The sequence below is a fragment of the Centroberyx affinis genome, unplaced genomic scaffold (genome assembly GCF_046629955.1).
Source record: "Centroberyx affinis isolate AG114_WGS23_722 - 3 ecotype Tasmania unplaced genomic scaffold, CSIRO-AGI_Caff_v1 ptg001088l_1, whole genome shotgun sequence".
NCBI lineage: Eukaryota > Metazoa > Chordata > Actinopteri > Beryciformes > Berycidae > Centroberyx > Centroberyx affinis.
The window spans coordinates 510,833-582,332 of record NW_027279633.1 but is presented as its reverse complement, the minus strand read 5'-3'; the positions used below and the strand labels follow the sequence as shown (position 1 = coordinate 582,332).

General features: G+C 41.8%; 4 protein-coding genes across 6 annotated transcripts in view; 2 read left to right on the top strand and 2 right to left on the bottom strand.

Annotated features, from left to right (window-relative positions):
* pald1a (phosphatase domain containing paladin 1a) overlaps window positions 1-12,759 on the top strand; it is a 42,045-nt gene extending 29,286 nt beyond the window's left edge. The window contains exons 19-20 of the mRNA XM_071523422.1: window positions 3,011-3,166; window positions 10,530-12,759. Of these exons, the coding sequence (XP_071379523.1) occupies window positions 3,011-3,166; window positions 10,530-10,679 (306 nt within the window). The 3' untranslated portion in view covers window positions 10,680-12,759. The remainder of the gene's footprint in view (window positions 1-3,010; window positions 3,167-10,529) is intronic.
* Window positions 12,760-17,428: 4,669 nt separating this feature from the next.
* On the top strand, window positions 17,429-53,304 carry LOC139647497 (A disintegrin and metalloproteinase with thrombospondin motifs 3). 3 transcript variants are annotated; one of them, XM_071523400.1, is made up of 22 exons: window positions 17,429-17,565; window positions 18,077-18,522; window positions 26,792-26,948; window positions 31,294-31,490; window positions 36,060-36,143; window positions 39,210-39,366; window positions 42,142-42,247; window positions 42,838-42,981; window positions 43,159-43,291; window positions 43,686-43,799; window positions 44,092-44,240; window positions 44,917-45,089; window positions 45,328-45,461; window positions 46,469-46,592; window positions 46,886-46,966; window positions 48,431-48,594; window positions 48,731-48,896; window positions 48,999-49,131; window positions 49,361-49,568; window positions 49,996-50,125; window positions 51,208-51,282; window positions 51,754-53,304. In XM_071523400.1, exons 1-22 carry the CDS (start codon window positions 17,481-17,483, stop codon window positions 52,341-52,343), a joined length of 3,750 nt encoding a protein of 1,249 aa, XP_071379501.1. In that variant the 5' UTR covers window positions 17,429-17,480; the 3' UTR covers window positions 52,344-53,304. The 3 variants fall into 3 exon arrangements, with proteins under 3 accessions (XP_071379501.1, XP_071379500.1, XP_071379502.1); XM_071523399.1 differs by having other exon boundaries at window positions 51,172-51,282; XM_071523401.1 differs by lacking the exons at window positions 17,429-17,565; window positions 18,077-18,522; window positions 26,792-26,948 and adding an exon at window positions 30,075-30,124 and having other exon boundaries at window positions 51,172-51,282.
* A 943-nt stretch (window positions 53,305-54,247) lies between these two features.
* On the bottom strand, window positions 54,248-56,935 carry star2 (steroidogenic acute regulatory protein 2). The gene is made up of 7 exons (XM_071523438.1): window positions 56,872-56,935; window positions 56,631-56,717; window positions 56,369-56,505; window positions 56,085-56,243; window positions 55,574-55,758; window positions 54,944-55,037; window positions 54,248-54,346 (listed from the first exon to the last, which is right to left on the bottom strand). The coding sequence occupies exons 1-7, from the start codon at window positions 56,933-56,935 to the stop codon at window positions 54,248-54,250; spliced, it is 825 nt and encodes a 274-aa protein (XP_071379539.1).
* Window positions 56,936-62,366: 5,431 nt separating this feature from the next.
* tbata (thymus, brain and testes associated) lies at window positions 62,367-68,224 on the bottom strand. The gene is made up of 8 exons (XM_071523393.1): window positions 68,032-68,224; window positions 66,479-66,649; window positions 66,263-66,351; window positions 65,367-65,516; window positions 64,794-64,875; window positions 63,335-63,515; window positions 63,208-63,248; window positions 62,367-62,455 (listed from the first exon to the last, which is right to left on the bottom strand). The coding sequence occupies exons 1-8, from the start codon at window positions 68,222-68,224 to the stop codon at window positions 62,367-62,369; spliced, it is 996 nt and encodes a 331-aa protein (XP_071379494.1).
* Between the last annotated feature and the right edge of the window lie 3,276 nt (window positions 68,225-71,500).

Here is a 71,500-nt window from a genome sequence, read left to right as displayed (position 1 = left end):
GAGATTTCCTGGTTAACCATGCTCAAGAGGACTATATTCTCCTCACTCTGCGTAAGTGTTCCAAGGCAAAGTCTACCGTACCTTCGTTGTGTTCATCTGATATTGGCGCTTACAGCAAATAGGACTGGATTTTGGGCAGATACTGTCCAAAACCTCTTATTACAGCCTAGGAAAATGTTGAGCATGTTTGTGGGTGATATAATACAAGGCTCATCTGGATGTAAAAGTTCAGGCAAGTATTATACTGTATGTATCTACAAAAAAGGCTATATTAACAGAGTCTCCGCTCTCTCTTTCTTTTCAGTCCTTTCGACAGAATTGTTCATGTTCATGAATACAATCTGTATATGTGTGTGTGTGTGATTTGCAGGGAAAAAATGGTCTAGATGTGAAGATTTGTATAAAATATCCAATACCTTAAATCTTGTTAGATCACTATGCAACTGCAACTAGATAGGCCAGGAAGCTAGACAGTATCATAACATGTGGTTCAGTTTAGTATTTGTTCAGAAATTCTGTTCATAACAAGAGGTTTTGACATGCAAGTGTATATTCCCGCCTGCATGGCTGTTGGTGGATGCAGCAATTTTTCCAGTGTGCATCAGAATATGAAATTAAAGTTCACCTCGATGCAGGCTGTTACTTAGTATAAACATGCAGTGGCTCAAATGACAAGTCAGCTTCATCGCTGACTCACAGAGAATCAAGCACTGATCTAATTTAGCCGACGCACCCACACTTTTTCCTCTTAACATTTCTTCTGAGAACAGTTTGAATGTACAGTATGTAGTGTTAAAGTGCTGTTAAAAGAACATGAACTGTTATTCCATAATCGATTAAAGATTGTATTACATTATCAGCTTTTTGTCACATTATCGGCTTTATTACATTTAGTTTTTATTTCATTATCATAAATTATTATGTGATCGGTAGTTATTACATTATTGGCCTCCAAATACCTCATTGCTGTCAGCCTGTTTTTGTAGAGCAGCCACTTTAACAAGGTCACCCTGTGATAAGTGGCATTTAATAATGATGTCAGTAGATGCCTCTGATGCTTTTGTGCTGCTTGATTGCTAATTTACAGTTGGCTGGTTACTTTGATGCTAATCTTTTGTTTTTTAGTTGAATTGCATTTTCATAAGAGATGTCTGCTTTTTGCAAAAGTGCCTCGTAAAAGCAATTTGTCCTCTTCCATCGTTAGACACTGAATTAGCTGCTTCTAAGCAATCTGTTTCTGCAGACTGTCTGACTAATTATCTCATCTCTTCAGTACCGGCTAAGGCAATTATAGTCATATTCTCATATATACTTTTAATAATTGCAATATGCTTGTGATACTGACCATAGGTTTTTGTAATGGAAATACTAATTAGTAAGTTATTATTATATGAATGACCTCCTAACCATAGTGTTAAATGATAAGACGGGGAGTTTAAGTCAGCAGCTGTTGTGAATACCAGGGTGTACGGCTGACTCACTGACCCCTTTTTGCCAAAGGTTGTGTGTTCTTCACACAACCAAAAGAGGAAATGAGAGGAGATGATATGATGGGAGAGGACACTCTTCCTTTGGATTAAATGATTTGTATCAGCAGTATCCCACAAAGTTGCTTTTTAGACACGAAGTTTAAACTGCCTTCACACTACTTTGCTTTCATGTTACTCATGACAGGGTGTTGCAGTATAGGCATGAAGGAGCATGATAGTTGTGTCTCATGGTAACACTGTTTTTATTTGATCTCAACATGTAACACTCTAGAAGTTGACAGCTATTATTTTCCTGTGCTTCTGTTCATATATATACGTCACCACATAGTCATTTTCCAGTGCTTTGTTTTGATTGTGTGCTTCAGAGTTAAATCCATTGTACACATCCATATGCACCCATTCAGCTCCGTTATATTTCTTGTTTTATAGAAACTTGGTCCTGTTTTTGAGATTTCACTGCATATGAAAACTGTGTCAATCCTTTCGTTTTACAAGGAATCCCTACCAAGCTTTGTTCTGCTAAATTTCTAAACATCTGCCTGATGTTAGTTCCTGATGGTTAATATTAGGCAACAAAGTATGTAGTTTGAGGAGAGAACGAGAGCGAGAATGTGAACTGTTGGTGGCTAAGAGCCGTTTTCGATTCTGTCTTGGTGATTTGTGTGTGTTGTAATAGCCCGAGCAGTGATAGTCATTGATGCATGGCTCTCAGTATGCATTTGCTAGTGTGTATGCGCTGTGGAGTAGATAGACCCTCTATTGGTGGAGCTGATGGCCTGAGGGAGAGAAAGACAAACAATATTATGCCAGTGCTAAGCGGAAATAATGTCCATGCAGGCGGGGGGGATATAAGAGAAGCACAGCGCAGGAATGAGGATGTTATATAAGCTGAAATCAACTTTGATCTCATTGGTAGACTAGTTAACCGCACATGTCCCGGAACGCTGACTGTGCCCGCCGTAAAAAACGTAAGAAGAAGTGATTCATTGTGTTAAAGCAAATGATGAGGACAAAGGTTAAATGTTGTTTATGTATTTCAGCCGTTTTTTACCCCGTTTGCTCAGTGATACTTGTGCATGTTAAGTGTCATGAATTCTAATGAACGAGTGGCACATTACTGTCATGTACATTGTAATAGCAGTTTTGACGGTGCCTTCATCACGGCAGGTTATAAGTCAAGCAAGACCAGCATTATGCAAACACAGTCCACATGCAGCAAATGATTAGAGAGATTGGACTGGCACATAACAATCAAGCCACTCGCCCTTTTATAGCGAGTTCAGCCATATGCCTGCCTAGCCTTTGACATATTGTAATGCAATGCAAATGATGCTTTATTTAGGAACACAAAGAACACTTTCTATACTGTTAAACCACAATCATCCCAAATGTCACTGACCTGTCTGCTTGGCGGGCGTGGCTGACAGCAGTTGTTGCCATATGGATATAAATTGTATTTGTTGTGCCCAATTGTTGTAAAAATAGACCTTTGCATTCTTTGTGTACATTTTCCTTCTCAGATCAAAAGTGCGAAGACGGAGAAGGAGTCTCAGCAGCTGCTGCTGAAGAGCCTGCAGTACCTGGAGCGCTACATTTACCTCATCCTCTTCAACACCTACCTGCATCTAGAGAAGAAAGACTCCTGGCAGCGCTCCTTCACTCTCTGGATGGAACAGGTATTTTTGGCCATCTCCTATTCACACAGCTTTGTTTATGTATCATCTACTATCGTGGATAATAACATGCACAAAGCTTTAGAATAATCTATGATTCAAAATTCTGATTGTCTCTAAATCCATTTTACACATTTGTGACACTGATGGAAATAAAATATGGACATACCCATATTTTGTTTGGAGAATTATATGACATATGTCATATAATTCACCAATGATGGAGTGGAAGTGAAGATTCAACCAAGCGAACAATGATATTACTCCTAATGATACTCCACTTGATAAATCGGTTTGTTTTACAGTTGACATTCCAGTCGGTGGAAATGTGAGGGTAATGCTGCTAATAAAACCCTGCTGAAGAAATGTGTGTCATGTTTCTAGGACACTCCATCTGATACAGCGCACACTATCCCCTGTGCACCCCAAGCAACCCTCCTCACATAATGACTCACTGAATCTTTCCTTGAATTGCCCATGGAAATTCCAGACAGGCGATGCCAGCTTAGTCGTCTCCATGCTGGATGTGTACTCTGTTGAACATTCATTGAAAAGTGAAGTCAGATCTTGCTTGCCGGCAGTAGAGGACAAAATAAACTAGAGGCTTTAGAGACTCATCTGCACTTTTCTAGTCGTCGGTTGCCCCGGCTTCATTAAAACCAAGGGAGGAGAACAAATCTTTGATTACCCACAATGCAACACGTGTCAGTAGCATTATTCTCCCAGCTGTCAAAATTGTGTGGGGTGAAAAATGGACTGAAAAATGGAGGAGGCACAGCTTTTTTCCCACTTGTGCTCTGCAGTTTGTGTGCTGTGAACCGTTACCAGAGTTTCATTTGGATTTTCCCCCTGGAATTTACAAGCTTATTCTAGTTCTATTGTGGCCTGGTTCTTCACACATTGAACTTCATAATGTCTAGGCCCTGTGTTTTTGTTGGTGCATTAATCGTTTGGCCAGCTGTGCCCCTACAGTAAAGCAGGGAATTTATGTGCATTCCAAACAAATGAGTAGCCTGTAAGTGGTACCCCCCCCACTCCCCCCACCCCCGCACCAAAGGAGGAACTCATTGTCATGGTTCTTATTAACACCAAGATCAAGCATCTTGGTATTCAGACTGTTTGCTCAAGTAAGTTGAGTTTTGCCCACAGTGTTTCTGCTAAAACTAAGCAAGAACTCACTCAAAGTGCTAATTTGGCAGTTTGACACAGTGCATTTCAGTGAAATCGGTTACAGCAAAAGGAAGGCAAAGTGAATCAAGTCAAAATCTAGTCAGGACAAAATGCACCATCTGACTTCAGTACCACACCCGTCAGAGAAATACTGTGTGCTTGCATTACGTGGTTTCATTTAAATTCCTATGTGTTCTGTGTTAAAAGATGTAACTGTAAGCAGTCATGCTGTGATATCCGAAGCTCAGCGAAAGCCCATAAATTCTTATTGTTATTATCTTATTGTCACCTCAGAACAAGCATTTTATCTTCAACGCTAAAATAATGTATTTTTCCTTGCAGACTGAGATGATTACACTTTTATGTTTGCAATTTGAAAACATCAGAAATGTCTAAAGAAAATGATGATGAAAGTAAACAAACATGTCTGGGTCATGATATGGATTTCAGACTGTGGCATCCCAGCCGTTTTCTATTCTTATCTGCGAGCCGACTGCCTGGAGATACACAACCAAGGGCCTGGAATGTTTGGAAATCACTGAATGAAAATCTCCTCCTTCTTTGTCCTTATTGAGGTGGAATAAACTGAAAGAAAAAACATGGAATTCCAAAATAGACTGGAACAATCGCTGTGAAAACAATTGTCGCAGAAATATGCACGGTCAATCGGGGCATATTCTTCCTGTTATGAATAGGGAATATATGTGGTGCATCAGAGTGACTCTAATGGCCCAGTTATGCCATGAGAAAATGCAGGCATACACCCAGGGGACAAGACATCACGTTGTTTCAGCTCTGCTGTACAGTATGTGCTGAAAATCCCTTCTCATTATAACAATTATATCATCAACATATTGTCCCGATGATGTTTAAACCCTGCGTTTCTATTAGATCATGGGCGGAATATATTTGCTGTTATTGTCCTCTGTGCATCTACGCTTTCTGTCAGACTTTCCATCTACACTGACAAGTATCATTCCACCCATTGCCTCAGCAGAAACTTTTAAAAGACTGTGTTGGTGCCTTAAATTCTCTTCTGTTGCCAAATCACCACAAAAATTCACCAAAACATCTTTGCCTTCACTGTCACAAAAAAATACAGATTTCATGCACCCACAGTTTTGCTACTCGTCTTGAGAACTGTGGGTGTATAATTTCTGTTCGCAGCAGAGCTTTGATCGATACGTCTGACAGCCAGTCATACACTGCAGGTGACCAAGCATGTGAATGGTAAATAGTGTTGACACTAGACAGAGAGAGACGCTAGCACATGAGAGGGGACACAGCCATGTCAGTGTGAAAGCTGCCATTGTAACTTAAAAGTGGTGGTTTCTAACAGATTGTTGCGCATTTGAGTTGACTGAAGGAGTGGCAGCAGGTGTCCGGTACTCGCCAATTAACTAATCAAGCTCCCCGTAAATTTTGTGCAGGTTGACACCCTGGTATTATACAACAATGACTATCTGCCATGTTTGATGAAAACATGGTAGTACGCAATCCAGTACGTGGATTTTGGCAGTACACAAAATCAGTAGCTTGAAAAGTAATTATCTAGCTTGCAATCACAACAGACCTGTTACACTCACACAGTGAGAAGGAGGGTGGTGCCTTTGCAGGAACTAGGAAAGGTCGGATAAAAAATGCAGCCAAAGATATTTACTGAAATTCTTGATGTAAAACATAAAAAGAAAATAACTGTAAAACTCTTTTAGAAATACTGACTTATGATATAGCTCCCATGCCTCCAAAGTACATATTGAACACATTTGGAAATTGCTTGAGAAAAAGAGTTTTGTCATTGGCAAAAATGACTGTCAATCCTGACCCATCACCTTGTGAACCACGCCCTGTGTAAACACAATATCTGGCCATAATGTTCAGAAGACAGAAGTTTTGAAATGAAATAAAATGAAATATCATTGTACCCAAACTGAAACCTTCTCAGGGCAGTTTTGCACCATATTGCGCTCAGTGGAAGCCATGAGATAAGCAACCGGATACGAAAATACTGAAAAATATATTGACCAAAATCATAAAAAGCATGGTTTCACGCAAGGACTGACCAACATAATTAAGGATTAACCTTTATAACCCTTGTATCCTTTAAAGTCATAATCTGTAAGTCATAATCTTTGACATTTTCATAGAAATAAATGTCCATTTTGCTACTCTCCATCAGCGATCAATAGTCAACTCAATAGTGATTCAATAGCCAGCTGATGAAAGCTTTTAAATTTGCTGTTATAAAACACCCGGTGTCTGGTAGGTCTTTCCTGGGAAAAATCCTCTGACACACACATTAAGTGATGTGTTTTATGTTTCCAGCAGCAGCAACAGCAGTTTGTTTGGAATCAATAGAAAAATAACTGGGTAGTTAGCATGAGCAGTGATAGCCACCATGGCTGAACAGACAAAGAAAAGACTCAGAACTCAAACTGCATCAACAGACAATCCAGAGAAAAAGACGTCACAGTGCTGGAGATACTCTTTGATTGACAAGTGATCTCTAGGAAGTGCCGTGCAGAAACACCACAGCAATGAGTGCTGAGCACCAGCAATGCCAAAATAAAAAAAATACAAACATGGATTACCACTTAAAAGCAAAATGTCAATCAGTTACACCTACTACAGACTTTTTCCCATTTCATCCCAAATAAAACTCTTGTGCAGGAAAGTATCGTGACATTATAGTGTATGCATCTTTCCCCCCCCACCAATCATGCGATGTGTGTACTGGGCCAGTTGCAGTAGATCGCTGGCACCGGCCCAACCAACCCCCAGGCACAATCATTAGCCTATCGCCAGTGACCGTGGCAGGATCATTAGTGACAAACCTGCGACGCCAGAGGCAGGGGTCAAAGGTCATCGCCACCGTCGGTCATGCTTCTAAAGCCATGGTCACTGGGAGCATTATACAACCTGCCAGCGCTGAGGGGTACAGTCTGTCCTGCATCCTGTGTTGTCTGTACGTGTGTGTGTGTGTGTGTGTGTGTGTGTGTGTGCGTGTGCATGGACTAGTTTGATCTCTGCATCCTCTAATAGCGGGAGCACAGTGATCCCAGTCATGCTGAGCAGCGATCTGTGCCAAGCTGATAGGGCGCCTCTGATCTGTTCGGTTCTGCCGCTCCTGCTCGGTTAGATTGTATATGCCCCAACACAGACACATGTGTTTTATGTACCGTTTTTGCTCGCGGCATCCAAGGTGTACAGCTAATTGCCATATAATGATGCAGTCTTGTTTGTGCAGCCGAAGCAAAACAAAAAAGCAGCGAGCGTTTAATGTCAACAGCGCGTGCATTGTGTGTACGCCGGACAAATATTGTCCTTTGCGTCATTAAGCCCCAGTTGCCTCGCGGGCACGCAGCGAGATCAGAGCAGAAAACATCAGAGGAAATATTGGAATCGAAATCCACGTTTTGCGAAAGCCACGATGCGGTCCATTATACAATGGCGGGACTTGTGTACAGTGCATACCACGGATGCCTTCGGGAGAGGTACCCTATCAGTCACTCCAGCTGTTTTGATGTGTGGCACAGAGGCCTCCCTGTCCCCCCCCACCCCCAACCCCCCTGCACCGGGCCTGGTATGTGAGGCCTTTGAGATAGCCGACTGTGGGAAAGACCAGCCCCTCACCGCTCCGCCCCTCCCGGGCTGCCACCGTCGCAGCTAACCTAATGAGTATTGGCATGTGTGATCTCCTCAATACAGGATGAAAGGCACGTCTGCCAGCTCTGCTTACTGTCACCCGGTAGCTTGTCACCGGACGCCGACAACCTCAATTGCAGCGTTGTTCAGCACACAACCAAGGTGCTACTCAGACATCAAAGTCTAACTCCTGTGATCCCCCCCCCCCCCCCCCCCCAAAAAAAAAAAAAATCCAATCAGTTCTGATTTGTTTTTAACTTTCCATGCTACTGTACTGTAGTTTGCACAGAGAGTTCTAGAGAGCCCATGTGCTGCTTTTTCACACCAAAAAGTGTGTTTGTGCAGTTGACCCCATGCAATGGCGTGTTTATTTCCTGGATTTGATGCATTTCCTCTTGAAACAGGATGTTGGGGCGGGACATAATGCAGTGAGGGATCATTCAAAAGCGGAGGGGCGGGATTGTTCAAAAATCTGATGGGTTTTATTGGTTAAAAATGTATATTTACGCCTACTAGTGCAGCATGAGGTCACCATTAAAGATACTGGGTTTTTCAGAAAGTGAAAGTAATAGGAGTTAATTTCATGGGGACTTTAACAGTAGAATAGAGAGTGAGATCACTTACTGTCACAGTCTTGACCTTTGACCCGCAGACAGCCTTGCTCCTGAGCTCTCCATCTCCGTCCTCCAGCATCCTCTGTAGGGAACTCATATAACCCCTGCATTCGCCACAAAAAGATGTGCCTCTCTAACAACACTTATCGGCGCATAGCATTTTTCGCACATTTCCTATTTAGACAGCTGGGCGGTGGAAGAGATGACTCAGGTTAAGTACTTCGGTTAACAGCACAAATCCAGAGTTTCCCCAGGGAGTCCAGACTACTGACTAATGGTTCCGCTGCACCCACTCATTTGTTCCTAGCAAATAACTCCCACAGCAGTTAGGTTGGCTGTAAGGAACAAATTGGCCAGTAAACACAAATATGGATATACTGACGGGTTGTTTTAGTATTTCCGTTTGCAAGAAAGTACAGTAGAAGCTCTTGATTTGATCACCAATGCATTTGTTCTGACTAAGACAGCTAATAGGGCTGAGGCAAAGGTTTTGCAGAGTTTTCACAGTGTCGGCTCTACACAATGCAAGTTTTCAGCGACACATGATATCTATTGTAACATTCAATTTTGCATGGTCAGGGAGTAGGTAATTGGATTGACCACACTCTGCGGCGTCTTCGGCTTATTCCTGCACAATGCTGGCCAAAGAAGCTATAATCAGTGTTAGGGTAAGGGATATCTTGATACTATTATTTCTGCCATTGTTCCATTAAGTCTTCCTCAGCATGTTTCGCATAGCAAAACCTGATAGCGCATTCTCAAAATATCCTGAGCAGCACTTTATACAGGATTACCACAAGCCCTCACGAACACAGCCGCACTTGAATTCCTCCTTGAGGGTTGCACTCCATTGCTGGAGTGAGATATCTGTACATGCTTAGTATGTAAAATATGCGTTCACACATAATGTCCTGATTTACCCCAGCGTTCCCAATGTGTCCTCTTGCACATTCCGCTCCTTGTCCAAAGTTGCAGTCTGGCCTACTTCTCGACTACCTAAGGAGATGAAGGTAAATCCAGAGGTTGAATTGGCAAGGCATTTTAGGCCAAGTTAACTACTTAGTCATTCAGTAGAGCAACTTCAAGGATCCAGCAAACTAGCACACAGCTGGCGGTTCAGTCATATCCTGAATAGCTCTTTGATTCCAAGCTAGGCGTCTAGGCTACTGAGATAACTTCCCAGTATGCTTGTGTGACCAAAATTGAGAATTATTCCTCTGCATAGACCTGCAGGGTGTGGAAATCAAAATGCAGATCAGTATAAATAAATAAATTTGTCAGGTTCTGTTGGCAGGGTTTGATTTCCTCAGGTTCTGATATGGCCTTACTTCAAATGTAGAGGCTGGACATCACATTCCAGCACAGTTCCTCAAAGATTCAGGTAGGAACATTTTGTTCCGACCTGTAATTGCGGGCCGAGGAGAGAGAATGGACGCCCCTGGTGACATGTAAATATCCCGCAGAGCAAATGGGACAAGCTGTGGCCATTTTAATGGCGTATTTAATCTCATGTTTTTGCGAGGCAGCCGGCGTCTGCCGGGTTTGTCCAGCGTATTGTTCGGCTCTCCAGCCAGATGTCTTTGGTCGTCCGTGGCATTTCCCATCAGTCCTATGGCGCTCGACAGCCACAGCGGGCCGTGAGTCAGCTTGACCCGGTCAGCTTATCGCTCACACCGCTCTCTCCAGGGAAATCCTCCATGTTTACATCCGCACGCATACAGTAATGACTCAGACCCAGGAGAGCTGAGTAAAATATACCAATGGCTTCATTCAGAATGTTCCCAGTTGCTGCCAAACCTACAGCAGACATCTATTGTTCCCATGTAACGGCTTTCAGCGTACACACGCAGAGAAGCTTTAGATTCCGCAAAGCTAGGAGCGCCCGGCCCGTGCAGGCCCGTTCATTAACGTTTCCTGTCTCTCCCGCTCCGTGTCAGGTGGCTGCCAGAGCCGGGGTTTATGACATCCTCAACCAGCTGGGTTTCTCGGAGTTCGAAAACCCCAGGGACACGCCACTGGCCCGGCTGCGCTGCCGCTGGCAACAGCAGAACGTCCAATCGCTCCCCATCCGAGGGGAGTTCATCTGAGGAAGCATCACTGTGAACTCTGCCAAGACAATACTGTGCTTTTCTAGAAAAAAAAAAACAAGTTTAATAATGTTCTGCCTTCTATATTTACCCCTGTATTATGCATATCATTACATCCTGTACTATTTGCGATACTGCTTTTCTTTTTTTTTCTTTTTTCAAACTCACTGGCAGTGTTAACTTTTATTTTTAGATGTGCTAATATTGTCATTGTCATCTTATGAGTCTCAGCAGAATGTTGTCGCTATATTAGGAGTTATTTGTGCCTTTTCTTATTTTTTCATTTTTGATAGAACGTAGAATTTCAGTGTACTAATATTTATGTTACGTTTCCATAAAGTGTCAAAAAAATATGAAGTCATAATGCAGTTGTCTTGTCCAGCAACTGTCTTTAAGTTCCTACTGGTGAAGGTGAAGCAGCATCTTCAAGCTTCTGTTGGAACCAGATGGAGTCAAATGTTGTTATGAAAGAGCTAAATAAATACCACTCTGTCTGTCGTGTATGTCAGCCAGCAATTTTCAGTATTTCAGAATTATGTGCTGTTATGGACCCAATATTTTTCTAGAGCCCTGTCCTTTAGAGTGGCTGTCATCAGTGCTGGTGTTATTGTTTGATGGAGATGCTGTTTTTCAGTCTGTGAAAGTCCCTCCGCATATAAATGCTTTCAACCTTTTTTTAAAGTTGTCCTTGAGTTTTCAAAAATTGATCAGAGTGGATGTTTGAAAAGAGAGTGTTTTGATGGAATGATTTCTGAAGATGTTTGTTTACTATTATTTCACTGGGTTGGAGACATTCTTTTTCTCTTTTAAATTGCCAGGCCTCTAGATACAGGTACTAACAGTACAGCATGTCTGTAAAACATGATTTTTAAAGTTTAGAGTTAAATTCATTTCATTTTGAAGATGTAAATGCGTTTCTATGTATTTGTATTTGTAAACTTTGGAGCAAAGTTCTTGCTTTTTCATCAGATTCCTACCATTCAAGAAACTGTATGTACACCCATAATTTTTATATTAACAATCCAGGATTGGGGGCTTTAAGCAATTAAGTCAGACTCTATGGGCTCAGCCTCAGATGGTTAAAGCTGCATTGAGGAGTCGTGAGAATCTGGTCGGGCTTTAATCAGCACGGCTTAGAAACTTCATGACTCCTGCCAGTAAATGGTTACAATTTCTGTGACATCATCAGGCCTTCAGCAGGAATCGAATTATATGTCTGACTGTAAAAATTTACGGTTGGAAACAGCCAAGCCTGCAAATACTTAGTGTAACTCGGGATAAAGTATACTTGGTATCAATTGATGAAGGATAATTATACCCTTAAACAACCGCAGTTCGTATTGGTGGCATTTATGGAATGGGACAAAACTGTATGATTCACTGTTCAGGACAATAAGTTATGAATGCCTTAGATTAGAAGGCTGTTATTTTCAGTTATGAATGCCTTGCAAGCCTACAGTGTAAAGATTAGATGGCTTTTATTTTCATTCAACGCTTAACGAATTGTTGTTTAACGTGCCTACATATCTGGTGTAAGTTTTAATGTACAGTATCGCTTGAAAATTCCTAACACTTTTTTTACTACAGTATGTTCTTAATCTATTCTTTTAGTTTGCTAATACTTGTAAAGTAATGTGTGGCTGTATTTTAGAAACCATAAATCCTGCCTTAAAATCCTGCTTCTCATTCCTTTGATTGTTCCTTTCTGTTAGCGTCTCATAGCATTTGCACTGTACATTAGAATAATTCAGCAAACAGATTGTGATGATTGTGAGTGAACTCACAAAGTCATTTATTAATAAATAATATGATGGAAATGAAGTAGCATTTTGGCTGCCTAAGAGAATCTATGACTTAATCTATGACCATCCTCAATATGACTTAAGGCAACACATTCTGAAGCGCAAGACCACACAGCTGCAGGTAGTAATAACACCCTGATATGTTAATATTGTAATGCTCTTAATTTTATTTTGTCTTTTTTTAAACAGGCTTTGTTCATAGATGCAAGGTATTATGCTTTTTTTATTCAGTTATATGTTGTGTCTTTTATTTTCTGTTTTCAGGCTAAATAAATCATGCAAATAGATTCAGCTGCTCATGTCTTTGTCTTGGGTATCATTTCAAACTTGTATGAAAAAGATTTCTTGTCATTTTTCCATCATAGAGGTGTGGGAGGAAGTTCCACATTCAGAGACAGGGAGCCAAATAATTGCCTCTTCCCTCTTCTGCTCCCTTTCTTTCCCTCCTTATCCCGCCATCGTCTTTGCTCTAGATCCGCATCGCCAAACAGCCACTCGCACATCCGGGAGGCCTCTTTATCTTGTGCCAATGCCAGCCTCCGAGTGCAGGCCGGGTTATGAGCGTGGAGCGGCGTGCGTTTGCGCAACACAGATGATCCATTGTTTGACTGAAATCTTAACATTTTCCATATACAGTAATAAAGAGCTTACACAGATCAAACGACAAATCTGCATTGCCTTTTGATGTGGAGAGGTAAGGTCTTAATTAAAAAGAGAAGGGGAAAAAAAACCTGATGGTCACTCTTTCAAGAACGGAGGGCTGTGGAGGGATTACGGCCCCCTAAAAGGCACTGGCCGGCACATCAGTGAAGCTCCCTTGGCTTCGCTGGCCTGCTTTGAAAGGCTGATATCCCAGATCACTTCCCGTCTTGTAAGTGCATAGCAGGCTTATCTCGGGAGTACGGAAGTTGTAAGGATTTTATCACACCGCAGCCTATCCTGGATTATTGTAAATGGAAACCAAGCGGTCCAGATTTAAATTACCTTTTATAGTTTGTTAGTCTTGTCTAAATTCCCTTTATACATCATACTGGGTTTAAAAGCTAATTCATCCCTCTTTTGATAGGTGGTTCAATGTAAAGAGGGGGTTGGCAGGGTCTGAAAGATACAAACTCACAATAACATAAACACGCACAGGCAGTCATTCATACAGGATGACTTCTGTTTCCGAATCTCTCTCACTTTGACCAGCAGAGACAAATCTTTAAAAACAACATAACGGATATGGAGAGAGGCTATTCAGTTGCAATATGCGGCCAACTTGACTCCGGGTCAAGATAAGCCCAGGACATGAAGACCATGGTTGGATGATATGGCGGCCCCCTCGCCTTTGAAATGCTTTCCAGACTCATTGAGATACTCTCCAATGTGTAACTCAAGCTAGCAGTTCTGAAGGATCCCCAGATTACGATAGACAAAGAGCCGCATTGAGAGGTAAGCAGCTAGAGGGGATGTAATGAACTTCATGTGAAAAGCTTCCCTCTGGAGATGAGAGAGTGCTCAGGAGAGAAGGCATGGTGCCTGGGCAGGGGCGCACCCTGCTCCCTTTTCACAGCCCGCGCTCCTCTTTGATTTTCCTTGTGTGGATAAAGGCCGCATTACCAAGCCCCTCGGAGACCGGAGCTCGCTTCCAGCCCCGCTCGGGGATTTGATCAATAATAACATGAGGGCGAAAATCTTTGAAGGGATGTTCTCAAATCTGCTTTGGCAAATACACATCTAGCCTTCATCTAGCCTGGGCTACCTGGGTTTGATGTTGGCAATACACACCCCACTGAGCAAGGTAATGAAAAGTCCCTGCTGGAGGGATTAAAAGTAATGATTGAACTGATGAAGAGCTATTAAATGCTCCTTTATTAGACTTGATATTGACTCTAGAGGAGCCTGTGGTATATACCCATAGACGGATGATGGTGGGTTTATGCTGAATTATTTCAGCACAACAGCAGGCACTGGTTCCATTCATTTAGTGGTTTATTTTTGCTGAGATTGAGCTCTTAAGCTCACAAGACAGCAAAGTCCCAAAGAGGAGCCTCCGATAATAGTGTCATAAAACAGTGATAGCAAAAGGTTTGAGCGTGATACGCAGATTGTAGGACTGCAGGAACAGTTGCAGTTGCACTTATGCAACACAAAAAAACTCCTAGTGTCTGACCAGGGTCATAACTCATAGCTCTTTTTGAACTCTTTCAGTCCCAAATCCTTCCATCCACATGGTGCAGAGGGCCATAATAACAACTTCTTAAAATCACTGGGTTGTAACTTGGCAGGGACGGTCTCTCTCTTCCCTCAAGCGGCTGGGCAGTCTAGCAGCTGCTTTGCATCTCAGTGCATCTCGGAGATGAAAAGTCACATATTTTCTCAGCATGCTGGCATGGCTAGACCACATTACAGCACACACACAGGCATCCACAGCTCAGCACGCTGCTCCCAGCGCACACTCTGCTTTGTTGGAAATGCGACGGAAGTGTGCAGTCCCACCCTCGCACACCGGCCTAACTACTGTTCAGCGGATTACAACGTGTCTGACTGACAGGCTCGGATCTTCAATTAGAATCTTAATGCCTCTAAGCAGATGTGTTACATTCAACTGTTGAATGGGATACATCTTTCAGTGCTAACCTGAATAAATGGGTGTATACTAAAAGAGCAGCAGAAAATTGCCTTCACTGAAATGTGACAATTTCTTTGCATTCATGTATCAACAACAGGGATACTGTATGTGAAATGTATTAAATGTAATGTATCTACCCATCAAATCATAAACACACATGAAGATTCGGGATTGTTTTTGTCCCATTTCCATATTTTCATGCGTGTTTATGATTTGGTAACTCTTCCAATGGCAATGGCTTTTTCATTAACATCAGTGACTGTTGTTAAAATGGTCAGGGGTTGGAGTAGAGTTGATTATGGCACACAGTGCATTAAAGCATTGCTCTTAGAGTCCTGCGTCGGACAGAGAGTTCTCACTAATGCATGCAGCGTAGTAGAAAATTGTTCTGGTGTGTGGACTCGACCGCAGACTGTGACTGGAGCTATTCATTTCAGAGGGAAAAAACAAGGCTTCTAATTGAATACTATGCTATATTGTGGAATGCCATCCTGGCTTTTGGACACTCTCAAAAAAAAAACAACTCTCCAAACACTATGGATGGAAAAAAGAGCATAAAACTTCTTACAAGGCAGTTAATGGTTTCCATCTCTTAATGCTGCGGTTAGTTTCCATTGCTTATTAATGCAGAACTCTGGATGGCGATCAACTCCTCCCCTCGCTGCCCTTGGGGGATAAATGCATAAAACCCACACCTGCTCTACATTGACCATCCTAGGAGCATGGAGGTAATTACCCACAGACAGAGAGAGCAGGCACTGGGGGAGGTCCTCCAGCAGAACCCAGACACACTGTTTGGAGAAATGTGGAGAGAAAAGAATGTCCAGTCTAGACACCTTTTCTCCTCAAGTATCTGAAGTCAAAACCCCTTTTAACACCCCCCACCCAGCCCAATCCCCTCCTTTTTAAAGAAAGATTCCTGACTTGTAGGTTCAGTCTCTGCGTGGTCATGTCTGACTCCCTGTGGTCTGAACTTCAGCGTGGACTCCAGCATGGGCGAGCGTGGAGCCAAAACTCCTGGTTGCTTGAGCAGTCATCCAGAAGTTTTAACAGGCTGTCATTCCACCGGTGAAATCTACTGTACAGTTTTCACACCTTCTAAGCCTTTAATGGCCGTTTGGTGTTGGATTTGTGCCCCTTTTTTCTACAAACGCAGCATATGCACACACTGACATCTGCAGGATTCCTTCATTCCTGTCATTATCCTCTTATCATGAAAGCTTTTGACACTTTAAAAAACTGCATGAAGTCATTTAATCAAGCCATGTGCCTTGTTAGTGCAGATATTACATTCCAAAAGTTTAATATAGTATCATATTACATAAGTATAGCCTATAAACCAACTCCAGTAATGACTTAATCTACTGTGTGACTGTTCAAATATTATTTTTCTTAAACAAGTGAAAACAATCTGCCAGTGGGGTGAGATAATTTCACTTGTTTCCAATGCAAATCAACTTGTTTCAATAAAGTGTCATTTTCATAATACTACAGGAGTGATTTCCCTTATTCTGCCTTGTATCAAGACATTGACAGTTATTTCTAGAATAAGTGAAACTGCACTGGAAACAAATGGAGATTGGCTTTCCCATTTTTTCCACTTATTTTAAGAAAAATAAGTTTTTAAGGCTGAATATGAGACCAGCTGACTTTTTGAGGTGGACATTTTTTTTTTTTTTTTTTTTTTTTTTACAGTGTATGATAATATGACTTCAGCGCCTCCAAGTTCTCATAGGAGTTGCAAAAAAAGAAAAAGAAAAAAAAACCCTTGGCTAAATATGTGTGTGTGTCTAGCGGAGAGAAGGCGCTCCCACTGCAGGCTGGTGGCTTCAAGTTGTGGAGTTGTGAGTCCTGCAGCCTAGCCATCGGTGCGTAATGGTGCGCGACTGCACGGCAGATGTTTCACCACGGGGACAGTCTGTCTCCGTAGACTTCAGCTGAACTCTTCCGACTTCTGCCGCTTTTTCAACACCGGCTTGCACGCTGCTGACTCGCTTGCTTGCTTTTTTTTTTTTTTTTTTTTTTTTTAAGTTATCTGCAAAAAAAAAAAAGTTGGACTACCTCTTCTAACTGTCCCGATTTACCGGGGGAGTTGTCGTCATCAGCACCCCAGATTTTCCCCCCAGTTCCCTAAATGGATGGGGCTGTCTTGGTCTCTGCAGTGCAGCGCAGGCCAAAAGATTGGAAACAACTTGTGAATATCCGTCAGTTTGGCGTCTAGGGGGAAACGCTCAGAATGCTTGACTGCTTCGCTGAAGTTCAAGACTGAGGACTTTTTTCTCATACATCGCGCTTTTCAGGAGGAGGGAATCTGCTCCAAGTTTACAATAGAAAGGAAACTTCAACTGACGCTGAAGTGGCAGCTCTCACACTATAGCTCTCGCTATGGATTGTAGGCCTATGTATTTATTGATGTGCTTTTCACTCAGTCTATTATTTTTGGATCATAAACACGCTGCAGAATCACATGGTAAGTTATTCACTTTTTTATTTTCATTTGCATTCTTCTGGCTGGGCTAGGCATCTGTACTCTGGAGAAGACCCAATAGCACACATAACATACTGTAGTCTAACACTGGGTGAATACTTTAATGAATTATGGCTCTTTTTATTGATAAATCACCAGAATGAGTCCCATAATATAGCCTACTGTTTAGGATGGACACAATCAATACATTATGTTAGAACTGCTGCTTATGGCTGTTCCTTTATGTCTACCCTACACAGTTTTTACACATCACCAATATATATGATAATATTCATGTTGAACTAGCTTTATATAATCTCCTCAATCATCTGTCTGCGTTAAAAGTTCTGTTTTATAGCTGTTCTTACTCATAGTTTCTGTTTTGTAGAGTTCTCAATCATATGAACTGTCTGAACTATTCTGCTTTGTAGTTATTCTGTCTTATTAGTTTTCCATAGGAACTTGCCATAGGTCTGTGAATGTGATTCTCACTTGACACTATCTGTCCCATCAGAAAAACTCTCTGGAAAGTTAAGTGAATATGGTCTTATCGTGCCATTCAGCACAGACTCCCGTGGCCGCTACATTTCTCACGTGGTCTCAGCTGGAAGTGGAAGCAAAGGTGCTGCTGATGCTGCCTCACCCGCCGGCGGCAGCAGCAGCAGCAGCAGGAGGAGGGTGGCCCGCAGCGCCCCCGGGACGCCCTCCGTCACCTCCACCCCTGCCTCCTCTGCCTCGGCCTCGGCCCAGCACTTGTTTTTCAATGTCACCGTGTTCGGGAAAGAACTGCACCTCCGCCTGAGGGCCAACAGGCGGCTGGTGGCTCCGGGGGCTTTTGTGGAATGGCAGGAGGACTTCGAGGAAAAGGCCAAGGAACGCATTCACGGGGACTGTGTTTTCACCGGAGACGTGACGGACATGCCGCAGGCCTCGGTGGCCATCAGCAACTGTGATGGACTGGTAAGTCACTGACCCGAGCTTGACACACTGGTCCGCTGGAGAAAGGTTCAGCGGGGAAGAAAGGAGTATTATGGACTAGCCTACATGCATGCATATTCAGTAAGTCCCACACAATAGCCACTTAAAATAGTTCCTGTTCTAAGCTGCCACATGCATTTCTTGCCCTCTTACCAACACTTATGTAAGACACATGTTGAACAGCTGTAGCCTGGCTCCTTCCATCAGGCCCTACATGTTAGCATCTGTAACGATGGCTTGGTATCATGTTGTTATGACAGTGTGGGGTCTATCAAGGTAAAATCAATTTGGGACTGAAAGGTTACCATGGCCATGCTCTCGCCACAAACGCATTAGACCTGTTCCCCAGTACAGAGTCGGCCCTCCATTATACCCAATCTAGGCAACATTCTGCCCCGACACACTTATCTGTCATTACAGCGTTAAAAGCCGCAGCAGCTGTGCTTAGAGTGGAGTGATGGGAGGTGAGCTGCTAATGGATGCATTGCGTTGAAGCAAATGAGATCGAATTGAAAAAAAATTGTCCCACATGATGTTTCTATTGGCAGCTTGGTCAAGGCTGCTCCTTTCTGCAGCCTGGGTCAGCTGACCAGTTCTGACACAAAGAACATGTATGGAATGGGAATGGAGATAGCCTTTTGACCCGTGACCTTTTAAACCCCACCACAACAAGAGAGAGAACACACTTCTAATGATGAGTCCATTTCTAAATCACATAACTCTTCAGGTGTGACAACTTCAGTGAATGTCGCAGTGAGATTAGAGTTCAGTCTCATACTTGTCACGCTGCAGCACTGAGGAAACACTTAATTTTGTCATAGTTTTTCATAAGCCCATTCATCTCCGCTCTCCGCTTCTTTGTGCCTGTCTCTCAGTGTGTGTTTAAGAGGACAGTTGAGGTCTTTGTGTCACATTCAGCACAACAGAAAGCAACAATGGAGGGCTCTCAACATTGTTTGATATGCTGTCTGCCACACTCTGGACTTGTATTTGAACCCATTTAACTTCAGTTTTCCGATATTACTTCAACAATCCACGCTGACAGAGAAAACTCAAGTCTTCTTCAACTAAGATCACAAGGAGTCATACTTTGTGTCTAAGGTAATAATAGTGAAGGGTGTGAGCACAATGCCATGCTGTGTTCAGTAATCACCAAGTCATTTCCTGAGGGGCCAGAGTGTATTCCCTTCAATGATTCAAGACCAAAATTGATACAGTGGCCCTATGCAGCACAATTCTGTATTCACCTATGAACACAATATTAAAAATTTCTCTAAACCCTTTGTCACAAACCTAAAGGCACAAAAGAACCATTGCTTTTTGTGATTGTCTAATAATGCAGCGAAAGCCATAGGTTTAGAAGTTAAAGCTCGCTCCTGTTTATGTGAACTCTGAACCTCTGGCATGGAGGAAAGCCACTAATCTACTGCCATCTTTCCCTCTGCACATTGCGATATTGACTGTAACCAATCATGACTCGCTTGTTCCATGCCCTCATTTGCAGTCAGAGAAAGGAAACAAAGAGAATATTGATGGGACGGGACATTAGATCGATGGCCACTCGCAAAACCTCAGCACCAGTAATGAATTCATTTGCTGCGACAACCTATTTTAGTATGTCAAAGCCGAGCGAAAGCGCCGCCTTTGACTGATCAGTTTGGCACCCTGGAGGTCTGGATCCAATATGGCTAGAGACAAGGATGGCTTCACGTTTGTAGATAAGACTTGGGTAGGTTCCCCCACGCAGAAGACATGCCAGGTCCTCCGGCGCTCAGTGTGCTGTGCCTTTTATGACCATACAACTTCGGGGTTTGACAGGACGGTAGGACATGTGAAAGAGGGGCGGGGGGGTGGGGGGCTATTTCTTTCAAGAACACAGCCAGCCTCTGAGGAATATAGCCCATATGTTTCCTTGAGCCAAAGCCAACGTAAACACAGACACGTCGGTGCTTGCAGGGGTTTTTCTGAGAGCATTTGAAGGTGCGCAGACAGCTCGCAGGCACACTATTTAGTCTGAGGTGTCTGCTTGATGTCTAAGGCCGTGGAGGAGATCACGTCTGATGAAAGGACTTCAGATTGAAAGGCAGCGAGCACATGAATCGTGCGCCGAGGACATCAGATGCGGGCGAGCTCTCTGAGATGCGCAAGAAATGTGGCGGTGCATCTACAGTACCACCCACACTGCATCTTCAGAATTGTGTTTGATGTGTTCCCCTACATAAGAAATGACAACAGCTGTCTGATATAGTAATTATTGCTCAACTGGAGCACTCGGATTTATATTACAGTTGCGTATACCTTTTTCTTTTTCCATACAGTACGCGCCTTTATGGAAACGTAGCATTGCTCAGACTTGGAGAACACACCGGGTAGAAATCCATAACATCCCTAAAGTTCACAATTTTCACAACTTTTTAATACAACCAGGCTTCCATAAGACGCTTTGCTAGCAGTGTGGGCTCTGCTGAGCGCTGGCAGTGGGACCATTCCCACAGAGATGACACTCATAGAGCGAGGCATGACATCACCCGCAGTAACAGATTACGTTGACTTGGTCCCCTGCCATGCGCCCAGAGGGGCAAGATCGCTCATCCCAGGCATCTAGCACATGACGGATAGGACACACCGCGTGCAAAATACAGTATCTCCAGTAAATAGCTGCATTTTAAACTGATATCCTTTGGATATATTTGGCCTCTCGCAGCACAGCTAGATTATCAGCTGAGGTTGCACAGACAGGGAATGCAAAATGACCCTGGATATTCTAGAGAGAAACTGCAATTTCAATGTCATTTCTTTCACTTTTGATTGAGCAACCTGTCAGCGTCATGGACTGTGACATCTTGCACTGTGAATGGAAGGATTTGTAACTTCTGCTAGACGGCAACAGCTGTGCGCTATAGACGTACATGGACTATTGTTGCGGGGTGATGAGTGATGGCTATGATTATACCGGGGCTGCTCATGTGTTGGGAATTAGCACAGATGACGGCCGATTGAATTTCATGTGTGATGGAAACACGAGTGCACTCGGAAGAGCGCTATTTCTGTGTCCATCAGTTAAATAGAGAGAGAGCCACCTAGCAACAGCGGCAGAGTGGGATCAAACTGGCTTGGCTGTGCTCACTTTTTGGAGACCAGTTTTCCATCCATTGGAGATGGAAAATGCTTGCATAAATTGTTCTATTCATAAATGTTTGCAGAAATACTGTACAGGGCTGGTCCCGGGCCAGTATTCCAGTGTCCAAGTACTCTTGTGTGTGGAGGTTGGTTAATGAGGCATGGCACTGAGGTCTAGTCACTAAATTAAGTGCTCCATCAGAGGAAGCCCAAGATCTCAGCCAATCATTTGATTTATTCCTCTCAACCCCCCTGCTCCTTATTTACAGTGCCTGTCTGCACACACATCTGCTTATGCAACCGCATACACTGTAATACACACACACCTAAATTCGTACGTGCACATTCATGCACACACACGCTTGCAAACACACACACACACACACACACACACACACACATCACAATAATAATGATAATCATGCCTATGCATGCCAAATGCAATTACCCAAGCTCTGAAACTGACAGCACAATTATATTAATCTATTATATTTTGCATAATAACGTGATCCATAGACTTCACTGCTCAAAGCATGTACCCTATTAGTCAGGAAAACCATCCAGCGCTTTGTAAATGTAATTGATGACTTCAATCAAGTAATGTAGTTAATGGCAAAATAGGTTTTCTTTCTCTCTCTTCTTTGATATGTGTTCCATGGAGCTGAGTGCCAGTGACTATATGCCCAATTTTCTCTGTATAATCCTCATGCTGATCCCCAGCTATGCATGCCCTTTCTGGCACACCACAGTGAGAGGTGAAAGCTGATAAAAAGGAATCAACTAGTAATCCCCTGCTCCCACGACCTGTCTCACACTATTATTTCAACCTTTCAACTCTGCTGAGTCAGCAGCACTCGCAGCCATGATTTGCTCCCCGGCTTATTGATCTTGCTGGTCTTATCGCACGAGCCTATATCCAATATGTATCTCCAATATAACGTGCGCTTTTCCAGCGGACGCCGTGTTTTGTTATTGAGAGAACTAGTCTATGTCTGGTTGAGTAAAAAAATAAAAAAAGGCAGATGAGGTTATGGCTCTGTGTGTGAAATCTAAAATGTTGACTTGAATTTATGTTATTGAAGCTCATAAACCGAGTGACCTCCCGAAAAACCCGAGTGGACGCCTTGATCTCGGGGGTTGAGAAAAAGGGATTAACTTCGCTCTCGTTTATGGATCAACAAAGAGCATGCCTGGGACCGAAATTATACGTTTCCAAACAATCTGCCACAAATTGCAGGTTAAGCTCCTGGAATGACAGTTAAGACATTGATTTCCCTGCACATTGTAGTTCAGGCATCCGTAGCCTGTGGGACTGCTTCCATTTTTAGACGTTGTTTTGTTCATCCTGCATCTTCAAACGGCCTTAAGGGATGACTCCATCAGATTACACCAGTAGATGATGTAAAAGACCACCGCCGCTGACTGAACCACAACAATTCACTGCCAGCAGTACACCGTGATGCTGTCTGCCTCGTCTCTTTGCAGATGTCTCCATTGATGTTAAGTGCAGTAAAAAGAAAACAAACAATTTTGATCAGGGTGTCTTAAACCGAGGCACACGCGACGACATTTTTTCCCTCGCACCTTGACAAAGTTCCAATGGAAAAGTGATTTAGTTGGCCCTCGGTTCATGCGGCGGCTTGTGGTGCGCTGACCAGGTGACAGGCTCCAACTGCAAGTTTGCACAGCAGCGAGAGGTCCCACTAAAAATTACATAAATATCCGCCTTCAAAGACGGTCTTACTGCTGTGTGGAATTTAGTGTATCGGTGAGCTTAAGGGTTAGATATATTTGCCTTTTTGTACGGGGTCAGCGGCACTGCTGGAAGCCTCATAGTGTTCTTCAGAGAGCCTTCAATCCAGAGGCAGGAGATATTTTAAGACAGCCAACCGCATGCTGACATAAATTGTATTCTCCACTGCGCACTGTGCTTCTCATAATGATCCCTGGTCTGCACACTCTCACATCACATGCAGCAAACTGATGATCTGTGGAGTATTTGCTTCCAGCACATTACTTAACCTCTCCTGACCTTAAATGTGAATGTCACTGAATTCTAACAAGAGTTTTGATTATAAATGAGCTCATTTGAAGATATTGCCATGAAATAGTTATTGAAAATTAACCTTAACTGCAACCTTAACCCCCTCTAAAAGCCATTATGGCATGTTATTCAAGTTAATAGCTATCTTAAGATTTCTGCTTAGGAAATAGTGACTTGAAGTGAGACATGAGCTACTGTCATTATTCTAAAGTCATACATAGTGTTTGGTATGAAATATTCCCAACTGTGTAGCATGACCAGAAATGAGACACCCTGTGTGACACCATCTCAGTGTATAGCTCCATAGAGAATGGACTAGTTGGTCCATGGTGTAAAAGGTGAGCAAATATGGTTACAGTTTTTTGTTTGAGAAGAAATGGCAACACATTTCAGACTTGTCTTGTCTTGTCTCCATCACCACTGTTTTCTGGAGCTTTAGCTTATTCATATTCAAATACTGATTTGACTGTTGTAACACAGTAATAACATACTGTATGTGAATTCTTAAGATCATTGGCATTCCCCTTTTAACGTCCAAACTGTAATTGCAGTATGTTGTTCCCTGGTGAAACACTGCCATCCCAGTACTTACTTTGTTTACACTGTGATTTATTGGGTTGAAGAGAACTTTTGCTGTCTAAAATGTATTGTTTGAGCTTTTGATACAAGGGCTGACAGTAAGTGATAGATAAGATCATGTCATGTTTTTTGCCGCTGCAAAAGGTTTGCATTTTTATTGTCCCTAAACATTGGAGTAAATCTGTCCTACAGTCTCCTTACAATAGGCTACGGAAGCTTGAAATCTTATTTTCTATGTTCATTTCAAAAACATAGTTTCCTGACTCTTTTCTTCAATATGATAGGATAGGTAGTTTATTGTCCTTGAGAGGAAATTCTTTTCACAGTCTTGCCACAGTGCAGTGAATACAGTGAATGAGAAACGCTGAGTTGGACTGTAATCACATTCTTGTATCACAATCACATTTGTTACGCTCATATTTGAGAGAGAGTGCTGATGATGTATTTAGAAAGAAGACGGTGCCTTGCTGCTGTAATGATTGTAATGGAGATAGATTTTCATGGTGAATCTGTCAACATATTGTGACGATTTCCCTTTTACCTCCTCATACTGAATTGCTATAATCAAATTTTCACCAAATATGATGCAAAGAATGCAAAGAATAGAGGAAGAAGAGTGCAAAGAATGCAATAATGTTACTGATCTCAAATCCCACAGTCAAAAGAGATTGCTGCTCTTGTATCACATCTCAGCGAGGGGAGTTTAGAGCCACAGGTGAGGCCCAGACTATCCCCTATGTTTACATTGGGTTCCTCTGCAGGCCGTCCCAGATGTTCGCCTCTTGCCGCGGTGAACCATAGGCGCTCTCCCCAGACAGACCTGGGTTCACTTTCCACCCGCTGCTGAAAGAAGAGACCACAGAGGAAGTATTCGAGCATGTCTTACTTGGCATTTCCTGGTCGGGGCTGGACGGATTCCTCTGCCGCTCCTTCACCTCTCCTCCCCACCCCGACTGTCAGATGTCCGTCCTGGAGTTCATGGTTTTTGGTGTTGTTGGTCCAGAGCGAAGAGAGCATGCGTAGCGTTTTGAGACGAGTTAAATTTAGACGGCAAATGTTGTTCTCTCCGCTTACACCGTATTTAGGTTTCTTTTTGCAGCTGGAAATACACAGATTCCTGCCAGATTCTTGTTGGTATGCTTTTTTTTCATGAGTATAATGATGGGCTGAGTAGATTTTTTCTCTTAGGAATATGAAATGTATCATTCTTACTGTACCTACCATCTGAATACATGACATCTACTAGACGATCGATCACTGAACTCTTGTGTACAACCACATTCTCAACAAAATAGGCCAAATAGTATATATCTATAGTATCGAAGCTTTGAGCAAAAGCTGGTCTGGAATACACCAGACTCCAATACAATCCATTCAAATATTTACCTTCAGTCACATATACAGCAAAGAGGCCTAAAACAGAGGATGTTTACTTGATGGAAATCTGTGTGTGTAAATGTTTGCTCTCTCTCTTGTGCGCTATGCCATTGCCAATCAAGACGTTGCATTATCAAACCACTCCACAGCTGAAGAGCGACAAAGAAAAACAAACCCAAGGCCCTCTCTTACCAAAAAAGAAAGAAAAAGCCTTTGTTTGAGCGGCTAATGCACAGCGTTACAGATGAAAGATGAGACACTGCTGCACATACTGACCTTCCTCTTGTTAGCAGGAGAAACTACAAAAGATTGGTCCACTTAACAACACAGATATAAAATCTATTATATAATGTATGGCCATGAGGTCGTTCTCATTCATGGTTCTTGTGGGGTTTTTTTTATATTCGGCTGACATCAAAACACCCACAAGGACATTCCAGCATGGATGTGATGTACGTCATGTGCTGTTGCAGTTGGCAAAGGAAAACATTCTGTAAGGTTTCCAATGTGGATCAGCTGGGTTGCACTTCTATATGTTTGGGCAGCGGTTACAGAGACCACAAGGGAAGGTTCCAGTGGGTTTAGAAGCTCCTTTAGAAGTGGGGGGCCAGGTCGCTGTGTACCGACTTATCTGAGGTGGGTCTGTAAGAGAATGACTTGACTCCTCCTTCACTGATGAGAAGCCTTTGTATTGAAGGCATCCTCCAGCATGACCTCTAATGCTTTCATTGATGCCCCTCAAGGCACTGAAAAAAAAAAGAACACTTCTGACATCTAACACACTGAACATCACAGATTGATATCTAACAGTGTAAGAGTGTCTGAGGGTGGATTTTGCCTTTAATGGATTAAAAACTTAAAACAGATGGAGATGTATGGCCGAATGCAGACACTGATACTCATCATCTTGTTCGGGGTGAAAACACAGCCACACTCCATAAATCTTGGTGAAGGACTCGGAAACTCGCGAAAGCCGAATCCCCCAAATTTGGGTCTACCTGCGTCATTCCCCACATCCAGCCCTGCGCTAAATCTTCCGATTGATCAGGCACACTGTAATTACCGGCTCCAGCACAATTACTGCCCTTTGAAGGAGGAGGGGCGCACTAATTCGGAGCCCTCTTTTTCCAGGCAGGTCTAATCCGGACTGATAATGGGGAGTTTTTCATCGAGCCCCTCGAGAAGGGCCAGCAGGATGTGGAAGTGAAGGGGCGTGTCCACGTGGTCTACCGCAGGTCCGCCATCAAGCGGGAAACGGGCCAAAGAAGGGAGGACCTCCACAATGAAGGTAGGCAAGGCGAGGGAGCATGACGTCAGTGGAAACAGCGAGTCCTGTGTGTGTGTGTGTGGGTGTGCACGTGTGTGTGTGTGTGTGTGTGTGCGTAATGTAGGTCCATAATAGCAGGGATTGTATAATACTATATCCTATAATACTGCCATTGATTGCTCCAGTCCATCCAATTCAACTCTGCAGGTTTTAAACTATTATCACTCCTAGATAGACACAGCAGAAGCAGTGTTCACTAAACCAGCTGGGGAAGTGAGGAATGCTGGGCTCCTGTGGTAGTACTGGTGTGTGTGTGTGTGTGTGTGTGTGTGTGTGTGTTTGACCTTTCCCTCTCAGTCCAGTGACCCAACTTCAGCATGAATTCCTTTTATATTCCTTCCTTCTCGCTGTAACAATAGCCCGAGCATCTGGCGGTTGACTCTCGCCGCAGTTGTCAGTAACTCACTCCCCTCCCCGGTGTCTGTGACTGTAAAACTGATGTATGGCCCTTTTCATTTCGCTTTACAGTCCCTCTCTCTCGCATGTCCTGAGTGCAGCACCTGAAAACCAATTTTAATTGTTTTTCCAACTTTCTTCTTTCTACCACCCTCGTGAAATGGATTGCGTTCATTTTCATCATTATTACTTATTCATACCTCTATAAAGTGACGTCGGATTTATACCCAGCCTGTGAAATTGTCACATTTAGATAATTAAATTTTTGTACCTTTTCCATTACAGTTTCCGTACCTACGCAAAATGTAATTCAGACAGCAGAGCATCGCTGCAGTGTATTTGTGGATTATTTCAGACCAATCCTGCGCTTGTTTGTCTTTAAAGCTTTGCATGGTGTTGCTCCCGGGTGTTTTTCTCATTTTTGTTCCCGCACGGTACTGCCAGGTCCCTCAGGTCCTCTAATCAGGGGCCTCCGGCGGTCCCGAGGTCCCGGTTAAGACTCGCGGGTGATAGGGCTTTTTCTGTATAACCTTCCACAAAGCATCAGATCAGCCAAATCGGTCCACATTTATAAAGCGTATCTTCAAAATGATTTTTATTCATTAGGCTTTCAGTGTGTCTGACATACCAGTCAGACACACTCCCTGTTGTGTTACGCAAGTGTTGCAACTATGGCAGCTGAGAAGGCCATTCTTTGCGTTCTTTTGGAAGAATATTCGGAGCCTGATGAAATCGGTTTAAATACGTGTTTAATACTACAAAATACGCTCGATGTTACAGTCACTGCCCTTGCCGTCCAGAATAGCAGAGAACATCCCAATGAATGGGTTTGTGGAAACTTGCCTCGCATTTCAGGATGACAAGGCAAACATTTCAGGTGAAGGATAATCCACTTCTTACCTTCGAGACTCTGTTACGATCTATATGAGGTAATTATTTTATTATGAATATTAGGCCTATCATTATTGCTCACTGTTGTTGTGATATGATATTGTAATATTTACCATTATATATTTAGAGAGTAGAGTGAAGTAGAAAAGTTTATGAAAGTGTCACTCCACAATGGTACATACAATAGCAAAAGATACAAATATGTCTTATATGTGAAATATGTCTGTGCGCACTGCCTTTTTAATACGGCGGGGTTTATATACACGTGGCTGCTGATTGGGTAACACCTCTGACACACCCACCAAACGAAGGCCAACGTACCTCAAGCCGTGCCCCAGGGCTAAAGACCTCCCGACAGGTGCCGGATTTCCGGCATATGGACGGCATATGGACGTAGATTCACAAACTATTTTCGACAAAAAAAAAAAAACTAAGTGAGCAACTTTCATTGGAATGAATGGGCTGCCATCTTTGAATGCCTCATCCAGTTTAATACATCCATGGCTGGTACCTATGTACGGTATTCGTCTAGATATCTAGTTTCCGCTAATACCGGAAGCTCCGCTCTAGCTTAAAAACCGAGCTCGCGAGAGCTCGTCAAACACGGACGGTAAAGCCGGTAAATCCGGTAAATCCCAGACACAACGCCGCTATCGATAACGTCAAACAGGGACACCACAGCGGCCCACATGCTTTTTCTACAAGCATGATTTATAGGGAGTAAATAGGTTTCATATTGTCTCCAAAACACACATCGGATCATAAATTAGACCTACTGATGTGATTAATCAATGGTTATGGTTCACATATGGTCTAGGTGCCTAATGGCTATTACAGCTCACTACATGTATGCCAAGCTGTGTGTAATGGCTCTGGCTCACTGTATATAGGCCTAAAAGTCCCTCTTTGATGTTATCAACGTAGATATTACAAATCTGTGCACATGGTTTACTAATCCGTGGGCATGGTTTAGGAGTAAATTGTAAGAAAACCGTGCCCACTGATTTCCGCATAATTTTTTTTGCACCAGGTGACCCCTGGGGGGCTCCACAGTTATCCTTATTGCACTACGTTTATAGATTAATTATGCTGTGTATTGAATATTCATTCATTCAGTCTTTCAGCACAGAAATGTGTCAATTTCGTTATGTTATGTTATGTTATTGGACTAGTTTTATAGAGAAATAAATGCTGCGATGGTGCAGTGTGCTGCCCCCCCCCCCCCCCAAAAAAAAAAAAAAAAATCAGTCAGGAACATTTCAGGCTCAGAATCAGAATGTTTTATGGTTTTTTGCTTTAAGCCCTGCATAGTCTTTTATGCTCTGTTGCTCTTATTCTGTTATTCTGTGCTTTTCGCTCTGCTCTTATTTCCCTCGAGTCTTCATTTTGCTGTTAGTTTCACGCTCTGCCTCCTTTTTTGCCTGTTTTCTAACCCTAACCCTAACCCACTACACTATTTTGTAAAGCACTTTGGTACACACTGGTTTTGTGTTTGAAAGTGCGCACTTTAAAACTGAAAGTCAGAAAGTCAAGGCCGTCTATATAACAAAATGTTCTTTCTGTCCATTCAGCGGTCCTGCAGTGAAAATGAAAGTCAAGTCAGCTTTCAGTTTCACTTGGCTATATATCATATGAATGAAGTTGACTTGAGTTTTCACTGCCTATTGATGTGTGTCTTTACCGTAAATGAACAGAAAGGACATTCTGTTATATACACGGCCTTGATGTTCCAGGCCCTCTCTCAAAGGAATACCTTCATGTTTATTATTTTACAGACCATAGGCTACAATAGGACTGTGCTCAGAGGAACTGTCTATGGATTAGATTCCATTTCATGATGACATTGCCATGTATGTATTTGCATGTGTAGTATTTACTGTAATTACAGCTTGCAAACAATTATCATCTTGTTTAACAGTCCAGTTTTTGCAATGCATTTTCTCTCAAATTACATTATTCACAGACCCATTTGCAACTGATGCAAATAGGTTATTTGTTATGCATGATGCGTTCCATTTTAACATTTCCAGTATGTTGCTCCCCTGAGAGCTCCTCTTGAAGGCGAAGTTATAATGAGTTTTCTTCAGTGCTACTTTTCACTTATTGTCCACTATCTTTATTCTGCATTTTGCTTCTGAATAATACTTGCCTGTTAAATGTTATAGTTTTGCATGAGGTGATTATCTGCATCATTTCTCCATCTCTGTCTGGCAGGCTTGGCTCAATGCCATCCTATATGTGAATTTCTGTGGAATCTTCTGCAATCATAATGGAATGTGATAATTCATAGCCCAGAGCGACATGCCAGGCTCATATTTGAACAAGGCAATTTCAGCCTTTCAGATGCGTTCTTTTTGTCAACAACTGCTACGATGACATTTAAGATGTGATATGATTGCTATTGCAGTGTGAGTCACAGGTGGCAGCAATGCTGTTTCCAGTTCACTGAGTCTATCTTCTGAACCTGTGGAACATAACGCCTCGCTGTTTCATCTCACAAAGTCCCCTTCATCTCACACTTTCTGGCATAGACAGGATGAATTTGTACAATCTATGCATTTCCATGAGTTCAAGTGTGACAAACTTTTGATATTCACAACACATACAGCACATGAACATAATACATGAAGAAAACGCCTTGTGATACGGATGAATGCTCTTTGGAATGGGTGTGAGTCAGCTTGGGTTCGTGCTCTGAATGCACATATTATAGTTAGGCTGAAGTGGGGCAGAGGAAATAAGACTTCTGACTCTTAACTCTGTAGGCTGCAAAGGATTTATGAGTCTGGAGAGAGTGTTTTGATGGTAAAGATCTAGTGGCTTGGAAACACACACGGCCCCATCGATACTCCCAAGGCATTTCTCCTGTCTATCTACAGGCAAACACAGGACTTTATGTTAGGCTGGGTTTGACACAAACATATATCACTTCACAGTAACTTAAACGTGCACAGATTATTCATGCATTTCATTCGCACACTAAATTTACTTGTGCATGTGCTGGTTCTCTGTTTTGCAGTGGCGGACTTTGGAATCGCAGATCTGCCCGCGGCTCTGGATCTCGTTGAGCATAAACTGTCGGAGTCGGAGCGCAAACGGAGACACGCCAAGAAAGACGACTACAACATTGAGGTGCTGCTGGCCGTGGACGACTCCGTGGTGCGCTTCCATGGCAAGGAGCATGTGCAGAACTATGTGCTCACGCTCATGAACATAGTAAGTCTGTTTCTCTGCAGCTCCTTGAATAAAACGATCACTAAATTGTCACCGAAAGGTAAAACAACCTGGGTTTTTGACATCTTTGTTTGTGTCAAATCCCAATATACGATATACTCTCATGTCATCTCATGTGACATGATATTGCTGCTGGGTTGTGAGGTCACTCAGATGTATTTTGGGTGCTGTCTGTCTAGGTTTGGACCTCCCAGCTCTCTCTACTTGTTCTCTCTGACATCGGATGTTGCCACATTTGTCCCCAGACCCTCAGTTTCTCTAGTTGTTTATGGATTATCGATGAGAAAAAAAAGAAACCCTCAGCTCATTCATTACGGGTTCCACCAGCTCCTACCACCATAATCTTCTTACTGGGTCCAAATCCCCCAAGTCAGATTTTCACAGGGTGCTGGTTTCACTCTGTAACAGTTACCATTTGGGCCCAGCATGGTGGTCTGATTAGCTGCAATAGGCCAATTATGAAGTTGACTGGGAGCTGCGCATGGCAGCCATGGAGACCGATGCCAGAAGTCCGCTCACACTACGGAGCCCTGCCGACACGGAATGATGTGTTTATATAAACAGGATATTATATTTATATTCCCACCGCGAATGGCTGTAGCAGAGAGCAGTCCATGATTAGCTGGTTAAGTGGCTGTCGGAGTGAGTTGTCAGTACTTGGCATGTAGTGCCTGCTCTCTGATAAGCAATTACTACGACTTCACTCTTCACCCACAGAGAGGGAGATTTGAGAAAATCCTTACAGATATTATATCCCAACACAGAAAGTGAAGTCAAGTGAAGACGCACTCCTATAAAAGCTTTATGCGCTGTAGATATGAAAAAGAGCAAGTCTCAAAATGTATATCCATATGCATTATTCCCCCTGTGTGCCAATTAGCATTCAACAAGAGAGACATTTGCGAACCTCCGAAAGTTGCAGTTTATACAAATGAGGGTGAAAACCCTTTAGCTCCACTTGTAAGCCACAGGCTTGCTGTGTCTGAAAGAGCTCTGCCCACTCAAATCCCTCCGAATCCCTTCTCCATGGCTGGAGAATGTGTAGTACCACCTGGAGAAACTCTCCCTGAGGGATTGATTACTGAACATCCTGTCTGCACAAAGCCAAGGAGACTGCCGAGGTGCCTGCCGCACAATAGCCGTGTTGTTTGAGCGCGGACCAGGTTTTGTCCACGTCGATGTGATGCTGTACACAAGCCAGGGATACCTAACGCCTGTAGGCCACAGCTGCTACTCTCATTTTCAGTCATAACAGTCCAATTCCAACCCTCCGTGTGCTTCCCCTGGCTTTGTAATTATCCCAATATATGCTCGGTCCGTCCCTCGGTAGGACCTGTTACTTGCTAAATCACCAAAGAGTTAAATCTGGTAAACACTGAATCCGTATAGAACGATTCCAAACCTAAATAGCTGATTGCGACGAGTGTCATGAAAAGTATTTAACTAAATTTGTTAAAAAATCAGGTCGACGTGAAACAGTTATGAGGCTATTTTGATGCTGTCCTCATTTTTCAACAGCTTCTCTGTTTAGGATCCAACATAAACCCAAGTATATAGGTCAGTATAAAACAGTCTGGGAATTTGAGCTCATAACACAAATCTGGGAGAAGCTTGGGGTCATTTGAGTATTCTTTACACTATTAATTGAGCTGAATAGGCTTCTGTGAATGGAATATTTGCTTAAATGCCTTGGGTGTAGCCCTACATCCCAGAGCATATTTGGACTTTGGCCAAGAAAGAGTCCTTCATCAGTGACACAGCTTTTGTCCCAACTTATCAGAAGTTTTACACAGAGAAAGTTGCCTAGGTTACTGGCTGACTAAATAGTAATATTTAAGTAAATGAGAGGCATTTTGTTATTCTGCATTTATAGGTATGAATCAGAAAATGTGATCTGGTTTCTTGTTGGTGGTTTCTGGTTTCTTGTTGTTGCTCTCTAAAATTCAGTTTTAGGGTGGATTTCCCCTCTAATGGCATCGTTAGGCACATAAATGCTGTTTGTTGTTTCAGGACTGTAATTTCTATGGAGCAGCACAATACTTAGGAGAAGCAAGAGTCATCAGCACATGCTTTTATCATTAGCAGCTGGAGAGTTTAGCTTATGGACAGGGATGACATCACAGCTATCTGGGGCCTCTGCTTTAGCATCAATGAAAACAAAGGACATTCCCTCAGGGCTCTTGTATATTTCAGAGAATACCACTGATGCCAATTAATCAAAGACCTTTTTTTTTTTAGATCAGGGTTGCATATTATTGACAGACAGGTTTTCTGAGAGGTGAGCAACTGATAAGTGATACCCACATAAGAGATTTTTTTGTCAAACTTTCATTTTACACCAACATTCAAATTTCTGCTTGTAAAACATCCCAAATTAGTTTTCCATCATTCACTGCACTGTAACTGTCTTGCAGCTTGTGCATATCATTCAAAAAACTCAATAGATGGAGCAAATAAAATAATGTACTAAAATGTCCAGATGTTTCATAAATTATTTTCTAAGGTTACAACATACCAACATGTCAAGTTAATGTGTGGCTCTGTCACACAGAGTGTAAACCCACTTGCCTTAAAAGGCCACTTGTAAAACATATGTTTTCTCTCAGTGACAGGTTTAGAAGTCACGTGGAGCAATGTGAGGCCGCTTTGTGAAGCTAAATGACTCCGTGTTTACCAGCCGAGAGTCAGCCAGTTTGGCATGTCGATAATCACAATCCATAACCGGCATGTATGGCCCGAGTAAATGACTTCTTGATTTATGGAAAAAGAAACAGTCTATCCACCGCTTATTTTCCCTGAACTTTATCAACCACAAATTGAAGCTGTTGATTGACTTTATAGGGCCCCAGAGGAGTGTTGACATGTAGTGATCATTTGATGAGAATAAAACATGCTCAAATGGAAATTGGACTTGGGATTTGATTGGGATTCCAGCTTGGCCCTCCATTAAGCATCCACATTCCAGAGCATCGTTATAAAGCCAAATGGCAGTCATCACATTTCTAGGTCAGGCTTCTTGCCCATTGCATAATAACACTCGTTTCACTGGATGGTTGCCAATGTCTTAACAAGATATTGCACATTTCATCACGATTCCTAGCGTGTTGGAAGGGATGAAAAAAAAAAAAAACACTCCCCCATGGCCAAACAGGCCTGGTGCAGCTTTGCACCTCAGAACTAATGTCTGGAAATAGGGGTTCCTGTCGAAGCAGCAACATGCTGACGGGATCTAATCAGAGGAGATGAACGCTTGTCTTATCAGGTTGTATTTTAATGTTTTTAACAGCTCATAAAATAAATGTTGGCTATTTGTATCTATCAATTTTAGGTAGAGAAACTAGATTTCAGGAGTTAGGTGAATTAATTGGTGATTTGATACTGAGTTACATTTATCCCCCCTAGCAACACAAAATGAATACAACCAACAAGAGTCACCAGTTCACTACATCCATCTTCTGTTAAAGCTGCACTAGGCATGATTTTTAAGAAAAAATAAACCCATTTTATGAATCTAAATCACAAAGTGGGGCTGCAGCAGAAAAGAGAGCCCCATCCTCCCTCCTCCCTGAGATGCTGTAGATTCGCCCTATTTGCCCAAATGAAATTCTGGTGTGTGGTTTGGACTCTTCTTCACCCACCGGATGTGATGAATCCAAACTTAAGTGTGAAAAACTGTCCATCCAGAGAAAGCTTGACTCACTAATGTGAAATCTCCAGCCTCTCTCGTCTCTTTGGTATAAAGCATCACAGAGTGGCCGGGTTGGTAAACATGAGTGTGCTGAGTGCAGCTTGCTGATATCATGTTACGTGATTTCTGGGTATTGAAGTTTTCAAACTTTTCTTTCACTGCCATTTGGAGCCGTAGCGCAGCTTCACTTGGTGTCTTTCAATTCTTTTCAATAACTGCTTACAGAAAAAATCATACTTTGAAAAGGCCATCCATTCTTTTCCCTTTTCCATGTCTACATTGAAAATGACCTCCTGTCAAACTGCTGGTTTCACTTTAATTAGCCAGTCAATTATCTAGTCTCAGAGACTGATGAATACATCAATCCTGTCTGTATTATGCTGTGTTGTTTCATTGTCGTAGCCTCTCAAGGCTGTTCATCTTGCTAATGCCCCTATGAACAACTCCAAAGACTTTTCAACATAGTTCGTTTTCAATCAATAATACATCATCTTTCCCACAGTGGCGTTAGGTGTTTAACGTGAACTGAAGTGCTTTATTTTCCTTTTTCAAACACGACAATGAATACCCCATCAGTAGGTCTCCATTAATACTCTGCATGAAGGACATGCTTTGTGTTATGGGTTGTGATGTAAAATGTAACAGACTACATAAACACAATTGTCCATAGAATACATACTGTACTAAAATTGTCAACATCAACAAAAGCCAACAAAACCTGTTTGTTGGCCATTGTTCACATATACAGTAGCAGCATATCTGTGTTTCGAGCCATTCATGCTGCCCTTCACAAAGTGTGTCATTGTGTTCTTTTCATGCGTCATATCAGTGATGAATGCTGTTTGTTTCCTTGCTCCTCTCAGGTTGATGAAATCTACCATGATGAATCTTTGGGAACCAACATCAACATTGTCCTTGTCCGCATGATAATGGTCGGGTACCGACAGGTAAGAATTCACACTCGACATGTGCTTGCTATGAATTATATGTTATACGTTATTTGTATTTCATATAAGCACATATAAATACATACTGTGTATCATACAATTGGTAAATTGAAACATCTATCCTTGTAAAGATTAGTTGTAGGACTAGGCTTCAAATAATAATCTGCAACATTTTCATATAAATAAATGTCTTGAAATGTTTTGATACTCTCTATCACCGATTGATATAATACTATAATGATTCAACCTATATCCAGTTCATGAAAGCGTTTTACATTTGCTGTTCTTAACTAGGGGTGGCTTCAGAAAAGCACTGTGACGCTTTTGTGTCTGTTAAAGAGTCAGACAAACAGAGAAAAGTGCAACATGTGATTCACAAGCCACCCGCAGTGAGTGGAAGTGCACATAACTGCGCTGCTAAGGAAATAGCGACAGTGCACCGCAGTTCATGCATATTTAAATTTGGTTATCCATATGCAGCACGAAAACAACTCCTTTCTATGCAAGAGGCCTATTACAGGGTGCACAAATTCACAAAGATCATCGCTACTTGCCTGGTGAAATTGTCCAGATCTTCTGAAAGCTGGCGGTAGTGGAAGTTTAAAGGGATGTGATGTGATGTGAACACTTTCCCATCACTATGGCAGCCAGACCAAGGCCTTGCCAACGTCCCAGTCCTGCTAGAGAGAGGATATTTTGGGGGAGAATATTCTTGTTCCAGTTAACCGAGATCAATATTTTCGCTGTTATAGGTTGCAAAGTCATACCATTATTGACTTTATTGATGAGATCGAGAACGATATTAAGATTGCCACTCAAAGATCCCATGCAGTACCTGCTATTGTTAAACTGTTGTTAACACTTCAGGTTCCATGGCTTAGTCCAAAGGCGTTATTTATACGTTTGTCTTGTTGCTAATTGTGTGGTGTGTCTGTGCGATTACTTACTTTAGTGAATTGGACATTAAGACAGGATTGCAATAGGAGCGCAAATAATTACACTGTCAACAGTCGCTAGTCATTCTTTGATGCGTCAACATTACTGCTGATGGAAACTGTTTGGAATAAACAGAAGAAGAACTGGGTAGTTAGCATGAGCAGTGATAGCCATCATGGCTGAACAGACAAAGAAAAGAGCGCCACCTACAGAAACTCAAACTGCATCAACAGAAAATCAAAGCAAAAAAGACGTCAGAGTACTGATCTGTGAAGTGCAGTACAAAAACACCATAGCAATGCTTAGCACAAAATAATCCCACGGATTTGTGCTTTTTAGTCTTTGAAATCAGTCCCCTCTAGTTCTTTTTAGAGTTGTTATGAACTTGGAGTTCTGTTTCTTTCTAATGGGGCTATTCATACAGCGCAGCATTCACCAGTTCAGTCAATAGTGACTGAGTTAGCAGACAAAGAGGAAAAACAATGATCACATCAGCCTTTTATTACTCTTATGAAATGTTATGAACCAGACGCTGCCCACCCATTATTACATCAGAACTAAACACATTCATTTGCTATTATAGATGCATGCAGAGAGACAGGGCTGAGCAGAAAAATCAGGAGAAGAACACACTAGTGAGCTACACATGTTCCCCATTTGTAGATTCTCATATTTTTATATTGCCGGTGAACCAGATGAATTATTTTATATTTCTGTTAGTCTCTCTAGTCTCCTAGTCTAATTTCTAGATTAGGAATGTCACCTTTTTCTTCAACCGACTGTAAAATAGTCAGAATTAATACGTTTGTAATGCTAAGGTATAGATATATACAGTATATATAGAGAGAGTGGTAGCATCACTAGTGAGTTGGCTGTGCTGCGTGTATCTACAGCCAAGCACGCAGTGTTAGGGCACCAAGCAGTCCCATCCACACTGACGTGCCGTTTAATCTACAGAACTGGCTGCTGCTTATTCCTGACCAAGCACATTGCATCTGGTTTCTGCTGTCTGGTTGCCAAAGCAGAGAGAGGCTGTTTACACAGCTCCAATTAGATGAGCTCAAACATGTTGAACGTGTCTCCACTCCCGGCCGACTCAGCTTGCAGCTCACACAGAGAAAAGACTAAAGGCAGCACAAACATTCGCAGAGTTTGCCAGTACCTCTGGACACTTTCATTTTCTTGGTCCCACACAGTCTGAATGGGCACTGTAGTTGTCAAGTAAAATATAGGACACTGTACTATGAACAGAAGCATAAGCCATGTCATGCTGTGGGACATACTGGGTACTTTTTATGGAAATCTCCAGCAGTGCTGGAAGACATGATAGGGGACAATTGACTTTTTCCCGCTTCACTGAGTTTTTATGTTTCTAGCATAACTATTTCCACTTGGAAATCATCTCTCTGCGCTCGTATATTAATTGTGACACCCCATGCCAATTTGAATAGAAACACACATGGCCGGGTTTATGTTTGCAGTGCAAGTCTGGCTTTGTTGCAGACAAGGTGAGCAGAGGGAAACCTAGATCTGGGTCTTTTAGAAACTTACTTCATAGTCTGCCTTCTCACAGACGCATATACATACAGCCATTCAAACTAAAATGTTGTGGTGCTGTGTATTGAGCAGTATTACACAATCTGAAATCATGACATCCTCTGGGCACCTGAGTCATCAAAGAAGTCAGGTTTCCTAACACTTAAATACTCCTGTTTCCCCGGCTTACACTGCATTCTTTGACCAATCTCTTTTTTTTTTGTCGTGAGTATTAGAAGAGGAAGAGAGGCACAATTGAACTTGATAAATGAAGACTCACATATGGACTACAGCGTTAGCACTCCCACGTGTCAGACAGTTGGCATATAGCACATGTAACCTCTATTTTCGGCAACATGTGCACTCCCTCTTTGTGCCTATCCCAAGGAAATGAATCTTAAAGTACTATCCTTTCACAGCTTTCAAAGTGGTAGATTATATGCACACCTGGGCCTGAAGTGAGGGTGTCTGTTTTTTTTCTTAAGAATCGATGCCCTTGAAGAAATAGAGCGATAAGAGGGAATAGTAACTGATGTGAGCAAATCTGTTTTTATAGAGTGTTAAAACGCTCCTCTGGCCCTTGTGTTTCCGTAGTCTATAAGCCTGATCGAGCGTGGCAACCCATCCCGCAGCCTGGAGCAGGTGTGCCGATGGGCCAACACGCAGCAGCGCCGCGACCCCGACCACGACGAGTACCACGACCACGCCATCTTCCTCACAAGGCAAGATTTTGGTCCCGCAGGTATGCAAGGTACTGTATTTTTCTCGATCGAGGCCTGTGCAGACTGAGTGCTGATATCTGCTTCCGTTCACAAGGGGTTGGCTTCAAGTCTTGCCCAGGTAAGGTCAGTGGAAACTTAAAAAAAAAAAAAGGGGGGGGGGATGCCGCAGCCGAGGTCGAGAACTCGATTGTGCCGACGTCAATTTAGTTTTCCAACACCTTGCTGACTTGACATGGATGCCACCCTGGGTTTGAAAATCCAAATTCATAATGTAAAAGAAGGTTTTTTGGCATGTGGAGAAAAAACAGAAATGCATAAGTGTTTTATTTCATTTATGTAACACTAACTGTTATTTTTGTATTCTTCAACTTTACTTCCACACTGATGGAAATCTAATCAGTCTAATTTGAGTTGTCTTTATGCACAACTGTTTTGTAAAGTTCAGTAAGAACTTGGGTCCACTCACAAATAATCAATGGATGGCTATTACTGTAGCCATGATCATCAGTCCTAATAATACATGTATGTATAAAGAGAAAGAGTTTCATACCATACATGCTATATGAGTTTAGCCTTTGTCTCATGCTGTATTTCTTCTTTTCAGCGCTTCAAAAGTGAGATGATTTTTCACAAAATTTGAAGTGAGCAGCCTAACCACCGCCAGCACACAGCTTTGTGAGAACAGAATGAACAGACATCTTCTGTCATACCGCTCACCGACTTGTGTTATATTTTTAACTTTAAAGCACACGTGTCATGTTTAAAGGACGATCAGGGACTACCTGCTTTGCTTGTCACACCTTCGGATGTTGCCATGGCTCCAGGTGTTGTGTGTTCATAACAGGCCAGTTTCTATGGCAGCTTGTGCCGTGTTGGGCTGGACCCGGTGTCGTGTCTCAGGGTCACGGGCAGACATCGCACCCTCATGCCAGAGTTTTGCTATGAGATGATAGATTCTATATCCAAATATAGACTTTGGGATGGGGGGGAAATGGAGGAAAATCCATACGGTGTGACTGCAAAGCAGATGGGGAAGATTAATCTCAGAATTCATATTCACACATAACATAACGTTAACAACCGTCTTTAAAAATGTGCTGTAAACAATAGCTGTGAATGATATCATGAAGTGTTTGTGATTTGCCATCTGTTACTCACTCATTTCCCATGCAGTATGTTCCATGTTTGAGTTTATCAGCCAGACGACCAGAGACCATCTCTCTCCTCACCATAGAATGACAATTTTGACCGTGGCTTCTGCTGCACTTTCGCTTCAATGTGCAAAGCTCACAATGGCCTCTTCATGGGAATGTCAGCTGCATTCTCCTGCGTCCCTTTTATTTGACTTTCAGATAAAGGGCTACGCTCCACCACTGCTTTCACGTTTTGCTATTTCACTCACAGCGCTGAATAGCATTTTGTCGTTTTCTCAGGATGAATAGAACCATCAACCATTTTTCTCCACTAAGCCATCCAGACCAACACTGGCCTTGTTGGTCACCATCATGACCGTGACATAGCAAATACCATCTATCACTGAAATAACTTGCTGCAGACATTTTTCCAACAACCACCAACATAACCTAGATGCTTTTCAAGAGCTTTTATCATCTGTCTGTTTCTGCATTTTCTGCTTTTTACCTGCATGCCAAAAGTCTTCTGATGGTCAGAAAGCATGAAATTTATCATCCACCAAAAAAAAAAGGCCAGAACGTGCTTCTGAACCAAACCAAATGCGCTAAGCTGAATCGCTGCACATCTCTTGATCGAGTTATGTTTCATTTTTGTGCTTTGCTTATAAGTCTGTTGTATGGGGTAACTGTGTTTTCTATGGATATGCTGGGTTGATCTGTGCTGGGTTTTTATGAAAGGCTTCCAAGCTTGCTGTTTGCCTCGGGGCTTTTTTTTTTTTAAAGTGCATTAAAGAGACATTCAGTACACAAGCTGTCACACAGACAGGTGCTTCAGGCGTTTTCAAAACCCACTCCAGTCACTCAAACTGTTGACAGCATCTGCTGTGTTTTAGCATTGATCATTTCCTACCTTCAAGGAGTTTTATTGTTGACACTGTGGCTGTAATTGTACAGTATGTGGCGTTTCTTTAGTGTAGCCCGAAGACATTTACACACAGTGAATGGCATCTAGCTATGATCACAGACTTCATGTTAATGCAAACCCCATCTTGAACCTACACTGCCCTGTATTATGTTTATGTGATATGTTATTTACAGTTTTCACTTTCATTCAATGATTTATTAGATTCATTCCTATTCTCAGTAGCTCTCCCCGGGGGCTCCGTTAACATAATTACTATTAATTGTGAGAGTGTTGCTGACTAAATCAAACCTATCAAAGTATTTGTAGACATAAATCTGAACTGTGTGTATATAAACAGACTATGTTACAACATAGTAATTCCTGCAATCTCCACTCAAATGAGATTTAATATTTGGGATGGGTCATTGAAACAAATCAATTTATCAGTATAAAATGACTTCTGAGTATCTTCAGTGGTAGCCATTATACAAATTTCTATCCGGCATTCCTCCAGCATTAATATTGCAGCGGCCATCGCAGCCTATTCTTTTTCAAATGTATTAAAGTAGAGCTGGATAGGTTTTCTGACAGCCGCTAGTGAAGCGATTGAGATCTCCACAATGACAACAACTGCGTATTATACGACGCTCTACGTTCAATAATGTGAGAGAGAGTTTCCCGCCGTGATTGTCAGCAGTGCTTAAGAATGTCACGACCTTCAGCCTGGTAGTTCATTATCAGGCCTGTGTGGTCTCTCTGTTGGCCAGGTTATGCTCCAGTGACGGGGATGTGCCACCCACTGAGGAGCTGCACCCTGAACCATGAGGACGGCTTCTCCTCCGCTTTTGTGGTTGCTCATGAAACCGGCCATGTGTGAGTAATGGGATGATGACGAGCGGACTGGCACAGTCTAACTCGGTTGTGCTGCGTCTATTTAAGTCTTAATGTCTACTGACCCATTGTGACAATTGGAAGTGGGGCTTATGCCGTCATTTGGTCTGAGTGGCATTATAGAGGTTGACCCTCGAGTCGTTTGCTGCTGAAAATTCACATCTAGAGCTTTTGCACTTTGGGGTATTTTCATAAAAGATACGTTTGAATCTTCAGCTGTTCTTCAGCATTATACAGTTTGGTCACTTTTCAGTGGTACAGGTAGTGCTCACCATGAGTAGCTCAATAGCACCGCCTATGGTTGAATCTTATGCCAAGAACATAATGTAACATTGCAATTGGCAGTTAAACGTAGATTCATTTAAGTAGTCTTCCTACTTTTGCCAGGACCACTGCATAAGAATTGCAGTCTTTTTCCTCTCATCTGTCTTGTATTTTTACTTTACTGTAGGTAAGAACTAAGCTTTGATTTAGAGTTCCCTATGACATCATTTGCTTTAGTTGCCTCCAATTTCTGTGCAGTAAACTGTCATTATATGTCTGGGTCATCGATGGGTGGGCCTTGTCATCAGGTTAGGAATGGAGCATGACGGCCAAGGGAACCGGTGCGCTGACGAGACCAGTATGGGCAGCATCATGGCACCGCTGGTCCAGGCAGCTTTCCACCGCTATCACTGGTCACGCTGCAGCAAGCAGGAGCTCAATCGATACATCCAGTGCGTGCTCCTTCTCCCATACCAACATTTCTCATTTTCTCCCAGGCCATGTGTATTGTGCGGCTCAATATCTTGTTGATTTTCTTTGAAGTGACTTCTACTCTTGCTGTTTGTTTTTCTGCATTCTTCTAAGACCTTTTGATCTTTACGTGTGCATTTCTCCTATATTTCCATCAGCTCTTATGACTGCCTTCTGGACGATCCTTTCAAACACAAGTGGCCCAAGCTTCCCGAACTCCCTGGAATCAATTATTCGATGGATGAGCAGTGTCGATTTGATTTTGGCGTGGGTTACAAAATGTGTAGCGCTGTAAGTCAATCACCCCAGTGCTATCCCCAAAATATTGATATATCAATGACATTTACACTTTGTGAACAAGACAATAATTGACAATGTTGTCAGCTATTTCGTTGTCAGCTATTTCGTCATCAGCGTTAGACCCCTTTCATCTTCAGTGGATATCATAAAATTGTAATCATATGGCAGTGTAACATTTTAAAACACACACCTCTAGTTAGCTGGGCATAGTGTGATAGCAATGTAAATTCACCAAAGGATGGGTTTTCCTGTAATATGCTATTTCTGCAGCAAGTAAAAAGGCTTGCTGTTTTTTTATGAATGAATTAGTTTGTTTTAATCATCTCATCATACACCTGCAAAAAAAAGCAATACTAACGCCTAAAATGTCTGTTTCCGTATTTAGTTTCGAACTTATGATCCTTGCAAGCAATTGTGGTGCAGCCATCCTGACAACCAGTACTTCTGTAAAACCAAAAAAGGTCCTCCGGTGGACGGAACAGAGTGCGCACCTGGAAAGGTAGGAAATGTCTCAGAATGGACTTTTAATCATAAAATGCTTTTGTACAATAGTGGCAAATTAGTGTTGGACTGTAAATGGCAAGCAGAGGGACAATTGTTCAAAATAGTCCAGTTTCATTAATCTGGATTTTCAGGTCCAGATATATTAACCTTAGTAAAACGCTGATAGTGTATGTAATAACTCGAGTGCTTTTTCCAAATAATGACGGGGTACTCCATCATCTGTGGGACTGATTGTTCTCTTTCTTTCTGTTTCTGTCTGTCTCTCTCCTCTCTTTGTCACATTTTAGTGGTGCTTCAAGGGCCACTGTATCTGGAGATCCAGCCAGCAGCCTCAGGGCCACGATGGGAGTTGGGGCTCCTGGAACAAGTTCGGTTCTTGTTCCAGGACCTGCGGCGGCGGAGTTCGCTCCCGCAGCAGACAGTGCAATAACCCCGCGTGAGTCCTGTGGATGCGAGGAGCAAACTGGGTCAGGGGCGGGCGAGGGATGGAAAAGAGAACACGCAGGCACAAAACAGACTACAAATTCATCGGTCACATGGTTTATATGATCCGTGTGCTGAAGGCATCCATCGACGATAGATGATGATTTAAAGGCGCGAATGCAGAACTGGCTAGCAGCGCCGGTTTTTGATCCAGTCCTGGCTTTATTTAAGTTTGTTTAAACAGAAACTTGGCTTGCGGGAGTTGTACAGTATGTGAGCTATGCATCTGTGAGTCGTGATCAGTAGCGAGGGGCTGGCTGCTTCAAGAAACTACTTCAAGAAACTATTTTATTTTAGCAGTTTAAGACGGCACCAGCAATGTCAGCTACTAAGTTTTCAAACCTGTGGGAATCCTCCATCTAGTCCTACACATGAGGATGGATGATCTGATCGAGAATAGGAGAGCATGGCGTTTAAGCTGTAAAAGGTTACGGAGTTTGTTTTTCTCCATGACAAAGCTGCTCAAATATGGTTTAATAATGTGGAAGCATGTTGTACTAAAGTGGTTCGTGCATTCATGGCAGGAGTTAATCAAGAGTTAATCAGAGATTGTAACAGCTTGAGCACATCAAGTGCTGCTGCCAGGCGTTTTTATGGCTTTGTTTGCCTGTTTGCCTGTCACTCACCAGGCCTGCCTACGGTGGTCGAGATTGCCCCGGCTCTGCTTTCGACTACCAGATGTGCAGCACGGAGGAGTGCGCCGGGCCTTATGAGGACTTCCGCGCTCAGCAGTGTGTCCAGAGGAGCAACAAATACCACAAAAACATCAAGCACACCTGGCTGCCGTACGAGCACCCAGATGGTAAGTCCGTAAAACGCGGCGCAAACTTGGCTCCCGTTTCAAAGGTGCGCGGAGAAGCTTCATGCGAGGCAGGAAATGGACTGGATGACATTTGCAGGGAGCCGAGGCAGCTGCTCGCACGCATATTTCAGCAGAGGTGGGTGACATCCCTCCTCTGTGTCCTGCTGATGTCTATATCAGACATCCAGGAGACAATCGGATGAACTGAGATTTGTGTGTGTGTATGTGTGTGTTTCAGAGGCCCACAAGTGTGAGCTGAGCTGTCAGTCTAAGGAGACCGGAGAGGTGGTGTTCATGAACCAGGTGATGCATGATGGGACACGCTGCAGCTACACAGACCCCTTCAGTGTGTGTGCCCGAGGGGAATGTCTGGTATGTCTCTATTACTATTATTTGTGCACACAAACACACACACACACACACACATACACACACAGATGGATGCGTGTGCATTCTTGTGGGTGTGTTGCTGGCTTGCGATATAATGGGTTTAATCGGCCACATATGTCACACACCTCCTGTCATTCTGCACTGTAGGCCATCTGGTGAAGTCATATTAATAACCTTGAAAAAAAATCCTAAGAGCTGTGTCAGTATAGGTAAATTCTGAAGGCAAGAACAGTGATTTAAGTAAAAAACATCAGTCAGTCAGAACAAATCGCATGTTTATGTTTCAGGTAAACACATGAACTGTGTCTTTAATTACTGATCTTTATGTATGGGTTATGCTGTTTAAGTCTGCTAATGCTAACAGCTGATTTCGGTGCATGTCTCTAAAGGGAAATAATTGGTTAGGTAGAAGGTAGATCTCCTGTGAAGAGATTCCGCTTCTCATTACTGCCCTCTTATCTAGCTGGTGCATTATGATGTAACACATGATCGCTAAAAGCTTTTTATTTTTTTCTTCAAGTGGGAAGTAGGTTTATAAATACCACTGATGAAAGGATGTGCAAAAATACTGACTTCAGAAATACACTGTTACAAAGATATATGATGGCCTTTCTTTGATATACCATACATATTATGAAGTACACAGTAATTAAATACATATGTCAAATAAACAAAAGGAAACGCTGCTCATATACTTACACACAAACACACACACAGTTATGATTTCAAAATATTGTGTCTATGGTATTCACCTTGGATATAAAGTTGAGACATCTTTTGTTATAGGCCAGCCGCTCAGTGTTGTGGCTACATTCCTATTATGTCTGGCTTTGTTTTCAATATGCATCATGTCAAACCAGGCCGTCGGCTCCATACCAGATGTGTTCTCCCATGGCATCATTTCCCACTGAGTAATCTCAGTCAGTATAAAAGTCAGACGGCGCTTTGCCCTTGGTTGATTGACTGCCTTTGCCTTTCCCCCCTCACAGCATGTAGGCTGCGACAAGGAGGTCGGCTCATACAAACAAGAGGACAAATGTGGAGTGTGCGGGGGGGACAACTCCCACTGCCGCACCGTCAAGCTGACTCTCACCAAGACGCCCAAAAAAACAGGTAACAATCAACTGCCCGCAGAGGCTACTGCTTAAAGCTAAAACGATCGAAATCATCTGCTGGCTGTCATTATGTGAGATGGCTATGATTATTTAAAAAGCTGAAATGCAACATGTTCTCATTTGCATTGCTTTTAACCGCAGCCCATATCACACGCCATCAACAAATAAGTCCTCTCACTTGAATCGGAAATAATTGGCTGCCATTGAACTATCATTAACAAGCCGATGTAAGTAAGTACCCAATGATTCAGGAAACGAACCATGGTCTGCTGTGTCACTTTCTCTCCCTAGGCATGCTGAAAATGTTCGACATCCCAGTAGGCGCCCGCCATATTGTTATTGAAGAGAACGAGACGTCCCCTCACATAATTGGTGAGTGTGACCTCACACATCCTGGACCAATTGTACAGACACACAGCATGACTCAAATACATTATTGGTACCACTTAAGAAGTGGTTAGTGTATTGTATTCAGCTTGAGAGCCATGCCGTGAGTTCAATTTCTCAGTTCTTTTTCTTTGTGTATATGTGCGAGTGTGTGTGTGTGTGTGTGTGTGTGTGTGTGTGTCAAAAGTTTGGACACATGCATTTTTTCATTTTTTTTTTACAGTTTTTCACATTTTAGAATAATAGTAAAGACATCAAAACTATGAAATAACACAAATGGAATTATGCAGTGACCCAAAAAGTGTCAAACAAATCAAAACTATCTTATATTTTAGATTCTTTAAAATAGCCGCCCTTTGCCTTGATGGAAAGGCAAAGGCTTTGGAAAGAAACTCATACATAGGCATCAACTTCACTATTTATATTTGTCTAAAAAACAAATTTCAAGCACTTAAGCATAAGCCTTTAGATCAAAATGGCTTTAAGATAATGAAAACCGTCGTACATTCAATCCGGGTGTGTCCAAACTTTTGACTGGAAGTGTAATGAGACAAGGGAATAGACTCAGCAGGCGGGACTGATCAAACAGAGAAACCTGAACACCACAGGCTAACACTGGAAATGTCACATGGTTCGCGTCCCTGAAAGCTCAGCCTCTTTGCTGCATTTGCTACTGGGAAATCAACTAGCATAATATACTGGAATCTATCTTCCCTCCACTATAGTCAACAAATATTGTCAATGGCAGAAACCCATTTTGCACAAGGATGCAAAGAAAAAAAGTTATCCCTTCTTTCCCTGTATTCCATGCTGCTTGACGGTATATTATTGCTGTCAGTGCAGTTATAACACTGCTGTTGAGCCAGAGGTGTTATGATATCCTGATTGCATCTACACTGGCCTTCAATTTGAGCTGAATGTGGCTGAGTAGGTGGACGACACTGTTGTTGAATACATAGAGCTTGGCTACTGTATGTGTCAGATGTAATAAGACTGGAGCTCTAAAGCGCCTTCAGGTATGAGAGAGGAGAGGAAGACTCCTATCTCTCAGCGTACAATAGCTCTCTGTCTGACAGACCGGGGTGAGTCAGGATCACCGTGGCGTCTAGCCAAACCCTCCTCTCCTCTTTTCTCTTCTCCGCTCTGCTCCTCTCTTTCCCTCTCTGGCTTTTATTAGCTCATAGGAAGGAGAGATGACACAGAACTTGGAGTATTACTGCTGGCTTACCACAGTGCCAGACAACATCTCAAAATACACACCCACACTCTCCCAGCTAGGAGGAGAATCTTAAGAAGTTGTTTTGGGGGGGTTGATGCTGCCATCTCTGTTCCAGTTTCGCCGAGATTCCAACGAATGAAAGCAATTTGTGATAAAACGACTTGTTCTTTTTCACCATGCATGCATTAAAAAAACACACTTTCCCCCTTTTTCCCCCTTGTGATTGACAGCTGTTAAGAATCAAGTTACTGGAAGCTTTATACTGAACGCAAAAAGTGAAGACGCCGAGTCAAAGACCTTCATCGAGAACGGGTTAGAGTGGGAGTATTCCATCGGCGGCGAAAAGGAGAGCCTGAAAACAATCGGTCCCCTTCATGAAGGCATTGTAGTGCTGGTGAGTGAACATATGGTTCGACTCAGAGGGACTGGAACCGGATCATTCTTTTTTACTTTGCTGTGTTTTTAAAGAGTTTTAGAGAGTTTGATTGAGAGTTTGATTTCTAATGAAGTCTCCTCGTTCCATTTTGTAGGTCATTCCCCAGGAGGAGGATGCTAAGATCAGCTTGACATATAAGTATATCATCCATGAGGACCTGCTACCAGTCATTACTAACAACAATGTGCTTCTAGCTGAACTGGACACCTATGAGTGGGCACTGAAGAGCTGGTCTCAGTGCTCCAAACCTTGTGGCGGAGGTTAGTGAGTGTATGTGTAAATGACTGTGTGTAATGTGTGTGTGTGTAGGTCCATCACCTATAGCTGGAAGATTCATTATGTACATTTTTTCCATCCCTCAGGCATACAGTACACAAAATATGGATGCAGGAGGAAGAGCGACAGCCGCTTGGTGCATCGCAACTTTTGCGAAACCAGCAAGAAACCCAAACCCATCCGGAAACGCTGCAATATTCACGACTGCAGCCAGCCTGTGTAAGTGCCGTCCACATACTGTATTATCCACACATCCGCATCCCAGTGGCTCATCTGTTCGCATTGTGTCGAGCTGAATGAGCGCTGAATGTGGTAATTATGGTATTTCTTCCACATGTGCATCTTGACATGATTAATTCTCTCCCTGTTGATTAGAGCGAATTACTACTGGGATTTGCTAGTAGAAAGAAATGAAAGGTCAGTGCTAAAGAGGCTGTTGTGCTGACAGGTGGGTGGTGGAAGAGTGGAGTCCCTGCAGTAAGACATGCGGGAAGCTCGGCTACCAGTCCAGGGCGGTGCAGTGCATGCAGGCCCTGCAAAACGGCACCAACAGGCCGGTCCACACCAAGCACTGTACTGAGGACCGTCCAGAGATGAGAAGGGCCTGTAACCACACCATTTGCCCTGCCCAGTGGAGGACAGGGGCGTGGTCTCAGGTGGGTGTGGTGGACCTGGTCCCAAAGACAGTCAGGACTAACTTATTGGCATGTTGGCGATTTGATTTACCAACACTAAAAATTGCCTCCACGAGATGCTGATCCAAGTTAGGAAGCTCATTGTAGTACATGCCAAGTTGTAAAGGTATAGAGGGCTTTTGGGTAGCGTAATGCAGCCTCTGGCGGCCATATTGGAGGTCCTCAGGTCTTGCGGCAACAGTGGCTGTGAATAGCAGTTTGCGTTTCTAAATGTATAACATGGCCGTCTCAAGAGAAATTAACAGACATGGTTAATTTCTCTGCTGTTTTTGACTGGCAACCGATCATTTTGCCACTGATGCATCTGATCATGTATGTGTGTGTGTGTGTGTGTGTGTGTGTGTGTGTGTGTGTGTGTGTGTGTGTGCGTGCATTGGTGGCGTGGCAGTGTTCGGTGAGCTGTGACGAGGGGATTCAGCAAAGACAGGTGGTTTGCAAGGCCAGTGACAACACCATCGGCGAGTGCGAGGGTGACAAACCGGAAACAGTCCTCATTTGCAAACTAAGTCCTTGTCCAGGTAAGATCCAAATGAGAGAGAGAGCTCAGCCACTTGAACCAACCACTGAAGTTATATTTAAAAGGTTTTCAAAGGCTTCTTAGAGCTTGTTCTGCTCAACTCTAATGATGTAAAGTGTCAGTGGGAGGCTGATTCTGCATGAATAAAGGAGCTGAATTCAAGCCACCACTTCATAATGAATGCATAGAACTCACTTTGTAGATCTGGCACAAGGCATTGTGTTTTTCACATGAAGAATTTAGTGAAACGTCTGCTTCATCACTTGCACAGAGCAATAACCTTGTTCTCTAATTAGATGTTTTTAAGCAAGGCAGGACGAGTGCAGCAGTATGTAAAGGATACATCTTTCGTCATAAGATGGTTTTCTAACAGTAATCTAACAAGTAGGTAAAACTGGAATGTTTGGTTCTCTTCTTATCTGATAATTGCCCCATAGGAACCATGACATATTTCAAACCATCAATTTACGTCAACAACAGCATCTTTTAAGCTATTTGAGTTTCACCTTTGTTTTCCCAAATTGTGAAACATTTTGCCATTGCCCCATGATCCCATTCATTTAGACTTAAGTGGTTGACTCAATATTCCTGTTTGTATGATGATTACCAGAGAGCCAAACCAGCTTTTATAACTTCACTTGGTCCCTATCCTCCTCTCAGGACAAACCATCTGAATTCCACAAGAAAATGATCTAAACTATCCCACAAGCACTGTGTCACAATACTGCTCACCTGTGGTGCCTGTCCTCATGTCGCTTCCTCTTCAAAGAGTTGGGAACAACAAAATAGTTGAATGTTTCCCTGCATAGCCAGTGAGTGGAAAATGGAATGGGAGTTGTCAAAAACATGAAAAAGAAGCGCAGTTTGGGCCCCTTGTGCTATAAATAGCACCGAGCTTTATTATAGGTTTCTAACAACACAGCTCTGTTTGTTTTCTTACAGTGGCAAGAGGTTGTCAAGAGCTTTTCTTGGGTCTCGTGGCTCCTGTTTAAAGTCACATTTTCCTACGTTTGACATATTTTGTCCTCTCCTCGCTGTATACGACAGGACAGTCCTCCATGCGTCCTCTCACCATTGAAACAGCGGAGAACTCCACAATAAAGGACGAAGCTGTACACCAAAGGGTTCCTGAAAATCCTGTCCACAAAATCTCTTCAAGTAAGTCAACATGCAATCCTTCTTGAAATGTATGGTAGTGGTCTAAGGTCAAATGTGTACAATACACTGCAAAAAGCATCCATAACATCCTTAACCAGTCATTTAGTCTCATATTCAGCCTTATTTTTCTTAAACCAAGAGAACATTTCTGCCAGTGAGGTGAGATAACTTTTTTCCTATGCAGTTTAACTTGTTTCAGAAATTTTCTTGAAATGAGTGTCAATATCTTGAAACGAGCCAGAATAAGGCAGATCACTGCATCTATCAAGAAAATTACACTTGATTCTTGAAACAAGTTGATTTGCATTGAAAACAAGTGAAATTATCTAATCCCACTGGTATATTATTTTAGGAAAATGACAATTTTAGGACTCAATAATTGTTTAAGATAGAGTGTAGTGGAGCCAATAAAGAAAGGATTGTTTCTGAAATCTTCTTCTTAGAGTATGATGTCTTCTCCACTGTTATTAGATGAGCCATGTCTGGGGGATAAATCCATATTCTGTCAAATGGAAGTCCTAGCCCGCTACTGCTCCATCCCTGGATATAATAAACTTTGTTGTGAGTCTTGCAACAAGAAAGAAATCTTCGCCACGTTTGCCCCAGACCTGCAGAAGACTGCGTTGGCCTCCGTGGAACCTGAGATTTCCACTCAGTATTACCCCACCGGCTCCCCCGACGCTCCCCTGCCCTCCACCACCCAGAGCCCGCCGCAAACCACTAAAGCCGTTGGCAGACGGCCTCGTTCCACCGCCCAGGGGCTGACCGCCACCGCCGCCGTGCAGAACCACGCCTCTGCTGAAGCTTCGCCATCCGCGGGTGCTGTCCCGCCCCAGGGTCCCACCGGCGACTCGTCCCCCGCCGTCAGGAAGGGAGACTCGGACCCGGGGCCTCTTCTACCTCCAGGGCCGCCGCCTCGGCCGACGGCAGACTCCAGCGGAGGTGCCTCTAAAGAGCACAGTCCGAACAGCACTTTAGGCCCAGCCGCTGCCAGGTCAAGAAGGGACGCGTTAGGATCCGAGAGGGACTCGACTCACAGAACCCGGTCCGCTGAGACATGAACAGTGATATTTATCCTGTGAACGTGCTGCTCGGCGATACGGTCCCGCTCATCGGCTCATCCTCGCAGCATCCGACGGACTCACACTATTGCTGCAGATTTTTTTGTTTTTTCCATGCCAGCGGACTTAGACCAGTGATGGTTACCTCAGCAAAACAACAGAGCGATCTCTATGCACTTGCACTGCATCGCTCTGCCCTCTCTGCTTCAAATATGAAATGGAAGAAAAAAATAAATCGTTAAACGAAGGTGCTGTAAACTAAAATGACTACAAGGTATGTTAAAAAAAAATGTGACGACTGCATTGCTACATTTATGTTTTGATCTGTGTACAGTTGTGTAAGCCTGTTTTTCAAGTGCATTAGAACTACTATTGAACTTGTATTGTGAACATGTGAGGCATGGTCAAAATCCATGATGTGGGAGCGGGGCGTCACAAGTTGAAGTGATGTCACCTCTCCTGGCAGGGAGCTTTGTAACCTCGCTGTTCCCGGTGCTTTTATGTGTTGATGTACTTCCCAAATCCAACTTACAGGTGATTTTCCTCACTGGTCAAGAATCATGTCTGTTTGCAAGCCAACCCCACTGTAGCATGCCCTCTGCCTTTGTGGAAGTCAGTCACATATGCTTTAAAAAAAAAAAGATTTAAGAAAAACACACTATGATATTTTTTGTAACTGATATATTTTTCAAATAATATTGTATATAGTGTAAATTTCAGCAGGTTATGACAAGAAAATTAACAACCAGCAATGTAATGGAAAGTATTTTGCAATTGAGAAACGCAGACAAAGCTGTAAGTCTACAGAATGAGGTTGGTCCAGTGTCATGCTGTTCAAGTCGGTGTTACGCCGTTCCTGCATTGCAGTTCATAACATCATTATGTGTATTGTATAGTTCTTGTATATACGTACATGAATGAAAGCTTTAAATGTTAATATTTATTGAATTTTTAAATGGTATGGAGAAAAAAGTAAAATACATGTTTGAAAGAAATGTAAGTCTTATCTTGTTATTTCACTCTTCTCTATTTATTTATTTACCTATTTTATTTATTTAGCATTTATTGTTCAGCTTTTCCTACCTGTTGGATTCCATTTAGAAATATATACATCATGCAATAACTGTATCTCTGTGCATGGCAAACATGTTTCAGCTTGACACCAAAGCCCAGATTCATCAAGTCTTGTGTGTGTGGTGATGTATTTTATGATATCAAATTGGCTATTGTTGAATTTCTTTTACAGCCCACAGATGTGCTTTCCCGAACAAAGGCTTTTCTTTAAATTAATTCAGCCTGAATTGACTCTCCTGGATTTACTGTGTTGAAAAGAGCTGATGACATTTTCCTGCGCAGCAGTATAATATTATGGCACTGTCTGTTTAAAAGAATATAACTGGTGTTGTTGAGAGAAGAAGCAGTAGTTCTATTGATGGGATTAAATGCAAACAGGCATTTTGGAAAACAGTTTTGGTTCCCCCAAGAAGTGATAAGATGCATCTGTTTGATATCGCGTCACTCACACAAAGACTCACTCAGCGGTATTCAAATTATTTTACAATGTGATGGATGAAAGTAAGTGAACAGTCAATACTTTATTTTTTTTCATTCATATACAGGGATTCATACAATTAGTAATGTGTCAACAGACAAGCAATGACAGGGCAGGACAAGATATTTACTGTGTTAGGGAATATGAGGTTTGTGTGGCACAGTATGACATGAATTCCTATTATGAGCCAGGTTCCTTCTCTCTGGCAGAGGGGGTTGACACCGCTCCCTGGCAACTCACACAGCTGTGGGTCTCCCACAGGCAGCCAGGCTGTGCCCACCGTGCCTCTCCCAGTTTTCCCCTGTGAGAGATTGCAGGGTGCTGCCGCGGTGTGGGTGTCACAAAGACTCCGTCAGCCCAGGGTGGCTGTCAGATGTCTGCGTAGGTGTCTGGTGAAATCCAGCTGTGCTCGAGGCAAGGCCTGATTGACAATGGACTTTGGCAGCCAGCCCTGAAAACAACATTATCTTGGTTAAACCCCTGGATCATAATTTGGTCATTTTGGTGACTGTCTCTCATGGTAAAAAAAAGAGTGAGTAACAACTAGTTGTAGTCCCTTGATCCCCACAACATCTGCAAATACGGTCCCATATAGGGAATATGCAACTATAAAAGTCTTGTATGAGGTAATTTCTATCTAATTTCATATAATGCCTGCCAAACCCTAATATTTTAAATGGCATTGCAGCTTATTTTTATTGCAATAGATAGAATGTTGCCCATAGTAACCTGCGGATTGGTTTCTATAGTGACATCTCTCTTGCAAACTTCATTGAGATGCACATGTAAAATTGGGAATTACTGTGGAGCAAGGTCACGACAATGATGAAACATGGTTGCAAACGTCAATATGAAAGACACAATACTGGCAATCTATAAAGCTTTAGAAACAGCAAGGGAGCTGAATGTGAATGTGTTTGTTTCATCAAAGCCACTACAGTATATACAATACGCTGATAAGTGATGTAGCTACACTGAGTGATGCATACATGTTGTGTTTTTTCTCAGTTCAGAAAATGGAAAAAAACAGCACACAGAAAAAGCCTACCTTTACATCCATGTTGAGCAGCCATGTGAAGCGACTCCTCCCTGAATCCTCTGCCAGAGCCTCTATGATAATGCATGTTGGTCCATCCTCAGCTCTGTTAACATGCACACAAGCTGAGTGAGCTCACTAGCACTCAAACTGGGTTCAAACTGATCTAACTTTGTTCAATTACACCCACTGGGCCCTAACATCACGTTCATCATTACAAGGCACAAATGCTATAAGGAGAAACTGCAGAGATTATATCTGTAGTATTATTCAAAACTTCACTTCATGCATAAAGGTTAATCCTACAAATTTAAGCATGTGCTTTATTTTCTTAGAAACTATAATGTTTTAAAACTAATGAAAGACAAAATAATAGATATATAGATAGATATGATTGATTGAAATTTGACTGTGTATGTTACCATACAATAATTATTGTAATTCTATTGTAACTTGATTGAATCTGATAGATATTTTTTTATGTTATACATAACACATGATTCATGCACAGTTGAAAAAGACTTTACTGTTGTGATTGCTTACATTGTTGAGTGAAATCAGTCCAGTAAAATATAGGTGCATTGGGCAACAGAATGATGGCTGCTCTAGTTTTTAGAGGCTGCCCGACGCAGATCATCCTACCTCACAAAGCCCTTCTGAGGTGGGAAGGACTCCAGCTGAGTCGCTGCTCCGCCAAGATATATGCAGGATTTGTGTTTGCAGCTGTGTCTGACACTCAGGAAGTCCCTTTGGCCGATGAGATTCCCTGCTGTCTCCGCCGACACCTCGTGAGTCACAACGGTTTCTGGTCCAACGTGCTTGAGAACCTGCAACACAACAGATACGACATCCAATTCAGTTTGGAAATCATGAAGGGAACTGCACTGCTGAACTGAAATTGAATAGGTACTGCATGAAAGGTCTGGAAATCTGAATACTAATGTCATGCTGCAAATATAGCATGACTTAAATGTACAGAAAACTCTGACAAGCGAGAAGATAACTCTAATTGGATCCAGCAGGTAGGAACATTACTGAAAGAGCACAAAGCTCCTCTGAAGATCAGGCTGCTTAGTTAGTATTTATATTCTAAATGCTGGTATTGGTAATGTGGTACTGTCTGGTGTGACCTGTTGGGAGGCCAGTATCTTACTTTGATGTGCTGGATGCTCGGGTTCCACCGGTGCATCTCCTCCACCTTGACAAACAGGATGTCGTACAGCTCCTCCGCGCTGGCCTCCAGGACGGCTTCCAGCCTGAAGACCTTCCTGGCCCCGGCCATCACTTTGCTACAGATTACATCGCCATTGCCCTAGAAAAGGAAAATGGTTTAGAAAATGGAAATGTTATTTTGAGTGTGTGAATAGCGGCAACAAAGTTAGGAAGCATTTTAGTCAGTCAGGATGACTCTGGACAGATAAATCAGGCGCAAAATACCTCTGCAATCTCTGTCTTCCATCCCTCTTTGTCCTCCAAGATGTCGAGAGCCTTCCTCATCGCGTCTTGGCCTTGTTGGACATAAAATAGCTGCTCTTCTTTCAGCGGAACAGGCCTTGTGTCTTCTGTTTTGGGCTCTGCAAAAGCATTCGTCTCATCAATATTTCAACAGCTGCAACATTGAAATGATAAGAGAAGAACAATGTGTTGATGATTGAAATGTTACCAGAATAAGTTAAATCAGCATGCATTCCCATCTGACCCATCCGCTCTGGCAGCTGGACATGTCTCCACCGCTGCATGTGTGTGATCCCTTGGCCTATCACCGCCACAGCCATGCGCTGCAGTCCTGTGTGATTGAACAGGAAAGGGAATGAGCAATAATTGTTGAGTAGTCTTTTCTTACCAGGATGCAGCATTGACCAGCATTAGTGCAATGAACCTAAAGTGCAATCAAAAGGGAGGAGGCAAACGTCTATCTTCAGAGTGTAGATTGTATTTACCTGCCATGCTCCTCAGATGTGGGTAGGAGATTCCACAGCAGAGCTTTACAACAGCAGGCAGCATACTGTCTGTCCTCGGCAGAGACAGCAGTCTGAGGGAGTGTGTCTCTGGTCTTTATATGGCCTGTGAAGGACATCCTGCCGAGATAAGGCCCAATGAAGAAGATAGGACCTATTCTGAATTCTGTTATCAAGGCCACGCCTGTCAGGAGTCTTAGAAACTAAAACAGAGAATTGGATGCAAGACAGAGAGGAAAGTTTGAGAGTGAAAACTTTGATTAGTTAGACGATTTCTGCATATTTTGCTCACAAATCAACTTGCAGCTGCATGGCAGCAGCTACACAGCTAAGCTGGTAAACAAAGGGTTTGTGTAAGAACGTGGGGGTCCTTCCACCTTATCAGTTTGTGATTACCTTTTCAAATTATGCATAACCTTTTTCAGGGATGTGCAATTATCTTAGAAGGCATTCTTTATCTCTGTGGGCAATTGTAATTTCTCGATTTAACACCTCTTGTTTTGTTGTTATAGCATTCAGTGAGACATTTTTTCAGATTAATTAAACAAATATGGAAGGGCAAATGCATTTGAAAAAGTCAAGTGTTATAACAAATATAATGTAACATCAGATAACATGTTATTGATATTGATTAAATTATATTTTCATAAGTAGGCTTATATTGGAGTGCTGCATGTAATACAGATCATCCTGTGGACTATGACCTTGTTTTTCTTTTATATTACTGTAAATTGTATTCTTTACAGCAAGAGACAGACATGATGATATTCTATGTGTATCATCCTGGAAAATCTCAAATTTTGCAGAGTATTTTCAATTTTGCCAAATTTCATAACCGCAGCTTCATATCAATTAAATATGGTCAAACACATTAAGTGGCAAAAATAAACAAGTAAGTTATTTCCAGTTTGCTGATGGAATAAAGGTGACACTTCTGAGTATGAACCCATTTCACTACTTGGCAGGCACCACAAAAGAAGAGTGGTTGAGTGTGTGCGGGTGGGCTTATGATGCCCAGAGGAACTTCAAGAGAGTTCTGTTCATCTTGGTTGGAGCCATGAAATGTGACCATGAGAAGACAGCAAAGATTAAACCAGCTTCCCCTGGAAAGGACAGCTGTCAGAGATAAGCCAGTGGTGGATTATGTAACAGGTTAGATATAAATATACTCATATTTGCAGTGCTAATACTTTTTGAGCAATTGATTTCCACTCAGAAACACAAACACAAACAGCATGGAGTCCTCACTAATCATCTACTACTCGTCATTAAGATGTGAGGTTGGAAAAACATAAACAACCAATCCCATTTTGAAGACATAATTCATAATCACCTTCATAATAAAGAGTGAGCAGAATGGGTTTTCATGACAGGGGGAAAAACATGGCTGATGCTCCCTGCTCCCCCCCGAGGGTGAAGAACATCCCAGCACACCAAGCAAGCTCCATCGTAATGAGATGCCAATACCTCTTAAAGGTCTGGAGATGGATGGAGATAATGAATGTCAGACACATTTCTCTGCTGCTTGTACACTGGTGCCTGCAGCGCAAACATTTTACAGAGGGAAGAAAGATAGTAGTTGTACATGCTTTAGCGCACCACCGCCCAACATTTCCGATAACGTGAGCTATATGCTTCATTAGACTGGATTCACTAAGCATGTCATGTTTCCCCTGGGCCGACAAGGAACAATGTTGTTTTTAATTGATTTTAAAGAGCGATTCATAGCGATCATAAAAAGATTTAATTACCATATGGCTGTGTGAATATCGATCCCGAACATGTATTCTCTGCACTCACTCCTTTTCAGTATACATGGAGTGCCACTCAATTGGGCAAACACAGATAAACATAAAATCACTCACACTCACATTCATACCATGCAACTTCAAGCCTCCAATCAAGCTGCTTTGCATGTCTTTGGATGGAGCAGGGAACCAGAGCTGATACATTTCAATTTCTAATGTCATTATACAATACAATTCAATTTCTAAACGATGCAGTTTCTAATGCTGTCACATCTCTGAACTCTCTGGCAGAGGGCGCAGTGCCTCCCCTCCCTGCGCCCCTCCAGGAGGCAGCTGCCTCTTATCGCACTCAGCCAACAGGTGTCCTTGTGAGAAAGGTTTGTGACGTCAATGCTGATCTTCACCTGCTGACCAGGCTGACAGCTCCAGCACACTCACATGTTAATCCCTGAAGCACCTGTACAGCCTCATATTTACTAGGTTACAACCCCTGTTGGACATAAACATCACCAGCACCAGCACCTCCACCTCTCCGCAAGAGTCCGGAGTAATCCAGCAAAAGATTGCACATCAGCAATCAGCACATGCTTAGGCAGCATACTGTGTTTTGGATTCTGGATTAACCCAATCACTGAGAGGCACTGATGAATGCTTCCTAGATATATTGGATTTGGCCATAAACTGGAATTACAATTATCTTACTAATTATTATCTAACTATCTTGAAATTCTCCATATTCACACTGGAATAAAAACAAGGAATAAGTGGTGGGTATGGAGGGCTTTGAGATAACTGAACCTCTGGCGGCCATATTGGAGGTCCTCAGCTCATGGACAACAGTCGCTGTGAACAGCTGATTTTGTTTCTAAACACAAGTTTTGACTGTCTCAACAGAATTCAGCCAATAGACAAATTGTGTTTAGCTCATTCCAGCTTGTTAGCTTGCAAATCATAGTATCTGGTCAGCTGCCCATCCCTTCTTCTTCTTGTTAACACATCTGAATTGCATACTAGCTAAAGTATATGAAGCTCGCAAGTTCAAGCAGCAAGACGATCCCTGTCACTTTCTCACTCTCTCTCTTTATACTCCGGGTCTCTGGCTCATAATTACTGTCATCCGGTGAACACACTTGGGCATTTGCTCGGGCTTTCTGTCAGCCAGTGATCTTTTGTTGAATGGTATTTAAAGTTGCCTTCTGGATGTGTCTCCTTGCTGTCATTTACCCCACCACCACCACTGTTAAGACCCTGTCTATGTCTCCCCAGGGCCAGGAGGATCTTCAGAAGAGGGTTTTTATCCCCTATAAATTATTCCTGAAACAGGATCAACAACAAAGCTTGCCTTATATCAGGTTTTATGCATCATCTTTTGTGTCTCCCTTGATTGACCCAAAGTAGTAGTGCCTAATTAGACTTGCATGTTAGCATTAACACTGGGTGTTTTGTCAGTTAGCCTGCTGGCTCGTTAGCTAGCTAACAAAACCAAAAACCAGCTGTTTGCTTAGGTTAACTGAGCTGATACTTTCTAGCTACAGTCTGTGATGCTTTTGAGTAGAGACTGAACCAGAGGGGGAGAGGCTGAAGACAAGACAATTTCCTGTGTCACACTAACCTAAATTTGGAAACAAATCTACCTTATCAGATTACTCATTTTTACTTATGACATTACTTAATGGATCTAGACCCACGTCACAACAATCCTTTCTGACATTTGCCTTTTCTCTTGCCCAGTTGCTATATATTTAGCAATTATGGGCCAGCTGTGGTTGCTAGGAGAATTGTGATATAACAGCAAATAAGCTTCTATTGTGACATGCTTGTGCCACATCTTTCTCTCTGATTCAGTGCAATCAGTCCTCAGCACTCAACCATGGATTAAGGTTTTCACTAGTGGACTTAACAAAAGGAGGGTCAGGTGATGTCACTTGGGTGAAGAATGGGGTATGGGCTGAGGATGGAAAAGTGCATAGTTATATATGGATATACCCAAATGGAGACTGCTGACAGCTGAGGTTGTTATTAGATGCCTTGGAGCAGCACCTCTATAAGAGCCGCGGGCTAATGAGTGTTTGTTAATTTGTTAGTGTGTGACGCTTTTTGCAATGTGCACTGCAGCATGGTAGATGCCAAACAAGCATAAACCAACTGGAGGCTGGTGAGCTGTACATCCACATATCAGGCAGTAGCTTGCTGATTTTCTAACTGTAGTGGTTAAGCCAATTAAATGTTTTGTTCTGCGATTCTCTTAGTTATGCTACAACACTGTGCTGCCACAGCACTTTGGTGTTAACAGGTGGAGTTTTTAAAGTCAAAGTAGTTTCACTCCAATCATGCAAACCTCCTGCACCCACCCCACCACCCAGGCGCCTAGAAAGCACTAGCACCCTTGTTATGAACTAAAAAACGTGGTGTGAAAAAACATTGTTGTAAACTTAAATAAAAATAAAAAGGAGAAACAAAAACTAAACTAACACTATCTCTATTGATAAAACTAACTAAAATAAAATAAAAACATATGTTAAATGTTTTCAGTTTTTGTCTTTTTGTTTATGTGCAGGTAAAATAGAGAATTAATTTTCAGTCCCAAACTTTTGGCCTAGGTACGCCACTATATGGTGCTGTCCTGTAGTCCTACTAGTTAGGCCTTGTTTGGGATTATTTTGTGCTAAATGGTCTGAATTCAGTTTGCTGTTGAATCTGCTGTTGCATTTCATTTGTGCAGAATGAAACCAAGAGGTCCCAAATATAAGTTAGTTGAGGATGCATTGAAAAATTGATTTAAAAAATAATTTATCATTTGTTATCTGTATTACACAACACCTTCTAAACATATACAAGATACCTGTTTTGAACTTCTATCATCATACCTTTAAAAAATAGCCCACCAACCCCAGAAAAAATACTAAAACTAGAATGGAAACTAAAAAAAACCTAAACTAAAACTAAACATTTGTAAAAAATAAAACTACCAAACGCACACCGAAAACAAATTAAAACTAAACTGAAACTGAAATAAAAATTTTGGAGTATATAAAAATATAAACTCATGAAAAATTCCAAACTATAACAGGCCTGACCCTGCTGAGAGCTGTGAGGAAAAACCTTTTGGTGGAATATGACCCAAATATCTCCCAAACATTCATCATGAACTCCATATTTGGCATAAATTATGTATAATGTGAGTGCATCCATAGAACTTGCCCTGTGTCATAAAATGCATAAGTCAGAGCACAAAATCCAGATATAGTCCAAAAGCTTCTAGGCAAACCACTTTTAATGATTTCACATTTTGTTTAGGTGCACAAAAAAACCCAAATTCTTTTTTGCAGACACCAAAACTCAAGTTGAATCACATAATGGTACATAAACATATCTGTGATAAGGTTTAGCTTTTATATACCTGCAAACAACAGTTGCACTGCTTTTCTTGGTTTCAAAACATAATCATGATGTTTCAGACGGCTCTTATCTTATATGTAAAAATAATTCATACAGTGGCCAAATCATCCCATTTCTTTGGCTTGTGTTAATAAACATCTACAAATAAAGTATTCTAAATAAAACCTAAGAAAGCATACATGATTTTTCTGAATACAAGCACAGGCTTTTTGTTGCTATTTAAAACACACTCATAATAAGGAAACCTATCAACTTGTATACTCCTTGTTACTATTCCTTGTAATAAGAAAAGCTAAACACGGCCATCCATAGGAAGATGGTAAGAGAACTCTATATACTATCAACATGCTGGAGTGGATCATCTTGAGGATGATGCTGAGCTCCATGGACTTCAAGGACCTCTGCATCTCCAATCCTCTCTGCAAGAGAGCACTCTGGTTAGAGATGCAGGGAACACAAAATGAAGAGTTATTATGCAAAGTGATACTCTGTTCAGGCAGTATTTTGGCAACCAATGCTCAGTGCAAATAAGATACAGTTTAATGTGTTGGTTTATTCACCACCTTCATGTGAGCAGATAGTATATACTTTTTATTGTTTTCAATTTATGACCACTGTTTTTATCTTTTTTTATTTTGTGAAGCCCTTTGAGGCATGCTTTGCGATATTGGGCTATACATAAATAAGATTTCACTTGAAACTTGACTTGAATACAGGAGGGATTCATAACTACAGTCCTTGCAAAAAATGTCCCCTACTAGATAAAGGAAAGATCAAAAAACATAACTCTGAACTTTTTCATTAAATAGGCTTTTTTTCTACAGCATTTGCTTTGACTAGCGAATTGAGACTGAGGCTTTTGTGAAAATGTCAAAGCCACCTTGCCACATACAGCGAACCAAAAATCATTCACAACATTAGAAAAGAAAGTGGTGAACAGAGAGGCTATTTTGACCTCTAGCACCGATGTAGGGAATGAGCTGTCTAACCCATCAAAATCATATGGCATTTTTGAGTTGTATATTTAACTCAAGTGAAATGGGACTTAAGGCCAGTGGCGTGAAAGTAGTCTGGTTGGCCATAGATAAAGGGACAAAACTGTTCCACTAAAATAATGAACATTAAATTGAACTGCAATAACAATGGGAAAATCAATATATTGTTTAGTTACCTGGTTTGTCGTCACTGGAAGATCGCTGCATTTGGTATGAGCTACGGAAGCAAACAAACAGTGTATCAGTGACTTCTGCGCTCCACACATGCAGATGGACATTCCAGAGATAGAAGACCACCCTGACCTTGTTCTCCGAGGCTTTCTCCATGACTGGCTGAATGAAGGGCCTTGTACAGGCAGAGAGGCACAGGTATGAAGAGCCTGGACCTGCCCAAAGCTCTGCTGATGGCCTGAGATGTCAATACCCTCCAAAGCCTGCTGGATCATCCCCATCACCAGGTCCTTCTCTGTGGAGGAGAAGATTGCTATGATTCTTTCTGTGCAACAAGTTTCTGAAAAAAAGAATTGCTCTTTGCCTCAGCCCGCCCAAGGTTTCTTCCAAAGGTTTATCTTGGGAGTTTTTCCTTGTGTGTAATTAGGGTCTAAGGCTAGTGGTGTCGGGTAGGTTAGGCTACGTAGAATAGGTAGACTGTTTGTCTTGCTAAAATCTGCTCTTGTCTGTCTTGTGCTTTTCGCTATGCTTGTCCTATATCATTCTGTTCACCACTGATATTTCATAAGTTAGATCTAGTTAGGCTCATTCTCTGTAAAGTCAACTGAGACATGCTTGTGATAAAGGGCTATATCAGTGGTTCCCAACCTTTTTTTTGCTAAAATTAATTTGTCTTCGATGATGTAATAGTTTGTACTATGTTGCATGTAAACGTACATTTTAGACCACATTTAGGCTATTTCATGTATATTATTGTGGACGGCAGCCAGAGGCAGAATAGCCAGGACGAGCCACAGATTAGTGCACAAATTGAGGATTTTATTTTCCCAGTGCAGGATATGTACAGGTGAGCTTGTATTTACAAGGCTGCAAATTAATGCTGAACAAACAATGACTCAAATTAAATTGCGCGCTGTTTATGTTTGAGCGTGGGAATGCACGTAGCCTGGTCACGTGTGATCGCGTGAATCAAGATATGCCGAGCTCAGCTAACAATATCATGCATTTTATTTGAGCTCAATTTTTATGAGGGGAAGTGAAAACGAAGGATACGTTTAGTTGTTTTAAATTTTGTGTGCTGTTTTTATTATTATAATAATTATTATTATTTGTATTGATCAATTACTAGAAATTTCAGGCGACCTCATTTGAATTCCATGCGACCCCACATGGGGTCACAACCCCAGGGTTGGGAAAGCCTGGGCTATATAAATAAACAAACTTGAACTTGAAATGTTTTTACTGAAGAGGATAAACATGTTGGAAGTAATTTAGCTTTGTTTATACTGGAAGAACAGCGCTCTCTTCCTGCATTGTGCCATAAAGCAATGTCCCTAAATGGTCAATCTAGCAATCTAGCAGATTTCCCGGAAAATCCGACCTGGTGGCACACAAATTAAATTCAGTGTAGATACCGGTAGAGGCTGACAGTCTTCTGGGCAATGGTCTCAGTTGTTTCACGGTAATTATGCTAGTGTCTCCAAATGACTGTTGTAATGACTTATTGATGTTAAAATGCATAATTAGTGTGGGTGTCTTAGTGCACAAAGTCACCCAACACATTATGTGGAATGTGTGAGGTGAGTTTTACCTCTTTGGCCTGAAAGCAGAAGCCACTGCTGGACCAGAGATAAGGAATCTGTCTGCAAGATCTGACAAAGCAGCTCCAACACCTGACAAGAGAAGAACAGCACCAGCGTCACATTAGCTTGCAAACCATCCGGCATGTAGTTGACATACACATTATTTATGAAATTGTTCTAAATGTCAAGAAGCCTGTTGACAGAGCTGTGCTGCATGCACTGAATATGCAAATGCAAATGTCACTTTAAAATTAACTCAGAAGTTAAATTAACTCAGAAGTTAAATTAACTCAGAAGTTGTCTCTTTCTCTGGAGAATTTTGATATGCCTTTCAACATACTTAATTAGAGATACTTATTTTAATTTTTTTCTTGTTTTTAATGTTTCTTATTCCATTAGCCTACATACAGATCACAAGAGACCCTAACCCTCCTTATCTGGAATAAAACACAGTCATTAACAGTTACTGTGCCTCCATCGTTTCAACCCCAAACTACCCTAAATAATATGGAAATTGAGTTCCCTTCAACAGAGATGGAATAACAGAAGAGCGGAGGAGGAGGAGGACAGCAGTACATCACCATGAGTTCTTGGTCATAGAAAGGCTGAGGATAAGCCGTGCGTTGAGAATGGGATCTGCGCTGGTAAGCCTTGGTGGATGGAGGGATGATTCGCCCGGTCTGAGCTGAGTACTGGGTCTTTCTGCGGCCAAATTCTTCTTCTGATTGGTCCTTGACAACATACACAGTGTTTGAAAATATGTCCCAATATAACTTTTTGCAATCATCTCAAGTATTGTGATACACTGTGGCCAGCTGCACTTCAATTCCAAAGAGATAAAGCTACAATATGCAACTTTTCGCCTTGAGGCACGAAGTGTATTGTTAGTCCCACCCTCCTCCCCCTCAAGTGATCAAGTTCACACTCCAGCACTTGTCACTCATCTTGATGAGCAGTCTACCTTCAAACAACAGAAGAAACAGCATCTAGCCTGAGGTAACTGCAAAGCAACAGGTGAGTTGAAGAAGCAGACAGCCAACACAGGCAGTCTGCAACAGAAAAAGCAATGGCAATGTTCACCCATGTTTTTTCAGATTTTGTCTGCCACACGTTGGTGTCTCGGTCTTTTGTTTTTTTTTGTTGTCTTTGTTACACTTGATGGCCAGAACCCATCTTACCACCATCAAAATGTCCCAAACATAATTGAAAACCCAATTTCAGGCAAACAGGGGGATTTAGGCATGAGCACGCAGGGTCACAGGCAGACACAGACTAATAATGAATAATTCTATTTATTTATTGTTACTTTAATGTAAAAAAAAAAGTTGCATATTTTAGCTTTAGGGAAAAATACAGAGAAAGAAGAGTAACTGGATCAAACCCATGAATGTCCCTTTGTGAAGTCCACTTTAGTCTGATTAACACATTAAGTAACCTTGGACACCACTGAGAAACGGAATTACAGCAGCCCACATACATCTTTTTTGTCCTTTTTTGCTTGAGAGGACAAATTGACTTTTGCAGCTAGTTCTTTAAGCTCCTCCCTCCAGGCTTCTGATAAAAGTGCTGTAAAATATAAAGGAAAAATTACTTGAGATAAAACCAGATATGGTATTGTAATTATTCTTCTGAATCTCAATAGGATCCTTTTATGTCATAAGAAATCATATGGGCTGTATGTGTTTGAACATACCTGATTTGTTTTTGATACTATTGACCCCAGAAAGATTTGGACCAAGTGGAAGGGCAAAAGGTGCACCAGTTGCTGTCCTGAATCCCTGGCTCTTAATAAGTGGATGAGGAAATAATGATGTGGTGACAGACCAATCATCATTCACCATGCACACCGGCCTCCCGTTCAGTCCTGTGGGAGAATGAAAGGCACAGCGTATCCTCACCTACTGTGTTAAGGGTATGAAAGTTCCTCTTACACACTTGAAGTCTAACCATAAAGTGCCTCAGAAGTGTGGGACTATCAAAGACGAGGCCTGAAGAAATAATGGCAGCATGGGGAAATAAGCATGCAAAGCCCCTGCTGGGGTCACATCATCAGAACCTCGGGGATGATTCCAATTTTTCCTGCCAATGAGACACTCAAGTCTTTGATGAAGCCATATTGCTGCTCCTGGAGTCACACAGCTGCTCACAGCTGCTGCTCTTTCATGTACAGTATATGAATCTTATATATATATTTTTTAGCTCAGTTCAGAGGAATTTGGTGTAATAATCTCCTGGCAACTGATCACCTGCACAATAACTATTACACAGTCTTTAAAACTACTTTCCTGTGTGCAACTTCACCTTGAATATGGGAAAATGGATGGTTCTCAAATTGTTATTAGAGTGAGCAAATTTGACTGGTTGATTGGGCAACATGGAGATAAATATTATCCACGGGAATATAGATTATTAAAAAAAAAAAAAAAAAAAGAATTGAATGTAAACAATTCAAAATCAACTTGTATTTAAAGGTTAAATCATTTCATTTCGACTTTGAAATATGTTTTTTCTTTGCCTCGGACAGTTCAGTCTGAATATGTGAACATTCATTAATTTCTCCTGAAATAGAAAGTCTGTCCTGCATGATTGTCCTGATGTGTCATGTTACACTGATTTAGAGAATTATAAAGAATTAACTGGAGATGATGGGTAAAATGACGTTACCCAGGAGGACTTTCTGGAAATAATGGGCCTTTTTCTTGTTTGGAAATGATTACATGCTATAAAGCCAATTTAAATGCAAACACTTTTTGTGTTAAATGAATTCAAAGTGAATTGCACTATCTAATGCCACAAGGATACCAAACTGAGGTCGAACAAGGTTTTACTTAAACACAGCTGTAATCTGGCCTATAAAAAAAACACACTTAAAAAACACTGTGAAACTAGATTGGAACTAGTGAGTGATGGAAATTATTGCTTCTAAGTCCCTGCAGAGTGCCACAGTAATGTTCCATCTATTGGCACAGTGTAATCATTTAAATATATAATGACAGACGTTATGGAACAAGAACCCTGCTGATATGTAGTGCCCTGATGACAGAGGGCATTTGAAGCTATTGTAATAAAAAAAATACAGTAGGAGTTACTTCAATATTCTATTCCTACTCTATTTCCTCTATATTATATGTAGCCTGCGGTGATGGAAATTAAATTTTCTTTCACCAATGACATCTTTATCACATATTCGTTATTGCATGACAGAATACATAATTCCTCTCTGTCCAGAATCTTGTGCCTGCTCACCTTGAATATGTGTCACTCGGTGTGGATGAGGGTTGTGCCGGGAGAAGAATGAGTGGTGACTCAAGGCACCAAAGCGCGGACTGCTTTTAGGCACCATCTTGGTCCATTCAGTGGTAAATGGCACTTGATTAGCATAATTAACGCCCCTCTCTCCTGTGGTCATCTGGGAGTCTGGACTGAGTGGTCTCGACATATCAGGGCATGAGAACTATATGTTTTGTCTGAATCAGAAAAATTGAAAACAAATCAGACTCCCTCTTGTTAAGTGATAGAAATATACTTTATATTTAATATTCCAGGCTCCTGCAATTGGAAATCTGAAGTTACAGAGTCAACAAGTATATACTGTACTGTGGCCATACAGGCTGAAAACACTTGGGGAACTAACAAAGAACAAGATAAAGCATGCTCAAAGTTTCATTCAAGTGTGCAAACAACCAAATAAATACATTTCAAATATGTTCAAGAAAGTTAGGTTTAGTGTTCTGTTGGGAAAAATCTCCAAAGAAACCAATTCCAGAGTTAAAGAAAACCATGAAAGAACTACTATACCTCAGTAAACAGCCGCCTGCTCAAATCCTTTGGTGCTTAATGCTCAGTGTTTCCTTTGTTGCTAAGAAACCTGAACTCAACAAGAAAGAATAGCATCCTTACACAATGGCACTCTGTACAAATTCATTCACATGTCCAGACCGACTAGAGCTTGCGTTATACTTGTGATCTGAATGTAATGAAAGAACTTGTACTCTGAAATGAATGAATGAATGACTGAAGGTCAGTTCTATCAATATGAGACTGGCTGCAGATAAGTCATGTACTGTGTGCAGAATCCTACACCTTGATATGAATGTGTCTTTCAAAATCTCTCTAGATAGATTGACATCTGTAATGTCCGATAGATGATGCCATTTGATAAAATGACACCCGTAACTACATCCTATGGTGACAATATAATTTGTGATAAGCCTCATTAACACACCTAACAGCAAAATTCCTGTTAAGTTTGTGTAGACCATATTGTTACTGATGTCCTGGTATTTTTTTTGTGCAATAATTCAACTGCAATAATTCAACTGTGCAATACTTATTAATTATTTAATTATTTACACTGGTGTATGTATATATTGGAGTATGATGCATATTGTACAGAATTCTTATTTCTCTTATTTCTACATTATTATTATTATTATTATTCTCATTGTTATATATTGTAGTATAATGCACATATTTTACATATTTCTTACTTTCGTATTTCTATTTTTCTTATAATTTCTTATAATTTCTCTACGCTTGTATATATTCACTTCTACAATGTGAGCAGCTGCAATGTAACCCAATTTCCCCTCGGGGATCAATAAAGTATTTCTGATTCTGATTCTGATTCTGATTCTAGGAGGTACTTCAGCATAGTCCATTCAAATGAAGAGATTATTTCATTTAAGCCCTCTTTTGTATGGGGCCAGGGTCAACCTCAGCAATAATGTTCACATTCACAGTCAGAAGAGTTGCCCTTGCTTGTCTGTGCCCACCACTGCAATGTTATTGGCTTTTCTCTCTTCTTTTTAAGAGTGAGGGAGTTAAATGAGGAATTATGCAAAACAATGCAGGATGTTTCACCAAACCATGGCTGGCTTTGAGAGCTCAGAGGGTGTGAACATGAAACTTGTTTCTGCCATAATTTAATGCTGCCTTATAGCTTGAGACTTGTTTGACAAAGGTATATGCAGCTTTTTATAAATCTCAGACATTTTTTCCCCCCACTGTTATACATGTACAGATGTTTAGTGTGGAATTTAGTTTTATACATCTGACTTACATATTACAAGCTCCACTTGCCCCAGAATGAACAAAATAAAGAGATTGGAAGCACCTTAGATGCAAAAGGTGAACATTTATTCCAGCTCAATAAGCGCAAAAAAAGCACATGAAACAGCAAAAGACAAACACTGGATAGACTTATGTAACACATGCAGCTATATGCAATGCCTTAGTTTCAACCTTAGCTGAAGCTCAAAATGAAAATTTGGCATGATAAGCCTCAAGCATGTAAACAGTAGGGATCAAGCAATGTTTTTTTGAGGGCAAATACCAATACTGATATCGTATTAAACCTGCTGATCAATATTTTGTGCCAATATTATATAACACTGCAAGGATTCAGTGCTTCCCCAAGAACTTTACTCTTGGCAGGACAGAAAAGCATCTGAAACAGCATTTAGACCACCATGTTACACTAAAACCCACACTAATTAAATTCTTTATCTCTCTCTCTGCTATTGACTTTTTAATGGTTATGATTTTATATTGCACTGGTATGAGCATGTAATAGTAAAGATTTCTCTTATACATGTCCATGTACATGTATGAGAAGACAACCAAGGTTCTCTTCCCCAGCCTGCTCTCAGCCACTTTCTGGTCATCACTCACTATGAGAAAACCCATTAATGCATTTTAATATTAGAGAAAGTCCAGAATGACACGCCCCCCCTCTCCTCCTTCAGTAAGAGAATGAGTGACTGAGCTGTGCGAGATTCTCCTTTCACTCCACCCTTCGATGGGATAAGTGCGGATAAATAACTGCGTGGGTAGAAAAACAGCCCAATAATTGTGCTGTGACATCTATTTCTAGCGTAGTAATGTCTAATCCAAAATCTAAGCAGATGAAAAAAGGTTGAACTTCATTGGAAGTGCTAATAGTTTTCTCTTTGAGACCTCTTGGTTTAATGCAAATATGGCAGATGAAAAGTAGGCTAGATAAAAAGAATAGCCTTGGGTACTAGACAGTCTAGACTCTACTGCTGAGAGTCATATGGTTTTAATAGAAAGTTTGCTTTAAGTAGAGTGATCCACTCAAAGCATTTCCCCACCTAGGGAATTCACTATGATAGCAAGGCAATGTTCCCAAAAATGTAACTTTTAATATCAAAAACTGATTGATGAGAGCGGCTCCTAAAACTAATCTCAGAACTCAAATACATTTCTCACATGTGGCCCTAATCCTCTTCTGTAAATTATAGACTAGTTAAGTTATTAATTATGGTTGATTAATTAACAGACCAATTAACAAGGACACAAGGATCAATTAACCCTCAATTAATCCTTAACCCTACACAGTTAAGCAGTATTGCAAAGAGGAGGTGAGTGAATGATCCTGGTTCAGTGTGTTCTCTGTAAACACTGCAATGCCTCCTAACAGCCACTAGGGGCAGATAGGGTAACAGTGAGTGAGTGAATGAGTACCAAGACTTGGGAGCTCTTGAGGAATTTAATTTGTCTTGTTTGTTGTCTTTTCTTTGAAGGCTAAAAGTAAAAAATAAGATGATACATTTGCCTTTACTGGGGCACATACATCCTTTACAGGTGTGTGCAGAAGTGTTTTCTTATAAATTTAGGTAAATGCCATAATAGAGAATTGTCTGAATAATGTACCTATTTTTTTGATGCCAACTCATCTGCCATGTTTTTCCCC

Bases quoted from the DNA above. Each gene is read 5' to 3' on its own strand.
- LOC139647497 (XM_071523399.1), top strand. From the start codon at position 17,481: ATGGATTGTAGGCCTATGTATTTATTGATGTGCTTTTCACTCAGTCTA. The intron at 43,800-44,091 runs GTAGGAAATGTC...GTCACATTTTAG, and splicing joins CAGAGTGCGCACCTGGAAAG to TGGTGCTTCAAGGGCCACTG. The intron at 45,090-45,327 runs GTAAGTCCGTAA...TGTGTGTTTCAG, and splicing joins GCCGTACGAGCACCCAGATG to AGGCCCACAAGTGTGAGCTG.
- star2 (XM_071523438.1), bottom strand. From the start codon at position 56,935: ATGCTGCCTGCTGTTGTAAAGCTCTGCTGTGGAATCTCCTACCCACAT. The intron at 56,244-56,368 runs GTATTTTGCGCC...TTCCTTTTCTAG, and splicing joins GGAAGACAGAGATTGCAGAG to GGCAATGGCGATGTAATCTG. The intron at 54,347-54,943 runs GTAGGCTTTTTC...TGTTGTTTTCAG, and splicing joins TGCTCAACATGGATGTAAAG to GGCTGGCTGCCAAAGTCCAT.
- tbata (XM_071523393.1), bottom strand. From the start codon at position 68,224: ATGTCGAGACCACTCAGTCCAGACTCCCAGATGACCACAGGAGAGAGG. The intron at 64,876-65,366 runs GTGATGTACTGC...TTCTCTTGTCAG, and splicing joins TCTATGACCAAGAACTCATG to GTGTTGGAGCTGCTTTGTCA. The intron at 63,249-63,334 runs GTCAGGGTGGTC...TTGCTTCCGTAG, and splicing joins AGAAAGCCTCGGAGAACAAG to CTCATACCAAATGCAGCGAT.